This window comes from Channa argus, chromosome 20 (genome assembly GCF_033026475.1).
Source record: "Channa argus isolate prfri chromosome 20, Channa argus male v1.0, whole genome shotgun sequence".
NCBI classification, from domain to species: domain Eukaryota; kingdom Metazoa; phylum Chordata; class Actinopteri; order Anabantiformes; family Channidae; genus Channa; species Channa argus.
Window position 1 is genome coordinate 139,912 of NC_090216.1, and position 72,089 is coordinate 212,000.

A 72,089-nucleotide genomic window follows, 5' to 3' on the forward strand; every position below is an offset into this window, starting at 1 on the left:
GTCTCCTCTCAGAGAGCATAATGGGACTACTTCTACTGGTCTCTGCTGGTCAGTGGACTAATGATGGGAGGACATCTTGACAAGGGTCAGAGCTCTGAAATGTCAAATTTCTGTTTGTAATGTGAAAATCTGGTCCAGTAGAAACCAGTTCTACTGTCTGAACCAGGTGTTGGTCCTAAGAGTGGTTCAGATTCTTCATCATACTGGCGAGAGAGAAAGAATGATGAGGGGGTTCCTCTCTCTCTGTTTGGTTGGTCTTTTGAGCTCCCGCCTCCTCCCCCTCCTCCTTCTTTTCCCTCTTTTTATCTCTCCCTCCCCCTCTCTTTCTCCCTCACACACTCTCTCTCTGTCTCACCTCTCCTGCCTTTATATGGTCAGAGCCCGCCCCCACGCTGTGATGTCAGCAGCTTGGAGGAAGACCCGTGGGGTTTTTGGGTTTTGGCGTCCAGTCCTGTGGGGCCGCAGGGCTGAGAGTTTCTCTTCCGCTCCTCATCCCTCCATCATCATCTTCTCCTCTCTTTGGGGAAAAGAAAAAAGACATTTCGCTTGCGCTTGATTCGCCGTGCGGACCCAGCTCTGTTTTCTTGTCCTCTGAGGATTTTATTTCTATTTTCCCTTTTTTTAAATGTCATCCTTCCTTTCTTTCACGCCCGGTTTGAACATGACTTCCAAAAGTGAGAATTCCTGAAATATCTTTCAAATTAAACTCAGAAAGGATTTTTCTGTCCTTTGTCCAGAGCCAAAAGTTGAATGAACCTGAGAAACACATAAAGTTCTTCAGAAGAATAAAACTACTGCTCAACTTTTTCCTGCACCAATTCTTCTTCTTCCCTCTTTTGTTTGTCTTCGTTTTCTCTCCTCTTCGCCCGACTTTGATGTTGTTGGAGAAATTATCAACCAAAAAGAAACTTGAGCCTCTTTCTATCCTCCTCAGCTGATTTTTCTCTACTGGACTGGTCTTTCCTGTAGATTTTCCCTTCTTCTTTTGTTTTTGTGGTCGTGCAGCAGCGGCAGTCGGAGCCTCCACACCCTGGAGATGTTCGGGATCCAGGACAACCTGCCCCGCGGGGCCACGGCTAGCATGAAGGAGGAGCCGCTGGCTGTTCGCTCCTGGATGCACTCGGCCGGCGTGGTGGACGCCAACACAGCCGCTCAGAGGTAAGCTCACCACCACCCCAGAGGGATTCTGGGAGCTATAGTCCCGGTGGACAAACAGATGCTCGGCAGGAAGGTTAAGATCAGGAGGGGAGAGCTTTAAACGTACACTGCCAGGATCACTTTCATCATTTGAGGAATTAGCTTTTAAGACACTTTTTTCAAGCTTCTATTTTAATTTCGACAATAAAATTTATGCAGCTCTAAGTCAATTTCTATATCTACACTAAAATAGATTTTCGGCAGCTGAGAGGAAAATGAGACAAATCTTTAAAAATAGGCAAGTTTGTAAGTTTACTAAAAACTTACTTTTTCTAAATCAGGTCCTAAAAAATACTTCTTTGAAGCTGAAAGTCAAAGTGTTTCAGAAAATCAGTTATTGACTCATTTCAGTGAAAAGTATTAAAATAAGAAAATACTGTGAATTTATTAGAGGTGTCAGATCCCATTGGTTGTTTCTTTTTAAAATAATGATTAGAGGTGACAGAATATTTCTTCTGTTATGAATGTTTCCAGAGTCTGATTCTTCAGAGAGGAAAATCACATCAGCAGAAACATTCTTCACTTATTATCTGTCAGATCTCTGCAGGTTTCAGGTTCAACAAACAAAATCAGTTTCTGACCTGAAGTGTGAATTAAAAAGATAAAAGATCTTCACTCACTCATTTTATTGAAGTCAGTTCAGGTGTCAAAGTTCACGCTGCAGCTTTTCTCCAACATCTTTGCTCAGTTTTCAAACAAAAAACGAACTTATTCACATTTATTCTTACTAAACTATTTAATGTGCAGTGAAGGTCAAGGTGTAAACACTGCACTTCAGCTTTTTTGTTGACTCTGTGGTGCAGATGTTCAGGTGTGTTTTAATATCAGAGCAGATGTTTAAGCAGTGTGTAGGATTGTTCACACTCATCACTCTTAATAATTAACACTACAAACATCTGTGAAATCCTTCATATCAGCGTTAATTTAACACGATAATTTGAACAAAGCTGCGCCATCCGTTCGAATGTGGAGATGTCAGCTGTTCAAACAAAATCTGCTTTGTCGAATTGAAAATGTTTAAAAATATTTTAATACAATTTACCCTTAATTCTAAAAAAAGTCTCTAATCAGCAGTGAATCAAAGCAGCCGCTAATTTCTCACATTTTACATATTTTGATTGATCAGTCTTAAACTGTTTTGCTGACTTATAACAAACAGACAAATGTCTACAAACCTGTTTTTTATTATTTTATTATCGAATTATTAGCAAATGTGGTAATTATATTATCATTATTTTATTCAACTGGAAATGAACTTGGATTGACAACATTTTTGGTTTATAACAAAGATTGTTATAAATTACCCAAAAAATGTAATAATGTTCAAAAATATCAGTACATTATGTTTTCTAAATAAGAGATGTAAACCTTGGTTGGAAGGTTGGATTTATTTATTAATTTTTTTTACAAATATAAAAATTATTTTAGAAAAGGAAAAGTGAGAGTTTCTGAGGTGACATCAACAAAAAAACAGATCACATTTAGTTTATAATGAATATTGGAATGAAAGGATTATTATGGGCTCACATAAAAAAGGAAACATTTCAGCACAGCACATGTGTGAAATAATCATCAGTTACTATTTTAAATAGTAGCTGAAGATCAGAGTAAAATTTAATATTTAATAAAATAATGACCTAAAACCTGTTTGTCAGAAGAGCCTGAGACGTTGATACAAGTTCATTTAATGTTTTTTAACGTGTGTGAAGCAGCAGCTTTATTCACATTAATTAACAGTATTAACAATGAAGTGTTTACACGTCTGCTGAACGTTGTTTTAACGTTATGGACCTGAGGACACGTTTCTGTGTTGACTGGAGGCTTCACTTTGACTTTGTTTGGTTTTTGTTAAGCTTCAACAAAACATAACAACATCTACAAATGTTAAAGAGTTCTATTATAATGAGGGAAAGTGTTTGCAGTCAGGGTCAAAGCTGCAGTTTGACTCTTTATGATGAATATTTATAAATCCGCAGACGAAGCTGTGGGTTTTTCTTTTTTTAATGCTCCCTGCAGTGTTAACATGTTGTTGTTAACATGATTCATTCATGTGGAGGTTAAAGCCTGAAGCCTCGTGTCACATCTCACTGTAGATTTTCTCATTTGTATGAATATTTTCGTCCTCACATTTCTCAGTTCGCTGAATTATTACCTTTAATTATCCTTCATGTGTGACGTCCGTGGTCAAGCCACAGATTAATTCTGATTGTATATGAGGACTGTGATGGATCACTGTGCCTGTTTTTAATGTGCTATGTTCTGCTTTTTGTGACTGTTTATACCATTTACTAATCGATGGCCTCTTTAACTGATAAAACACTGGCAGCTGAACCTGCATCGTGCTCGCAGACTTTGTCCTCTGAGGACACATCTAATGCAGAATCGGGTCAAGTGACGACTGTTAAATTATTACTGTGGAATTAATTAATAGAATTAATTTTTAATTGTTCTCCTGTCAGGAAATGTTTGTTTTCTTGTTTCGGTAAAAGCACATTTTTATTTCTATCCCGGGATCTGTGGTTAAAACAGGTCTTCACGCTCAGTGAGGATGCAGCACATATTCTGGCACAGAGTCATCAGACTGATCGCTGCCTCGATCATGTTTAGTGTTTCATGAACATTTGACAGGAGAACTGAAACAACAGCTGCTGGTTGGAACATGTGCAACATCAGGAGCTGAATTTGTGAGCCCAGTTGTTGAACACAAAGCTCATTTCGTCCCTCTGACTTGTTTAATCGTCAGCTTTAAGTAAGACACAGATAATGAGCTAAAAGTGGCTTGACTATCCCAGTGGAGAAATGTGTTTTAGGCTCCATGTCACTGCTCCACAAAAGCATAGTACAGACTTGTTCAGATTCCACAGCCCTGACACACACATGCAAAGACATTTTAAAATGTGAAAAATGTTATACACACTCTGACCAGTCAACTGAGCACCTATGTAATACTGTTCACTTCTTATTTGGTTTGAAGAAACCAAGAGAATCAGCAAAATTAGAGAATTGTGTTTAATCTAACAAGAACACAGTTGGTTTCATTTTGATTTGAATGTTCAGAGATGTTCATGCCCGAGTTAACGTCAAACTATGACGGCGTGAAAATTACACAATTTGTCATGATCGGAACCAAATCAACATTTCACAACAACAGCAACAAAAAATACATGAGAACAACATGGAAAACCATGGTAACAGAGCACAACAAATAGGGACTCAAGATTTTTGGCTAAAGCCTGAAAACATGAAGAACTTAATAAATCCAATTCACCAAGATAAACATTTCTGCCTTTCCTGCATCATTTAGGATCCAAGTGTTAAATGTTGCTGTGCCACGAATTCGTCATCGTAGAAACTTAAGTGAATTGACTGAACCAGACAAATGGAAACATAGTGGCATCTGTGTTCCAGCATTTTCTCCCGTTTTTCTCCTTGTTTGCCTTGTAGCTAACTTACTGTGTGTGTGTCTGTCTGTCTCTCAGTGGGGTGGGGTTAGCTCGTGCTCACTTTGAGAAGCAGCCTCCATCCAATCTGAGAAAATCCAACTTCTTCCACTTTGTGTTGGCACTGTACGACCGACAGGGTCAGCCGGTCGAGATCGAACGCACCGCCTATGTCGACTTTGTGGAGAAAGAGAAGGTAAGGAAACACAAATTTAGCACACCCCATGGTCATCAACATAACTTTAAACCAGCACCCGAACCCCACAGATAAATCGCTGGTTTGTAGAAGTGGGTGCACTTTAGGAAAATCAACCTGAACTCAGTTCCTCTGATGCCACTTAATAGATAAAGATCCAGTCAGGGAGATGCAGCAACAGAAAACAAACACATCCTCTTCACACCAGTGAGGGAAGATGAAGTCTGATTAATTTGTGTTTGTGTGTTCAGGAACCAACGGGTGAGAAAACCAACAATGGGATTCATTATAAACTGCAGCTGCTCTACAGTAACGGTGGGTGCACTTGTTTTACAGCACAAGATAAATCTGACTTTGAATCATATCTGTAAATACTGATGTGACTGTTCTCTTTTTGGGCTCAGGGGTGAGAACGGAGCAGGATCTGTACGTTCGACTGATCGACTCCATGACCAAACAGGTGAGATGCAGATTATTGATTATTAAAAAGGGTGAATTGATGAGGGAACATGATGATGAGTAGATAAAATGATGACCTGCATTAACAAAAGAGGGGATGAATCGTGAAATGTGTCAACAGAGTGATTCCTCTCCTCCTTCAGTCCGAGCTGTCAGCATGAATTTCAGGCCGACTTCTCTTTGACACCTGAACCTTTTACTGACAGTTTTGTGCTTTTCCGATCTTCCACCTCTCCCTCTTCGCCTTACTGTCTCCTCCTTCTATCCTTTACTGCTGCTCGACTCTCTGCCTTTTCTCACTTTAAACACAATTATACTTATTTACTGAGCTCCATGTGTCACAAACAAACATGAAATGACCTACAACCTCGTTAACTTTGGAGCACGAATTGTCCTGATTCCTTTTGCTTTAAAATGAACGTTTAACTAGAGTGGATCCTTTCCTCACCTCCACACAGACTTAGTGAGGACAGAAATTCCTCTCTAAACATCTAACACAGCATCTCTCAGACTGCAGTCTGTAGACAGAGCAAGTCACAGGAAAAGGATGGAAAACACCATGTGATGTGATCCATCAGAACTCTGCAGTCCTTCTGCATCTGTTATCACATTTGTACTATAATCAGGGAGCAGACAGAGATGTCCAGGCCTCCAGTTCACATAATAAGACCCAGACACTTTAGGAATAATCAGGATATTTCCTTTGGAGACACTTTATGATGGATGGTGTCATCTTATGATACAATGCTCAACAGAACCAAATGCGTTTAATCCACAGTAGACAGTAGGAAATATATGTAGGAATGGGATGATAATGTCCATAATTCCAGCATTACCAATCTGACTAAGAAAAAGTCACTGAAAAATGCAAATCAGCACAAGCAGATGTTTAAATGATTTTGTTCAAAACTTTAACTCAAAACACAAATCCAAGTGAGAAAGATTGTTAGATGTTATTGACTGAGGTCAACAAAGTGTTGAATGACAGATTAAATTTACCAGTTCCTGTATTTAAATAGAAATCACACAGAAACAAGCTCGTTACTGACATCTGATGCAGTTTTTGGCAGGACACGTACTGAAGACACTGACACATTATGACGAGCAGCTAAAATATGAGCACAGACAGATTGTACAAGAGCAAACATGTATTTTGTCCTATTTCTAAATGCTCTTCGTGTATGTATGATCTCCTCCCCGTTGACCCCATGATTTGTCCTGCAGCACCATTCAGGACTGTTCAGATCTCCTCTGCTGAATATAGTCTAGTCAGCATCCCAGTCAGCATAGTCAGTCTCTCTGTCGTACAAAGTGATACTAATGGAAACCAGCAGCAGTCAAAGCATTTTAATCTAACGAGTGATTCAATTAGTGAGCTTTTAATGAGCATGCCCGTCAGGCTTTTCATGCATTTAGTTCCAGCTGTTTCCTATAAGGATCTGCAGGATTTCAGAGGATCAAATGTTTGCCCTCAGTTCTGCCTGCCCACCTCACAAACTCACTCACTCAGACTAATAGCTAATAATCACTCTTAATTGAGACAAATGAAATTGTTTCTGTTGGTGAGAAGAAAGAAGCAGGTTTCAGCTGAACAAAGCACACAGTAGGACCTCACGCCAAAGACTGAAGAAACTAAATATGTCAGCAAACGGATGCATGTCCAACAGGTGTGTTTAAACACCTGAACACGACTCATTACCCTGCGTGTGTTTTTCAGGCGATCATCTATGAAGGACAGGACAAGAATCCAGAGATGTGTCGAGTTTTGCTGACACATGAGATCATGTGCAGGTAAGATCTACCAGGACAACTACACACAATGTACCTGGATTAGAAGTTCTGTTGAGGTCCAACTGTCTGATCAAGGACAGAAATGCACCCGAGCATAACCTACCTAAGCTTGACATGAATAATCCATTATTTAATTTTGTTTTAAAAGGATACACCTGGTCCTAACAGACTGGAGGACAGACACAACTTGTCCTAACAGACTGGAGGACAGACAACCTGGTCATAATAGACTCAAGAACAGACACACCTGGTCCTAACAGACTGGAGGACAGACACACTTTGTCCTTACAGTCTTGAGGACACTTGCATTTGGTCCTAACTGACTTGAGGACAGACACACCTGGTCCTAATAGAGTTGAGGACAGACATACCTAGAGACACATGTGGTCTATACAGACATGAACTTTGAAATCTGTGTCTCTTTCTGTGTGAAGAGAAAAAGTGACAGTTTTGTTTTTATTATTCTGTCTTTGTGTCAGTCGCTGCTGTGATAAGAAGAGCTGTGGAAACAGAAACGAGACGCCGTCAGACCCCGTCATCATCGACAGGTAACAGATACTGACTGTATTATCACGCAGTGTGTTGATATGTCCTGAATATATTTCACGCACTCTCGCACACATTATTTTAATACATTTTTCCAGCGTGGCCTGAGCCTCAGTGCGTGTATGTGTGTGATGGACATGCAGGCAGTGTGTTATTTTAATACAAACCCAATGTAAAAAGTGTGTTTATATTCAAATCAACATGTCAGAGTGTTTCTGACAAATGAAACCGAGTCAATCAGGTAGATCAGTTTGAGGAAAATAAACAGAACTGAGGATAAACGCCGAACAAAAACAAATGTAGTTTTAGGTACATTTTAAAAAGCTGGCATGTTTTAGGAGGCTGCCTTTGAGCAGAGAAATAATTGCTGAGGATACTGGGTGGATTTGGTCTGAGAGCAGCAGAACCCCCCCTTTCTTATTTTTCGTTCCCTCCTCTCTGCTGCATTTCCTCCCTCCTTCCCTCTCTTCTGTCCCACGAGGAATCATATGCTCTCCTCTCCTCTTTTCACCTCCCCCTCCTCTTCTTTTCACCCCTCCTCTTCCTCCTCTCCTCTTGTCCTCCCCATGAGTATTTCTCTTACCACCCCCTCCCCTTCTGTAAGGCTGTAGAGAGAGGGGGTAGAGTGAAAAAGGGAGTGTGGATGGATGGAGTGATGGAGGTATAAATGGAAGGCTGTGAATGCAGCAGCCTTTTGAAAGGAGAAGTGTGGATATTACTGTGCCCCCCCCCCCCGCCTGCCTGCTGAAATGCATGATGGGAAGGTCTCCTGTGTTTTCGGCGGCGTCCAGTGAACAGGAAACATGTCAGGGTCAGAGTCTGCTGCTGAGAGCACAAACACTCTCAGACCTCAGTTTCTTTTAAAATCAGCTTCACAACTGCCTCTGTTCCACAATTAAATGTAACAAATTTCAATTTTAATGATCACAAGTCACGTAACATATTTTTTAATTCACATCAAAACATTTGGAAACTCAATTGTTGAAACAGTCACATAAACAGTCTCTATCATCTGATCTTCCTCAGTTTGGAGAATCTCACCACCTCATGTTTTCTGCCAGTTTGCTTTATTTTAGAGGAAATAATTTACACCTGGACTATTTTTAGTGCTGTTTCTCAGCTCAAAATCGTAGGTCAGAGAAGAGAATATAAAAATATTGTAGAATCCAGTTTGTCTTCTCACATGCTCCTCTTGACTTTTAATATTGGACCAACTGGATCAGATACTGGCAATACAGAGTTAGTTAATCTGAATATCTGCCCATAGCTGTTTGAATGTGGGTGAATGTTTGCATCTACAACAAGACCTGATCCTTTAATGTGTGTCTTTAATGTGTGAAAAGTTTCTCCAAACATGACCACCATTTTTCTTTTACTCTGAAACAGTTTGAATCTCTAAACCCAACCAAACCAAAGTGGAGTGAAGTGATTTTTATCAGTTGTGATAAAAGATCTGTAAGATCTGAAAGAGCTGTCACTGAGCTGTGGCTGTCAGTAAAATACAAAGCAGGAAAATAAATGAAATAATTTAAACTGTACATGAATACACTTAACTTGAACTGTTTGTGGTCAGTAGCAACATTTTCTTGTTATGTTCCTTCCTTCAAGGTTTCTGTCTCCAACTAAACATATTAGTTGTGTATCCACTTTTTTTAGTGTCACATGCGAAAACAGTGTGGTGTCATCTACAAATGTGATGCCTTTTCAGAAGGCTTCAGTCAGACATGTAGGATCAGAGTTTCTTTGCGTAGTCTTATGCTCAAATATATTTTATCCAGATAGAGGAGATCAACAATCAAGTCGTTTTTCACATTTTGGGGAGCTTTTCTCTATTAGGTTCTTATTAGTAATAACATTGTTCTTTCCAAGTCTGCCTTTCTTTAAAAATGCTTTATTTGGGAATGAAGTCAAACTTTGTGGGATTTCACAAAGAATATTTTTTCTCACCAAACTAACCCTTAAAAAATCCACAGGTAACAGGCAAAATATTTCTCCTATTTTCATCGGCTCAGTGGTAAAAACTGTTGCTCATTAAATTAAGATCTGACCAGATTAGATGTTATTACAATTTGTTTCATCCTTTCTTTCATTGGACCTGGTGACTTTTGAGTTGCGATGTCATGGAAAGACAATGTACTGTAAGTGTGGCCTCCTGCAGGGTCCCCTGCAGGTGGATTTTCAGGTTCTTTGTTGTGTGAGCAGACAGAAGCCTTTGATGGTCAGCGATGATGGGCCGATCTCCCCCCTGAACACTGACTGTGAGAATGTTTTAACATGATGATCTTCAGTCTTTAAACTCAGAAATTCCTCTCAGGTGAGATTATCTATCGGCCTGTTTGGAGCTCATGATGACGATGGCGATGGGACCAGCTCTCATCTTTTCACAATCTTGCTTTGAATACCAGATGTGAGAATCTTTTGAGGGGGGGTACAATCTCTTGCCTGTGAGGGTCTCTGGTGTCTGCAGTGTGGGATTATGGGAGGACGATGTGCTGTCAATCATTTAGCAAGTGTAGGTGTGATTTCCCTCTTATGCTGCAGGTTGGTTTTGGATTGAATCTCATTACTGGACGTGTTCAGGGTGACTGACAGCAGAATAATGTTTGGGGCCCCCAGAGGCCCCCGGCTGGCTAAATGTTAAATGTATGAATGCATAGGAGTCAATGGAGAGATGAAGTGTAGCTGAATATTTTTTTCTTCCCGGGAACAGTCACAGAATAAGGGATGTGACCCTGAACGCACCATGTGATGCTGTTTCACCACTTGAACACACTCATCACCGTTTGTAGAAAAGCAGCCACACAAACATAACAGCAGACCATCTGTAATAAATATAACACTTCACACACAGGGTTTTATTCTGTTTATTTGCAGGTATGAAGCTAACAGGGGCCTACTGGCTCAATGGGCATAGCATCGGGTGGGAGGCTTTGGCCTTGCACAGACATCAAGGGCCACCATGGTGCTGGTCCCCAGCCTCGAATAAAATGGGAGGGTTGCGGCAGGAAAAACTGATTGCCAAATCAACAACAGAAAACACTCCTGTGTCTCATGCAGTCCAATAATGCAGTCATTAACTGGACATTTACTTTTTAACTCAGGTGATGTTTGTATTACATATCCTATCAGACAGTGACAATAGGACAATATTTTTTCATTGACTTGTTTTATAAAAAGACATCTGTGCCTTTACTTTCTGCTTGTGGTCAGCTTTAACACTTTAAAGTATGAGTTGTTGTCAGGATATGAACTGTGAATTTAGGTTCTGTGTGGCTCTAACATGCATTTCCCATGGGATAGTACTGACTTTTATAAACCTCTGTGCAGAGATTCAGCGCCTGACAAACATTTAGACTCACAAATCTGTTTCTCAAACTGTATGTCAGCTTTTGCTGGTTTCAGCTCCCTGCAACACTGTTGTAAGTTTTATTGAGGACATCACAGGACACCCTGTGTCCACACAATTTTATTCACACAAAAGAAGGCTCCACACACACCTTATGCAGAGTGTGTTACCCTGGCAGTCAGAGGTGTTGGAGGTTATGTATCGATTTTCTTGTTCATCATTAGACATCAGACGCTCTGAGGGAGGAGACACACACTGACTTTACTACCAAATCTCTCCTCATTCTCTTTAACACCACACAATGATCCTCCAACTGACACCTCCCCATCTTCCACCCCATCTTCTTTTTTTGAAAGAAACAAAGGAAGGCATGAAGGAAACAAAGTTTCCTTTCTCTAATTGGAATTTAATAGGTCTTTCCTCCCAGGGTGTGTGTCTGTGTATTGATTGTGAGTAATTGTTGCTGGTAGTGAGTTACATTTTTTTTTTTTTTAGTGTGTTTTTATTGCTCGTCCTTACTCTTTTGGTATTTCAGGAAACAGCTTTATGTTGCATCAGAGAACCTAATTTACTTCACACACATGCACACACGCATGAGACTCAGTTTGATTGACAGCTGTGTTTCGTTTTGTTTGTTGTTGTTTCTTTTAACAAGCTCTTAACGAGGTGTCTGTTAACAAGCTGTTTGGCTCTAAGAGAAACACTGGTGATGAACACAGACCGATCTCCTTCACAATGATGGCATCCATCTGTCATCAACAACGTCCTGTGTAACCTCTTCTGATGATGTCATTGATTTTACCTTCAGCTGAACATCAAAGACTTGTTTTGCCCCTGGAAACACTAACTGATGATTCTGCTGCTCCAAGAAAACTGTTGGTCAGTTTGACTCGTGTTCATCAACATGTTCATCAACATGTGTTTTTCAACATTACCTGTCTCTGTGTTAGTCTAAGTCTTCTTTCTCTGTTTTGGTCAACCTGGCTGCTGTCCATGTCTCCTTCCCTGCAGAGATTTTTAAAGGCATATTCAGGCAGAAGTTGCTGGTTGAGAGAAATTGCTTTAGAACTGTTTAATATGGCTTTGCAGTAAATTAAATGCTGACAGTTGTTAAATTGTCTTCTACTGGTTCTATCATTCAGCTGAGTCCTAACAAGAAAAGATGTAATGAGAATCTGTCTTAACAGGAACAAGAAAACTTAATGACAATCTGCTTTAATGAGAACAAAACTTTCACAGAGCGAAGTCCTACAGCACCTCAGCTGATTGATGATTGGTCATCATGCAGGACTATGTGCGATTGGTGTCTGTTAACAAGCTGTTTGGCTCTAAGAGAAACACTGGTGATGAACACAGACCGGTCTCCTTCACAATGATGGCATCCATCTGTCATCAACAACGTTCTGTGTAACCTCTTCTGATGATGTCATTGATTTTACCTTCAGCTGAACATCAAAGACTTGTTTTGCCCCTGGAAACACTAACTGATGATTCTGCTGCTCCAAGAAAACTGTTGGTCAGTTTGACTCGTGTTCATCAACATGTTCATCAACATGTGTTTTTCAACATTACCTGTCTCTGTGTTAGTCTAAGTCTTCTTTCTCTGTTTTGGTCAACCTGGCTGCTGTCCATGTCTCCTTCCCTGCAGAGATTTTTAAAGGCATATTCAGGCAGAAGTTGCTGGTTGAGAGAAATTGCTTTAGAACTGTTTAATATGGCTTTGCAGTAAATTAAATGCTGACAGTTGTTAAATTGTCTTCTACTAGTTCTATCATTCAGCTGAGTCCTAACAAGAAAAGATGTAATGAGAATCTGTCTTAACAGGAACAAGAAAACTTAATGACAATCTGCTTTAATGAGAACAAAACTTTCACAGAGCGAAGTCCTACAGCACCTCAGCTGATTGATGATTGGTCATCATGCAGGACTATGTGCGATTGGCAAAGCAGCAGTGCAGAATGAACAGAACCTACAAATCAGAAATTAAAAATGCTAATTAGGCTTATCAAATATGCAAATTATCTCAACAGTTGACAGAGTAGAAGAAACCAAAAGCTTCCTCTCTGGTCTGTCTGTCAGGTAAATTACAGATGATTGATTCAACACAGACGGAGCCGAAAGAGCTTGTAAGGAGCTGTTTTCCTCTGCAGAAGGACGACACATCCTCATAAAACTACAGCATTTACAATCTGTATTTGCCAGTAAAACAAAGCAATAGAGATACTGATTTTTGTTTTAGTAATTAGTTGTGGCGTTCCTCATGGTTCTACTCTTGGTTCTCTACATATTTATTTTACATGCTAAAATTTAACATTTTTAATCAGGACCTATTTCACCACATTAGATTGATTCCTATGAGTTTAGATAAAATCTTTTGGTTTGTAGTGAGTGTTTGTGGCAGCAGGATAGTGAATGTGAATCTGAGTCAGAACTCTGAACTAGCGGTGATCGAAGAACATGTCAGAGCAACAGCACTGGTTCACTTGGTTCAACAATGACTATGGCTCAGATGAGATTCAGTACCAGATACGGATTGTTGATTTTAGTCTTTCTACTCAATAAGAATAGACTCTTAGTAATATCCTCCTCCTCCTCACTGCGATGAAGAACAGAGGAGTAGGAAAAATTGTCTGATTTCATTTACTGTGAAGAGCGAGATGATAGACTCATTATCTAATTTAATTATCTCCTTCCTTACCTTTTATCCTCCTCCTCTTCACTTCTTTACATTGCTAAGTTTTGTCCTGGGTTTGGAAAACCAGGACAAAACTCTCCAGGCCTGCAAAAACCCACCTGTGTGTGTGGTGTGTGTGTGTGTGTGTGAGAACAGCAATGATTGACAGCTGACATTAAGTTGTTTAGAGGTAAAATGTCAGAGTCTGAATATTCCTGTCGCTGAGTTTGACCCTGTCTGTCTGCTATAGGAGGAAGGGGAGCAGAGTTAAATCTGAATTGTTCTCATACGTCAGTTTTAAATTTTGGTCGTTGCACCAGTCCACTTTTTTTACTGGTCACTAAATAGTCACAGTGCACTGTATAGCTACAGTCTCACAACCAATCAACTCATCTATGCAACAGTTGCAAACTGAAGACAGGTTGAGGATTAAATTGACTACATTTGAGCTTTTTGGACCTGATAACGTGTCACCATTGAAGACAAGAAATATAAAAACATGCAGTTTAAATCGATTTTTCTCATTTGTAGCTCCTAATTTGAATTATCACCTTTTTGACAGTTTTAACCTAAAACTGAGAAATTATAAATGTGTAAAAGTACAATTCATGGCAGAACTGCTGTAATTGTTTGTAATAAATTGTACAGGTGGTCATTATGTTATGGCTGTGTATGACCAGCTCATTTTGCTTTGTATGATTGTTTTACAGTGTGTTGGGATATATTTCCTTCTATTCGTTTGTGGTTTTCTATCACAAAAGACAAAACAAAACTTTAAAAGAATGTTGAAATGTGTTTACAACAGATTTGAAAACATCTGTGACACATCTGGACCACATTTTATCTTCTTGACCTGATGGCATGTGTAAATGTGTGTGTGTGCAGTGTGGCAGCTGGTGCGCTGTTCTTCAGCCCGTGATGCCATCTGACACACATTTCATGACTTTTCATAAGTATGCAAAATCACACATGCACTATAAAAAGGCAATCAGACTGTGTATGTGTGTGTGTGTGAGTAAGTAATAATAGCTGTTAATTAGCTCCATGTTCAAACCAGTCGCAGATGATAATTAGCGGAAAACCTGTACAGCATTTGGTGTTAATTAGAGCGACAGGCCCCAACACATCTGACCGCACACACACAATCACACACACACAGCTGTCAGGTTTTTAACTTTGTTTTCTCAGGTTTATTTAAATTTAACATGAAGAACAGTTCAGCCTCTTTAAACACAATTATGTCAAATTTGTAATGAGAATAATGACAAGAAAATAAATAAAACTAGTATTGCTGCAATTATCTTAATCACTGCAAGTGGTTGTGGAATTATGACTAGTCCTAGTTCTGGTGTCCAGTAGGTAGAGACTTTGATTGCGGTTCTGAAGTCCAGCAAGTACAGACTCTCTCCATGATTCAGTTCAATTCAATTCAACTTTAATTATATAGCGCCAATTCACAACAAAGTCATCTCAAAGCACTTTACAGAATAAAGTCAAGACTATAAAGATGTATATAGAGAACCCAACAATTCCCCCTTGAGCAAACCGTAATCAACAGTGGAGAGGAAAAATTCCCTTTAACAGAAGAAACCTCCAGCAGAACCAGGCGTAGGGTGAGCATCCATCTGCCTTGACCAGTTGAGGTGAGTGGAAAGTGGAGAGAAAAGAAAGGAGCAACAAAAAGCAACAACAAGTCATCGGGCAGGTTGGTAGGACCCATAGCTGCACACTGGAAAGTACACAGCTTCAAAGCCAGGGATGCCTGCAGAAAGGGACAGTGAGAGGGACACATAGAAGGAGAAAGACAACTATAGGAGAGAGAAGACAGAGTTAATGTCATACAGTGTTGACAACTGTGGGGTGAAAGGAGAGGAGAGAGGGACAAGAGGAGGAAAGGAGCTCAGTGTATCGAGGGGTGGTCCCCCAGCAGCACAACTATAACTAACTATAAGCTTTATAGCTTATAGTTATAGCTTATAGTAACTATAAGCTTTATAGCTTATAGTTAGTTTCTATCTGCTTCCTGAATCTGTACTCGGAGCTGGTTCCCAAGGACAGGAGCTTGATAGCTAAAGGCTCTGCCTCCCATTCTACCTTTGGAAATTCTAGGAACTACAATTTTAGGGGAAGCCAATGGAGAGAAGCTAGCTAAGTTCAAAAATGACCTCTCTTGCTAATTCCAGTCAGCACTCTTGCTGCAGCATTTTGAATTAATTGCAAGCGTTTTAGGGAGTTACTGAGGCCTCCGGAGAGTAGGGAATTACAGTAGTCCAACCTAGAAGTAACAAATGCATGGATTAGTTTTTCGGCATCACTTTGAGACAGGATGCTCTTAATTTTGGCAATATTCCATATGTGGAAGAAGGTCATTCTGGAGATTTCTTTTATATGTGAGGTAGACAAATTCTGGTCAAAAATAATTTCAAGCTTCCTTTCAGTAGTATTGGAGGAGAGACTTATGCCATCTAGAGTAACAATATGGTTGAACAGCAAATCGTCAGAGTTCCTGGCCTTTATGTTTTTCAGGCTTTAAGCTTGATTAACTGATTTTTTTTAATCTGGTTCCATAGATAGATATAGTTGTGTATCATCAGCATAGAAATGGAACTTTATGGATTGTTTTCTAATAATCTTGTGTAAAGCAGACATATATAAAGTAAAAAGTATTGGTCCTAACACAAAGCCTTGTGGAACTCCATAGCTAACCTTTGTATGCATGGGGGATTCATCATTAACATCAACAAATCTATTATATAGATAGCATTTAAGCCAACCTAGTGCAGTTCATTTAATCCGAATTTCATCTTCCAGACTCTATAATAAAATGTTGTGATCAATACTATTGAATTCAGCACTAAGATCTAACAGAACAAGTATAGAGACTAGCCCATTATCTGTTTCTGTACTATGATGAACTCTAAATCATGACTGAAAGTCTTCATACAAATTATTATTCCTTTACAGGTGGTCACATAATAGTTTTGCAACTACTTTTTGAAGGATTTTAGAAATAAAGGGGAGTTTGGATATTGGTCTGTAATTGGCTAAACACTTTGGTGAAGACAAGATTTTTTAAGTGGTTCTGACGCCAGTAGGTTGCAACTCTGTCCATGGTTCTAAAGATTAGCAAGTAGAGACTCTGTCCATGGTTCTGAAGTCCCACATTTGGAGACCCTGTCCATGAGTCTGAGGTCCAGTAGGTAGAGACTCTGTCCTTCTAAAAGCAGCTATGGTGTTAATAATTGTTTATTTCTAATCACACAATTCCTCTTATTAAAACCCCCCAAACAACATGGAGGAAGCTGTGGATAAACAAACCCAACGTACAAAGAACATTAAAAGAGAACATGCCAAGGACATGATCCCAGCACACTGACAACACTCTAAGAACACGGAGAGGAGCATGTTGAGGACACTGACAGCTTCTCTGATCTCCAATTACATTAGATTCAGAGGTCAAGATGAAGGGATTCATCATGCTAATCATGAAACCATGATACTGTGTGTTGTATGAATTAAACATGTAGCTCAGCCGGCTGTGAACTCACACAGGACTAATGGAGCATGACGGACTGAGGGTTTTAGGAATGTTTCATTTTCAAATATGTTGAGCTACAGTGAGATTGCAGGGTTTCCCCTTGTTGACTCCTGCAGTCTGGAAGAACACACTGGTAATTAACATTAGTACACAACAGTTTGTAGTGAAAGGAATAATAGTTGTTACAAATACAAAATTAAAATGGAATATTTTATATAGACCCTTCATATATGTAAGTGCCCCATGGACTCACTGAAAATTTTAATTTGCATTTTATCTTCTTTCCTTTAGGATGGGATTTTAAAGTTTACTAAAACATGTATAAAACATCGACTCCATGGTGAATTGTGATGTCTTTGTCTATCAATGTCTGTCTACTAGTTTTAAGTTTCTCTGAAATCTGAGAATGTTTGGCTGATATCTTGAACTTGGTAAAGACCTTGTGTCTTGCTTCAGGCTCTGTGTTGATCTGTCTACCTGCTATGGTCACAAGTTTGTCCGGTCACTTAATCTGGAGTAAATTTACATTATTGTGGTTTTTCTATTGGCTCATGGCACATTAATCACTGTGAAGGCAGTGTGAGACACTGACCCAATTTATATGTGAAGTCTTTATTTGTTCTGGCTGGTTCCTGGTTTCTTCATAGCCCTATGTAGAATTAATTAAGGAAGAGATATCACCTGTCTGATATTTGAGGTTGATTGCTCCCCTCCTCTCCCCTTTACTTTCTCCTTCTCCATCAGCTTGTTAATCAAAGAACTCGCAGCTGCTAATTGACATTTGTCTGCCTGCTCTCATGTTTTTTCAAATATATTCGAGAACTGCAGAATGTTTATATTCACTTTAAAACCTGATTTATGTAGTTTGTGATTTACAAAGTGACAGCAGGAGATAGTGGTTCCAACAGTAGAAACTGTGACTGAGCAGCTGCTTTAAAGTAAAGATGAACCTGAGAGAGAATGGTGTAAATGGCTCAGATCAGATTAACAGGCAGAGCTGCCAACAGCACGTAAATCACACTCTGTCTGTCTGTGGCAGTACATTACCGTCTCACTATGACTACATTTTCTACCTCATAGAGCATATTAACTCCAGCACAGTGTGTGTCAGAGTGTGTGTTCAGTTTTAATGCGTATGTGACTTCTATTCTTCCCTGAGATAAATTCACAGTGCGTCCTAATTTCCCGCTCGTAAATATGAACAGTAATAGAGTGTGTGTGAGTGTGTGTGTTTGTGTGTCGGGTCTTCCCTGCTTATCACATAACAAATTGAAAGCTTAATCTGTCCTGCGTGTAGATTTACAACCTCCATCACTCGCTCCTATTCAGAAGAAATAGATGGAAAGGAGGAAAGTGGGAGGAAACAAGGGAGAAGGAAAGGGGAGACAAGGTGGCTAAGGAGAAGGAAGCAAAAAGAGGCCAGAGTAGATAAGTTGAGTCTGTGTGTCTGAAGATAAGGTGATGATCAGCTGAGATGTTGGGTGGTTACCACAGCGATAAGACAGCATTTGATTGGAGGTCATAGGTCATGCTGACAAACTGAGGTTATCTTCAAACAAACACTCAAACATCAGCCACAGTTGATCCACTCAGAGAGCAACTTCCTGCTGCTGCTAGAACAGGAGAATATTATAGTACATTAGTACATTATATATTAGTACATTATATATTATATATATATTATATATTAACAATAAAACACAGTTTTAGCTGCAGATGACTCGAGAATGTTTATGGGAAACTGATCTTTTAGTCAAAACCTTCTTTATTTAGGTGTTTTATCAGGTTTTCTGATGGAGTCTGTAAAATCAAAGGCTCGAGTGAAATAACTGAGTGATGAACAGTGGTAACAAACAAAACTGTTACTGATGCCAAACAAATATTAAAAATATTTAACAATGAGAAATGCCTGGGTTTTTCTAAATATGGAGTAAAGTCTACCCCTGGTTCCTCAGCAACTTAAGCTCAACAGCTTTCTAGCTAACGTGGAGTTACTTCTCCAGACGAAACTGTAAAAACAAAATAAATGTGTAGAAAATAATTGTAATTACTTATAGTTATGTTTTTTAACCCTTAAAAAGTCATTCAAAAAACTCACACATTTGATTCTAATGACAGAAAATGTCACTTTCCCAAAAAGTGCATAAAAACTTTTATATATTAATATTTTTTCTCTGAGGGCCTCTGCTGAACTGACTAACCAATAACTGCCGGATTGGTGGACGACCGCTCTAAGTTCCTGCACCACAGTCGTCCACAAAAGATTCCTCATTTGGTCCCACTTTAGTAGATCTTGGATCAGATCCACTGAATCACTGCTGATGTTTTACTAGAAAAGTTTTATTTGTTTGCAGAGCATCTGCTCGGAGAAAAGACTGTATGTGTGTTGGTGTCAGCACTTTGTCCTTCTGAGGGCTCATTAGAGATGAGCTGCAAGGAATGCTGGGTAATCAATACAGCAGAGGCCCTCAGAGACCAAACATATCGCCTGAGAGGGAGTTCTGTCTTTTTTGTCCTTCTGTGTGGTTACAGCTGTTACTATGGAAACCACTGTGATGCTGTAATACTGTACATGCTGCAAAGCCTCCACACACACAGACACAAACAGACACACACACACACACACACACACACACACACATCTGGTGTCACAGACTGTTTTTTTTTTTTATTCTACTAAAACCAAACGAGGTTCTGTTTTCTTGAACTTAAAGGATATCTGACTAATTACAATCTGATTGGGGGTGGAGGGGCTACACAATAAAGACAGGCAGTGAAGATAGCACTCAAATGGACATATTTGTCGAAACGAGACAGATTTAGTGTAGAGGTTTGAGTTTTAATGTACGGATGCAGCTGCAGCCTCTGTTGTTTGTCTTTTCTTCTCCATCTCTCATGGGACAGAGAGTGTTGAGGGTTACAGCAGACAGAATGACAGAGAGACCGTCCTCTGTATTTACCTTGTGTAATACATGTTAACCTACAGCCGGCCATATCTTCAGTGTGCCTGTCAGTGTTTGTTACATACACATTCTACAACATGAACGAAAATGGTTGAAATTACTCAAACAGCAAATTTAGAATGAACCTGCGCAACTCCATCTACTCAGAAAGACACAGAAGATGTTTTAATGAAATCCAGCTTTGTCCAAGTCAAAATTACGTTGGTTTGGGTTGTACACAAATAGAGTAGAAACATAAATCACATTTTTTCAGTGTTTTTTTTTTTGTTAAATGCCTGATAATAAGATCTGCAGTTAACAAAGGGCCAAGATGTTTCATGGTTTATTCATCATCATCATCATCAGGCCTTTACTTGTCTTAAAGAGGGTAGATGCTAACCAAGGGCTAAATGAGATTACAGAGGTTGTTAGGGACAATAAATATCATCCTGTCAAATGCAGGAACTCATCTACTCACTCAGCCACATTTACAGGCTCTGAGTTTATAACTCATTCTCACTGATTTTATCAGGTCATGATCAGAAGAAAAGAGGCCTCAAAGTAAAAATCCAGTCCACCACTTTCAGACCAACAGGAAGCTTTAGGGAGGCAGGAAAAGAGAGGAGAGAGAGATCAATTGATACCCACCACAAACTGTGGAAATTTAAACGTCTTTGAGACACTTTGTGTTAGTTAAATTTATCTGTCAGACTTTAGACAGACTTTAAAAATGAGGCAGGATCACCCAATAACAGTCTATTCTTTAATTTATTGTCAGCTGTGTTCCTGTCTGCAGCCTGTTGTTATGCACATGCAGTGGGTGAAAGACAATTAGAAACCTGGTTACATGTTCTCTAACAGAAATCTAACAGAAACCAGACTTTTCTAATCCCCTACCCAGATTTCAGAAATCAGATTTCCTGTTTTCATGACACTGAATTAACCAGGTCACAGGTTCTGAGGTCCATCCAAACACACCTACTCTTGCTCCCACTCTACTGTAACTTGTTATGTTTGTGCACCATGTTTCTCTGTATATGTGTAGGAAGTTAACTGTTTCCAATGTGTGTGTGTGTGTGTGCACAGGTTTTTCTTGAAGTTTTTCCTGAAGTGTAACCAGAACTGTCTGAAAAATGCAGGAAACCCACGAGACATGAGAAGGTTCCAGGTAGCTCTGACACGCACACGCACACACACACACACACACACACACACACACACACATAAAAATGAATTCATTTCCCTAAAGGGCAGGACTTGGCTTTGGAGAACGTGCTGTACCCATAATGCACTGCAGCAGGGCAGCCTGAGGCTTATTGCTTTGCAGATATAATATGAGAGGTCAACAGGGAACTGTCTGTGTGTACTGAAACCTAGGTGAACTCATTTGTGTTCCTCACTTCAGCACGAATGTCCTGCTGTATCTTTAACAAACACCTTCTGTAGAAAATTCAGCTGGAGCAGATTTTCTTTGAGTCTTTGAATAGGACATTACAGAAACAGACAATGTGGGAGTGACACTCACAATCATTTATCTGAATGAAGTTTCCTAAATAAACAATCCTGTAATGGTGGTAGATTTATAGTTTTTGATCTTTTTTCAAACATTAATGACAATCCAATCAAAGATGTAGCTACTGTTTTTACACAGTGTTTGCAGCTTTCCAGCTGTCTACAGAATAAATATTTATGAATCACCTCACTGCATAGGGATTTCAATGAGACATTATTTCCCTGTACAAGCTTTAAAAAAAAATGAAAATGAAAATGCAGTAATTATTCTTAAAATGAAGAAAATACATACATACATACATTATATCTTAACGTGGAATGGCTGCATTTTTTTGTTTCCCATTAATTTACCTCAACAATAAAACCGTTGTTACATAACAGGCACTCACCAGCTTTTCTTCTAATTACATCAAACTTGGTGTTTGTCTCAGTGTAAGCTTGTTAACCCAGAGTGTCTCAATAAGCCACAGATTAACCGAGCGACTGCCAAGATAAAATGCACTTTACAGTGAAACACACTCGACACTGAGTGCCGCTCTTGTCTGAAGAGGCTTCATTCATCAAGCACTTAACAACAAGAGGCAGCCGACACCTTATCAGTAACAACCGGTCTGTCATCGATCCTCTAATTATTGATCAGCCATGTTATCCCATTACACTGACAGAGATCTGGAGAAGACAGAGGGCAGTGTGAAAGAAGGGGCATTTAAAAAAATGCAAGAAAAACAAGAGAAATAGGAAAGAAGAAAAAAAGTAAGAAAAGTAAGAAGCACAAATAAATGAAAATGAAACTAAAAGCGTGGGAAACTGGCCTAAGCAGGAGATAAGGATGATTGAGCTACACCACTCTAACATCATCAGCCCATAAAATGGATCATAAGAATGGGTTAATTGGACCCTACTCCGCCATAACAATGAACCTCCCACTTTGAGGACAAAAACACTTTTCATTCCAGGCCCAAATCTCCGTCTGCTGATTGTAAATACACTCAATTTAATGTCAGGCTTGTGAGGTCATTTTTGTTGCTTTTTGTTGCCTTTTTCTTGATAATCTGGAGAATGTTGAAGAGGCTTCTGGGATATTTCAAAGTGGACTGATGCCAGTATCCACAGAGACATGCTGCTAGTGAGGCTAAAAGGAGGGGACATGTTGTTAGAGTGAATTCTCCTCCTCCTCCTCCGTCTCCTCTTTGTCTCACAGTTTCCATGTGTCTCTCTCTCCACGCTGCACTGGGTAAGCTGACAGGATGTTAAGTCCAGTTAAACCAGCAGAAGAGGAGGAGGTAGATGGGCCAAAAGAGCTACACGTAGCATGTGGAGAGAGATCAGATGAGTTAGACAGGTGAAGTCAGGTGAAACCTCTGGACTCGTTGGTAGGTGTGGCGACAGCAGGGTACAGAATGTGCTGTTCAGTCACTGTGGCGACAGAGAGGACACCTCTACTCGCTCTCTGGGTGACCTTGTGCTCCATCGACATGGATCAGCACCAACAACCTCGCCACTGCAACCAGCTGTAGATGATGAATGACCACAGCTGAGTGGCTGTCAAAGTCAGGCAGGAAGTGACATCGTACTGGATGGGACCAGAGTGGACAGCACAGTGCAATGACTTAAATGAAAAATATGCATACATTTACATTTGCTTTTATTATATTTTATATATTTACATATGTAATATGGTTTGACTTTAGTTCATACATTTAGTAAGTAAGTATTTCATTTTAGACATATAAACTATAAATACAAAAATCAGGAAATTCTTTATAAATAACCATAGATAATTTTTTATTATCTATGTTTAAGTTTCATCCAAAACAATGTTACTCAGAGGTTCAACTGTAAATATTTTGTTTGACTCACACAGTGCATGCTGGGAAAAAGTTCAAAATCATTTAGAACATTTCGATAAAAAAGCCCATATGTATGCACAAACACTCACATTGTTGTGTAAAGGACGAGCAGACCATTTTTTGTGTGTCAGTATTACATATCATCATAAGGCCTGAGGTGAATATGTGTTTACATGGTGGCTGTAAGTGAAAAGCCCAGGTTATAGACAGTGTGACATTACCGAACACCATGTCATCTGTGCGCTCTGTTTACCTGTGTCTGCCACAGTGGTTTAAATTAGTTACCTGGATATCTATGTGCCTAAATAGTTGTTTAAATCTTTCAAATTTGATGAAGATGGGAAGAAATGAAGAAGAAAAGGGACCCTACCTGGAAAAATGTAATGGCAATAGCAAGTAATGGTAGAAAAAGGCAGAAAATCTCTGACATGTGTGATCTGTTCTAACAGTGAATAAGACTTTTTGATGTACAGTTTAAAAAAAGTTCTTGTGTGTTTCCAGGTGGTGGTTTCTACAACAGTGAATGTGGACGGTCATGTTCTCGCAGTTTCTGACAACATGTTTGTACACAACAACTCCAAACATGGCCGCCGAGCCCGAAGACTGGACCCTTCGGAAGGTAAGAAGTTAATGTGTCTTTTATGGCGGCTGTGCAGCAGATGATGCTTTGAGGAACCTATGAGACAACAAAGAACATAGAAATCTGTGAACAATCTCTACAAAGGACTCAGCTCTGAGGAATTTCACATTTCACCTCTAGAGGGGAAAAGTGGAATTATTCTGGTATTCTGGTTCAGTCTTCTGAAGACTGGACACTCTAAAAAATCATTTGCACTGTTAAGTCACTAACCAGACAACAAGGTTTTCCGCATTTACTCGTTTTGGGCCTTGTGCATCTCTGCTACACAGAAGGTTATTTTAAACCATATGATGATACACAGCTAAAAGGATTTGTACTTCTGCAGGACTTTCCATTCCCTCAAAGGTCAGCACTGTCAAGACCAACAGACCAACAGTCAAAATTTACTTGTCAAAGTTACCAAATCTTTTTGAAAGATGAGTTAATGTGTTAAAATGATCAGAATTCGATTGAAATGTAGTTGTAGTTTAAAAACACTGGTCTAAAACATCTAAACCAGGCAACCTGAACAGGCAGAGACCGGAGTGTAATTTGGTCTTTGTAGAGAAATCACCCCAGTGGCTTGTGGGTAGGAAGACCAGACGCCTCCCTGTCCCCAGAGAGGACAATGTGTGTGTGAGTGTGTGTGTTTTTGTGGGCCGTTCAACCTCTTTAATTGCCCTCCTAATTAAAGACAGTAACCATAGTAACCACCCCTCCCATTCAGAGCGCAGCATGGTCCTGGACCCCCTGTCCCTGCTCCTGCTCTGTGCAGCAACACTCTGTTCAGTTTTCACAGTCATCACTACAGAGTTTTTAATCTAAAGAAAGAAGTGACTCCAGCTGGAAGATTTACTGTGGAAAATAAAAGCCACAGTCTGTGTCTCAGCCTCATCCACACAGTTCTTTACACACGCAATGACTCCATGCACATTATGAATCTAATCACTTTACCAGAACATATAAAACTTTTTTAGAAATTAGAAACAAAGGCTGAAAAAGAAATTTTCAGCCTTCAGCACCACTGGTTCTTAACTCTTACTGATCTTCCAATGATTTAAAATTTGAAACAATGACAACATTTTTTCATGAGTAACATCTTTTTTTCAGATATAATCAAACACAAAGATGTTGTAATCATTATTCCTATAAAACAATTTAACTGTTACTGTGCAGGACAGTCATTTATTTAGGACTTTATTGATCCCATAGGGAAATTTTCTTGCCTTGTTACAGCTGCTCTTCGTGTGAAAGTAGAAAGAAAGGAAGAGAACATCCACCAAACCAAAACAATAAACAAATACAAACTACTGATCAATAGGTAAGAAAAAACCCAGCTTCTGGAGTAAAAAGAAATACTAGTAATACTAGTAAAAACAATACTAATTGACCATTTGGGGATGAGTTTATTGTGAACAGTTTAATGGCCACTGGGAGAAAGGATCTCCTGTGTTGTTCTGTGGAGCACTTGGCTGTGATCAGTCGCTGGCTGAAAGTGCACCTCAGTGCAGCCAGCACACAGTGGAGTGGGTGGGAAGGATTGTACAGGATTGAGAGGAGTTTGGACAACATTCTCCTCTCATCCACAACATGAAGATGGTCCAGTGTCTTTTCCTCCCCAGTGTGACAATCCACATACTGGGTGAAGGTGGGGACACTCTTGGAGAGGGTTGCATGATAAAAGTCACCTGAGATAATTAAGACGGCATCGGGATGTCGGGTCTGGAGTCTGGCTGCCACCGAGTGTATGACGTCATATGCACCGTCAGTGCAGTCAACTCGTCCACCTTGTTCTCCAGAGACCTTCCATTGCCCATAATCAGAGATGGGAGATGTGGCTTGAGTCTTCTCTCCCTCCCCTCTCCTCTTCTTTCCACCCCTCCTCTTGTTACCAGCTCTGCAACCTCTCACTGTTTTTCTCTTTATTTCGTCCCAACTAAACTTAAATCCACGATGCTGGTCTGATGCAGCGCAATCAGCTGTTCCTGACTTTAAGCAAATTAGTGTGTTGCTTGCTGGTCACAGCTTGAACCACAGAAAGTTCCGCAAAGATAAAAACAAAGATTAAAAACTCCTCCAACTGCATGATCAAAGAGGCTAAGCTTTACACAACAAACTGGATACGTTACTATACTAAAATACTGCACTAATATAATAAATTAACAATAATGTCTTTATTAAAACTAAAAAAATTTGGACTTGAAATGGGACCAACATGTTTCAAGATCAGACTTCAGAACCAGACCTTGTGACCTTTTAGACCTGCAGCACTCTTTCCACTTTCTTCTGATGAAATCCATCTGACAGCTGTAGAAAATGGACAGGGCATCAGTAGTAAAGTGACAACAACTGTGTTTTTGAATAGCTGAGAGTATAATCAAAGAGAGGTCACATGCTGTAGTGTCATCTTAAGTCATCAGTGATGAGATTAGCTGCTCTGCCTCACACACACACACATACACATACACACGCACACTCACTTCTTTCATTTCACTGTATAATTAATCTGCAGCCACACTTGAAAGAAGAGAGAGAAGTAGTCATTACCAGTTGAGTGTGTGTGTAGATGAAATGAACTAATCTAAAGCGGATAAAAGCCACGACCCAATTAAATCACGTTCTGAGTGTGTGCAAGTGTCTTTCTCTGTGAGGACATTTTGTGTGATCCTCAACCTTCAGTGACTCGTTTGAGGGTTTTAGGGTTCAGGTTAGTATAAGGTCTAGAAAGACAGACGTGGGTAAAAAGATGTGTGACCTTCGGCAGTACTACAGTAATGTAGACCAGTACCAACCTGAGGACTGGGATCCAATAAAATGCTCGCTATTTAAAGATCAGGTTGACAGAACACTGATGACAAAACAATTGTTTCTACCTTTAGTTTTAACCTTATTTAACTGTCTCAGACTCAAACAGCCAAAACCCAGACACTGCTTGGATGTAGGGGAATTAACTAGAAAGTCTGGGTCTCTGGACCTTATCAAAGACTAAGTACTGCTCTCAGTGTTTGCAGGGGGCAGTGGTGGGAGGCCAAACAACAAGTCAAATCACCAGTGAAGAGAGGAGATGAGTTACATCAACCTCATATATATCAAGCTCCAACAACCCACAAGATATCCATCGTCTCGCCCACACCTCATGACTCTGTCTGTCTCTCGTCCAGCAGCCACTCCCTGTATTAAAGCCATCAGTCCCAGTGAGGGTTGGACGACGGGGGGAGCCACCGTCATTCTGATTGGAGACAACTTCTTCGACGGCCTTCAGGTTGTCTTTGGCACCATGCTGGTGTGGAGCGAGGTAATGCAGCACTGATTGATCAGTTAGCAGGATCATTATAAACGATGACAGATGCAGCAGACAGTACTGCTCTGGTCCAGCTGTGGGGATATTCACTGAGACAAATGTCTAACTTCTGTCTCTGTATCCAGTTGATCACACCTCATGCCATCAGAGTCCAGACTCCTCCTCGTCACATCCCCGGGGTCGTCGAGGTCACGCTTTCCTACAAATCCAAACAGTTCTGTAAAGGAGCACCAGGGCGCTTTGTCTACACAGGTAATGCAAAGTTTGTTCATTATACTGTTTGAAGAACCACACAGGGAGCAAAGCATGATCGCATCGGGTCCAAAGACATCTGTATCTGTAACTGAATCACTGCTCAGAGTTTATGATTGTGTACTATACATGTTGTGTACATGTGAGGGAGAGTGGGAGTGTAAAGTGGCAGCACTTCAGTTTTTAGATAAAACTGATGACTTCACACAGGTGGGGTTATGTTGAAAAGTGCAAAACAAAACCAGATATTTTTTGTGTCATCTGACTACAACATCCACACAGTCATCAGAAAGAATTTAAATTTTCAGCATTCAACAGACAGATTTCATGTGTCACTGAGCATGACCAAAAAGAAACTAATGGTTTAGTTTTTTTGTGAGCTCACAGTAAACACAGTGTCTGAATGTGACATGTCAGATTTGACAGCTGTCATTAATAACACTCTGTGTTTTCAATCTTTCTCTATTTGCTGCTCAGTCTCTGAACATGAAGTTAGATTGATTCATATTTTATAAACCCTCAAAATGTGCTTAGAATTAAGTCTCTGAATCAGTTTAACAAACAAGTTAATTGCACATTTTATTGTATTATTTTTAATCATAAAAATATTATTAATATTTTATTAATATTAATTATTATTCATAATCTGAAGCCATCTGGTCCAGATGAGAAACAAACGGTTTTAAGGAAAAAACTGCACACAAACTACACAAGTAAGTCAAAGAGCAATTGTGTCTCACTGTTTCAAAATGAGATGCGTGTTGGGGCCGGGTTGGTTGAATCTGAGGTCGGTCTTTAGATAAAGCTAATGATATCACACAGGTAGGTTAACTCTGCAGGTAAAATGTGTTTGTGCATGCCGTGATGCAGACAGGCAGGTTGTGTCTGTTTGATGTGCATCAATGCAGCTGTAACAGAATCACAGTAGTTCTCTACACATCGTCTATAAACTTGATCTGTGGTTCTCATGGAGCCTGTATTGATGTCCTGTGGATACGACAGCTCACACACCCTGAATTATTAACTAAATACATGTAAACGATTCTGTCAGTGTCTAAATTGATGGAGTCTTTCATCAGCATTAAGTCTCAATGTCCTGTACAAACTCCCCTCAGCTCCGCCTGTACATTGGGTCTAAGCATGGAAAACAATAGTGACTGGATGGAATGTGTTTTACCCATCAGTCTCAGCTGTTTCTCCTGCAGTTTTTTTGTCATTGTATTTTAATCAGCGCAAAACACTGCTACACAGCTGCACACACATACCACACTGATAATTTATGAAGGAATCCAGAAACTGGAAGCTGGGTTGGACCCTACAGATAATGACAAAACTACATCAAAACAAAGCCGGACCTGGACGACACACTTGCTCATTGGACAAACTAAGATCACCTCACCCTCGTTATTGATGATGTTAAATTTAGGTTTAAATGGATTCTTCAGAGGGACAGAAGGAGGGAAATAAGTGATGAGTGTCATTGCAGATAAATATTAAAAGATTAAGTCTTTATTAGCAGCCAAAAATTAGAGTTTGGTGCTAGGTCTAAATATATCACAGAGAATTTTTAAAAATGCTTCTTATCTTTGAATTTATTGGCAGGAATTTATTGTTGTCTATTGTGTGTGTATGTGTGTAGATGATTGTGTCCATGGGTTGAGGTTTGAATGGTGAAGACATAGTGAAGATAAATCCAGCTTTGATCCATAACGAATCTTTACAGGAGAAAAGACGGAGTGCGGCTGATAAGAAACAGTAAAACAGTCAACAGCACAAGGTCACACACGGAAACACAGTGACACAGTCTCTGCCAGCAGATAACACAGACGTGTGCAGAGCTAACTCACTCTTCTAACTACTGCTTGTTACGCCCCGTGAGCCCTCAAGGACTGAACACACACACTGTTTGTGATGTATAGTAGAGTCAGTCTAAAGCTTGTTAAACGCCGCCGAACCAAGACGGGATTATGATTCATGCACTCCACACACACACACACTGACACACACTCTCGGCTGTGCTCGGCTGCGTTCACCAGTGCTCTGATTTATCGCCTCCCAACAGTTTAAACTGTAAATGATGTTGGAGGAGAGAGAGGAGGAGAAAACAAGAGCGAGTTGGTCTGACAGAATCATAGTGTTCCTGCTCAGTTCACTTCATAACGCTATAGATGTTCTACTGATCTTTTAGTAGCTCATCCTATTCATTTGTGTTATTCCTGAATGTCTTCAGGTTCAGAACCACAAGGGCACAGTTCAATAATTCTAAACCCCAAGAATCAGTGAAGTCTCAGGAAACAAAATCATGTTTGACATGATTTTGTTGTATTTATAAAAAACTGATAAACTGATAAACTAACTACTTCCTCCTAATCCCTCTCAGCATTAAATGAGCCCACCATAGATTATGGCTTCCAGAGGTTACAGAAGGTCATCCCTCGTCACCCTGGAGACCCGGAGAGGCTGCCCAAGGTACGTCCCACACACGCAGATGCACACGCACACACACACACACACAAACACACACACACACACACACACACACATATTCAGACAATTGTTTTATACAAACACAGACGGAGAAGAAGTGGTTTTCCATCAGTCTGTGTTCTGGTCGGCTGCTCCGAGTCCTGATAATCATCAGCTGCATCTACTGATTGTTCTGTTTAAGTTGTGTTTGTCCTGAAACAAACTCATCTTCATCTTTAACACAACTCACACACATACACTGCTGTATCTGTGTTAAACACACTTTTGCCAAGTGGACAGTCCGAATCCAACCTGTGTTGTAGCTTTTTTGTCTATGCTGTGAAACATCAGCATGAACAAAAATTGTCTGAATGTTGCTGCCTCTTGTGTAGTATTGATTGGTTTCTGGTTTTATTGGCGCTGTCCAGCCCTCTAAACTCAGAAATCTAAATGTAGCTCTTGTGAAAACGTCATCATCTCTTTAAAAATTAACATCCAGCACCTCAATCAGTCCAACTCACAGCAGTGAGAAGAGGACGTCTGCAGTGTGTTCTCTGTCTCCGGCTGCTCTGATGTGAACTGACATGCTGTTAGCTCCATAATGAAAACCACATCCCACCACGTCTTTAATAATTCATCTGTAATGGTTTTATTCAATTACCCACGCTGCTTTGTGCTCAGCGTGCAGAAGAGTAACTGTCAACCACAGAAAGTCTAATAAGTGGAAATAATCCTGATGTTTGAATCAGGCCGACGTCTGAACTGAGCGTATTGATTTATTAATGAGTGTGTTTACATGTGCACCAGTGTAGCAGCTATTCACACTGTGGGTTTACACAGGTGTGATTCTGTTTTAGTTTTAGGAGTAAGTGGACTTTGATTTGAGGTTTTTCCATCAGTGACACTATCTTAAAAACGATAGCAAATGTCACAGTGTCCAATTATACATGAAGAAAAAAAAAAGCCCGTTCAGCCTATAGTGAATATTTAGGGGATGATCATCTAGTCAGAACAGGTCAGCACTGCTTTATCAGACATTTTGGGCCCTTCCTCAGTCTAATGATGTGGATTAGATATATCATAGTCTTCCCAAGTATCAGATCTTTGCCTGAGGAGATGATTAGCACAAAGTCCCACAGATTATTTCAAGCTGTCTAACACCAGTGTGGACAGATATAAAAAAAATACATGTTTTTTGTGACTTTGTACAGTTACTGAAAGCTACACTAAAGTCAGAATTTGGTGATTAGGTAGTTTGGACAAAACATGAACCGAGTTAACAAAATGTCCTCACACAACTTTATAAATCTCACATCACACATCACACATCAACGGAAAAAAAGATTAAATTCTACAAACACACACGAGATGATTGAATAAAAAGCAAATCAGTATGTGTGTGTGTGTAAAATCTATTGGCAAACACTGAGGTTCAAACAGTCAAATCAGGTAATCAGTGAGTGCAGCCATGTGGCAAGAAAGAAGATTGGTGTGCATGCGCGCGCACACACACACGATTATCAGTCTTTATCTGATTTATTAAAAATAACTTATTTTCTGCTGTTGTCTGTGTCTCCACAACAACGTATGGATGAACATATCCACCACAGTTTGAGCAGTTATTTTCTTATCCCCCCAAACTCACACATTATCACCTGTGTATACTGATTCATGTATGTTCATGTTATGAAGTCGGGTACCAGGTGGCCTTGTCCATGTCTGACAGGTGACCCTGTGTTGGCACCTGCACAGACCGGCCACCATAATAAGTGTGTGTGTGTGAGTGTGTGTTGGCCTATTTTTCTGCTTATTTACTTTTTGATCTGATGGTAATTATTCTTTACTTCCTGCTGCTCAGGCTTAAAGACCTGATCTGAGGGATCAGTGTGTGAGGGTGTTGGGTGGGGTGGGGGGGGCGTTAAAAGAATAATTGGTTTCCTCCTCTACGGTGACATCCAGCTGCATCGCTGTGGTAACCTTGTTAATGTGTGTGTGGTGGTGGGGGCAGAGAGGTGCTTGTCATCTCACTGTGAAACACTTGTAATAATCAGACTTTCATTTGTCTCCATAAACAGTGTGTGTGTAAATCTGCTCTCTCACGCTGAGACCAACTCCAACGTTACTCTGCACACACCCCCTCCCCCGTGTGTGTGTTACACAAAGCGTGATCAGGGACGCCATCACTGTGACAGTGTGTTAGAAAGCTCGTAACGTCTGTTTATGATCCAAGAAATTATATTTGAAGTGTGGTGAACAGGAGGAAACAGAGAGAGCGAAAAGCAGGGAAATGACAAAAGAAAAAGAGAGGATAGTGACGAAAAAGACATAAAAGAAAGAAAAACAAAAAGGAGGAAACTAAAGGTGTGGATGGAACAATCAAGAATTAGAAAGGAGGAGAGAAAACATGGAGAGGTGAGAGATGAGCAGGGTGGAAAAGAAAAAAAAGAGTAAGAATTAGAAAACAAAGAAAAAAAGGTGTAATAGATGAATAAAATAATATGGAGAAGAGCGCATAGATGGAGAAAAGGAGCAGTGGGTGGAGGACTGAGGGGGTTAATTGAAACATTCCTGAAGAAGTTTGTAATGAAAAGCAGCAGATTAATGAACGAGTGTTTAATTAAGATAAAGACACAGAAAAGCTGAACACACACACACACACACACACACACACACACACACACACACACACACACACACACACATACACACACACACAATTTGTGTGTCAGTGAAGTGGTTCAGTATTAAAGAGACCGTGTGTGTGTCTGTGTGCGTGTGTGTGTGTTAGTATCTAGACAGCTTTTCAGCAATGGGGCAGCATCATTTGTGTCATTGTTCAAAATTTTCCTTGCAGAGTCTGTGTACGTCTAGGTCAGACACAAGGGGGAAGACCACTAACTGACAACGACATTTCTCCTTCATGAACTTCTGCTTTTTCACCACAAGCAGGAAAACGTGACCATAGAAATAACTCATATGTAGAGGCAGCTAGTTAAGAAGTTTTATTCCCAAAACCTTTTACTATTATTGTTGTGATTTGAAGCAGCTCGATACTGCCCCAAAGGCAACACGCAAGATTGCAACTTTTTGTAGTCGTAGGCTACATGAGTGTAGAGTTTTTGCTCTGTCAGGTGTAACTGAGTCTGTTTAAACACACACACGAGGCCTCAACAGAGTTAATCTTTCATAATCTGACAGAAATGACAAATTTGATCAGAAAAATTCAAACGACCTCCTCCAACAGATAAATCACTGAAACCTTTGGATGTGTGCACAGCAATGAGTGTAAACCTCCTCCCTCCTCTGCAGGAGGTGTTGTTGAAGAGAGCAGCTGACCTGGTGGAGGCGCTCTACGGGATGCCTCATAACAACCAGGTAATGTTCTCACCTGTACTCGTGACATTCAGCGGTCTGTCCTGCTACTGTCACTTCTGCTCTAGTAAGGAATTTAAAGTGAGTTTTTAATGTGACTTTATTTACCAAAAGGAAGGCAAAATTTGAGCCTAACTCAGAGTCATCGTCCTTGCGTTTTCCTGAGCTTTCAGTTGCATCTCTTGGTCTTCAGTGGACACATCCTTAATGTGCCAAACTGCTACAATAAGAAATATCAGGCATGTGCAGAAGTGGATATTTGTGTTGTACATTTAACCTTACAAATGAATACCCATAAAACCTTCTTAGGTTTGAGTTTGGGTCAGAGCTTCTTTAAATAATAAGAACTTTGAGAAGTGCAGCAGTGCTCACACACATGCAGATATAAAGGTACTGATTATTACTCATAAAGAAGTAGAAATTCCCATGAAGCCCAGCGATCAGGACGGAGCTCCTGCTGCAGGTTTATGAGTCAGAACCTCCTGAAACAGTGCGTGTGATGGAGGAGGGGAGCTCTTTTTATTCCCCCTCTCCGACACGCTTCTCGACCCACGAGTTAATCAGCCCAAACACACACAGGTCTGCCAGAGTGAAAGAGTAACCTTGAAAAGAGAACAGAGGCTGGAACGAATGTAAATGCAGCTGTAACAACACTGTGTGTCTTCATGTATGTGTAGTCTAACAGGAAATAAACCAAACGTGTGCTTTAATCGGACCTGATGATGATTTACAGCTTCATCAATCAAAGAGAAATTTCCAACCACTGAATGGAGGGGCTTCCATCTTTCACACCATCTTACTGCTGATGGTGATGCTTACGAATATTCAATGTTGGATTTTTGATAGGAGTATCTAAAGTACTATTACTGACAAAAAAAAACCTCATACTTTTTACACTACTGGCTACTGGAAACTATTATTACAGTAATACGTTACTTTCATTTCCATCACTAACAGGAATGAACTCAGAGGTTTTAGCTGAATTTGACAAAAGGACCACAGATTATTGTAAGAGTCAAGTGTCTGAAACTGAGAATGTGAGCAAATATTAATAATCAGAATATACTGCAGTAAAACACAGAAATATGAAGGGACAGAGGTACAGTTGCAGTTTCAAGCTCCATGTTTTACTTCGTTCATGTTCAGGAGCAGCAGAGGTCCATACCAGGTGTGCATCAGTTAGGTGATGTCAGCAGTTAGAGTCAACAGGAACACAACCTCAGCTAAGCTGTTTGAAGAAGGTTTATCCCTGCTGATAACTCTACGTCAGTCTGAATCCAGGTTTCTCTGTGAGCAGGAGATCATCCTGAAGAGAGCAGCAGACATCGCTGAAGCTCTCTACAGCGTTCCCAGGAACCACAACCAGATCCCATCGCTAAGCAACACCACCTCCCACGGCATGATGGGAGTTAATTCTTTTAGTGGACAGCTGGCCGTCAACGTCTCGGAGACAACGCAAGGTATGAGAAAAGTAGCACAAGAATAAGTACTGAAGGTAAGAAATGACAATACAAACATGATGACCTAGCACCACACCAGGTAGCACCACAGCTGGTAGTACAACACCAGATAGTACAACACTAAGTAGTATCAGTCCAGGTAGTGAGCAGCAGATTTCTGCAGGATGATGAAAGCTTTGTCGTCCTCTTCCAGTTGGTTATAGTCGTAACACCAGTAGCGTGTCACCGCGGGGATACGTCCCGAGCTCCACCCCCCAGCAGAGTAACTATGGAAATACTGTCAGCAACAGCATGAACGGCTACGGTAATGCTGGCATGCCGAACCTGGGAGTGGCAACATCACCAGGTTTCCTCAACGGGGCATCTGCCAACTCTCCCTATGGTAGTAAGTATCAAGGTAAATATTACCCCTATTACTTTATAATACTATGACTAATGTTGAGTGAGTAAAACATTGCTCCATTACTACCTTTATCACTCTAAAACTTTGTGGTGCTGGATGCTGAGAGACTTAACTAAGATCCAGACTGTCCACAGATGTTCTCTCCGTGGTTAAGTATTTTCCGTTGTTACTGAGGTCTAACATGTCCAAAACTTTTTGTTAGAAAATGGATTTTCCACTGCTGCACAGAGACCTCATCAGCTCTACCCAGATTTTTTTACATTTACATTTAGTCATTTAGCAGATGCTTTAATCCAAAGAGACTTACAAGTGAGGTACAAGGCAAGCAAAAAATGTTATTCGGATAGGTAGGGTCTGATCTTTCTGATGTTGTAGATGGCAAATCTGCATGCCCTAGATACCGAGGAGATGTGGTCCTCAGCTAATCGTCTATGATGACCACTAGATTTCTGGCCGACTTAGTGGGGACGATCACTGTAGATCCAATATTGATGCTGATGTTGTGTTACGTCAATGCCCTGGCTGGGAAGACAAGGACTTCGGTCTTGGAGAGGTAGAGCTGAAGATGTCTCCCTCTCGTCCAGGCACAGATGTCTGAGAGACAGGCACAAATGCGTGATGAGACAGTGGAGATGTACTGTGGAAAGGACAGTGAGAGTTGTGTGTCATCAGCATAGCAATGATGGGAAAGGCCATGTAAGCAGATGATATAACCCATGGATGTAGTATAGACAGAAAAAAAAAGAGGACCACTGTAAATGTGCTGCAGCATTTTCCGTGCTTTAGAACCTCCTGAGGGTTTGTCAGAGCGGCTGAAAACAAAAACAGGAACATTCTTTATTGTTTGTCCGGTTCCTCAGATCATCACATTTTCATGATACCTGAGCTGTGTCCACTGTGTTTCAGTTGTCCCCTCCAGTCCAACCATGGCGGTGTCCAACTGTAACTCCTCACATGGAGTTTTCTCCTTCTCTGCTGCCGTCAAACAGAAGAGCGCCTTCGCTCCCGTTGTCCGGCCACCAGCTTCACCTCCTCCTCCTTCAAACTGCTCGGCCAACGGCAACGGGCTGCAAGGTACGTCACCACCTCTTCCTCCTTTGTTCTTGTCCTTTAACGCACCTTCTCAGCTCCTCCTCATAAACTCCTCATCATCAGGCTCCTTTCTCCACCTTCTCACCACTTCATACATCCTCCTTCACCCTCAGCTGCTCCTCATCCAAACATGCAAAAACGTTATGTTGGAATCTGCTCCTCTTATCGGTCAACATTTTACAATTTGGAAAAATTTACAGAACGTAGACATTTCCTAAACACAGATTGTTTTATCTCCTTTCACTAAAGAATCACAATGAATTCTGATTAATTACCATATAAAGTCAGACAGACTTTCACAATATGAATTATGTTTCGTGTAATTTATTTTTTTTTATGTTTAAATGTTTAAAATAATACTTTGTTATAATTATTACCAAGTGTTTAAGTGTTTAAAATATTTTTTCTAGATAGTGTAATTATAACAATAATAATTTCTAAAATGGTTCTCACATTGCTCACCCTTGAAATAACACACTACCTTTAATTCTACTTCTTCAGCTTTACAGAAGTGTTTGTCTGTGTTCCTTAATGTTTGACAGCCAACAGAACAAGTCACTCTGGATAGAAGACACAAAAAAGAAGAATAAAAATACACGTGTACAGACATTTTAATTTGAAAGGCAGAGGAAGCAGAATTGAATGTGATGTAAATTAAAATCAAATCTGTGTTTTTAGGATAAATACGATCATCAGTTTGTTTCTGCTGCAGCTTAAGTTTCATCTGAGAACAGCAGAACAAATGTAGTGAGCACACACAGTAACGTGAGTACTGTTAGTTCTGCACAGAGTGACAGGCCACTGCATGTTTTATTCACTACAGCCCACAGTTACATACAGTCAGTCAGTGCGATGTCAGTGATTCTGACAGAGAGCTTTGTCCAGTGTTAAATATTCATGCTGCTCTCCGCCTTCGCACACAGGCCGCAGTGTGTGTGTTTACTGTGTGAGGGCTGTGCCATCCGAGCACATGAAGACAGCAGAAACACACACTCTGAATGGTATTAATAACCACAGATGGTAGAGCTGCCAGAAACAGATGTAAAATACAAAACTCTACATAAACACAACTTAACATTTTTACCCTTGGAATAATAAACTGATGACTATTCCAAAACTCAAGGGTAAAAATATTAAAAAATATCAGTGTGAGGTCAGTGCTGTCAGGTCACATCTAATCTAAAGTTTGTTTTCTTCCAACTCATATTTTCTGTTTTCAATCAAGTATTTTGGAACTGTGGGGAATCAGTATGAGAATTTAACAAAACAAAACTGGTCCGTCTGCAGTGTGTGTGTGTGTTTGTCTGTAATTAGCTGGTGGTCAAAACTTAATCAAATCTGAACATGTCAACATCAGTAACTTTGACACATCTCTGGGAGTGTGGCTGAGACATTGTCCAGTCACACTCATGCAACATTTACCTCAAGACCATCTGTTTTCTTCATGCTCCTCCTAGTTCAAACAGATCTAGACCATCAAACAGATCATCCTGACTAGATCAGGGAGAATGTGGATCTGTAAACCAGATGAGCACAGACTGGTTACAGAGAGAGGGACAGTGTTTGTATCAGACCGTTGTTCCTTTTCAAGAGCAGGTTCCTGTCACAGATGCAGGTCTCCAGAGACCAGCAGTGACCGGCTGCTCGATCAGCCTCCAGATACATGCATGCACTCACATATCAGACACACACTGTGAGAAACAAAACACTCATCTCATTTTAGAAACACTCTGTGTCCTTTTAGGAAAACTGCCTCCACCACCACCTCCTCCCCCTCCTCCATCCTTCCACCGCTCAACAAATTCTGCTGTCTCTACTACTACTACTGCTACTACTACTACTACTGCTACTACTCTTTAGATTATGAGTGTGTGTGTGTGTGTGTGTGTGTGTGTGTGTGTGTGTGTGTGTGTGTGTGTGTGTGTGTGTGTGTGTGTGTGTGTGTGTGTGTGTGTGTGTGTGTGTGTGTGTGTGCGCTGTATAAAATCAGCACCACCACACCATTAATTTGTGACTGTGGGAAACTTTAACCCTGGACACTGATGTTCTGGTTGATCACCATCTAGTTGATCCTCTGACCCTAATCAGCCACTTGCATTTGACCCATCTTCTGCTGAACTGTCTTTGTGTCTTAACCGAACCAAACCTTGTATAGTTTGGGCCTCTTTGTCCATCTGTCACCATGTTCACCAAACTGCTGCTCCTTTACTATGAAAATATTCTCACGGATTCTGTCTCTTTGTGTTTCTACAGCCATGTCCGGCCTTGTCGTTCCCCCAATGTGAGACTCCCTGTTCCCTCTCAGCCACAAACACCGATCACCTCAGAGGAGGAGGGGGGAGGGTCAGGCAGCAGCTGAGTAGCCCTGAGTCCTGATCTGGTTCCTCACAGTAGATGAGAAGTGAACTGTTGTCTCTGACATCTGGTCTCTAAAGAAGAAAACTAAAGGAATTTTTGTACAGCAGTTTCCTCCAGGTGGTTTTAGCCCTCTGTATTTATTCTGACACTATACTCATGTTTGGGGGCTAGGGGGTCTGTGTAAAAACTGTCACACCCGTCATGTGACAGCACACATCAGATTGATCTGGATTTGGGGAATGGTTCCTATTCTGGTTTAAGACTAACAGTCCCAAATTACACCCAGTGAATTGTCTGATTGGTTCCTAAGGAGCAGGTACCACTCCCCCTTCCTGACTTTGTCAGGAACCCCAGCTGGTTTACCTCAGAGTGCAGCAGGTTCCAGAACAGATCATTAAACTCGCTGCTCAAAGACGCCTGACCTCTGAAAAACATCGACTGAAAAAAAGAACAATGCAAGAATTGTTTTTTCTCTGTGCACCCCGCCATGTTTATTCCTGCACCTCACCTGTCTGTGTATTCTTTTACCTTGTTAATGCTTGCACTATAAAAACCATGCATCCTGATAGGCTACTGTGACTGTCCGTCTTCTTGTCCAGAGTTGTCTTCCTAAACCTGACTTCAACCCCCCCACTTGTGTTTTCTCTGTGGGTTTTGTGATTATTTTTTTTTGCCAGACTTGTAGCTAAATATTTAAATGTCAGTGTGGTTAATCAACCCCCCATCACTGAGCTCACAGAGGGAAAGGTGTTTTTGTATCATACAGATTATAAATAGTGTATTTATATCAGATGTTTTTGTAAAACTGGATGTTGAGTCGTCATCTTCATGTAGACGTGTGTGCGTGTGTGTGCGTGTGTGTGTGGTGCCACACTGAAAAACAAACCACTGTTTTCTATTAGAAAAACAAAAAACATCTTCACACATTTATAGACCTCTCAATCACAGCTGACTTGTCCAATCAGCTCTAGCCATTTTGGGTTTTGTTGTTTTCAATGTAAATCTTGTATTAATGACTGTTTGGCTGTAAACAAATGATTTCAGCACTGAATAAAAGTGCTCTGGCAGACTCTTTTCCCTGTACATTTTGTAGTGTACATTTTGTCATTGAGAAACAAAAAACTGAGCAGGAGGTCTGATAAACTTCAATGAACTTTGTGGCTTAGTTAGCATCTGTACTTGTTTTCTTTTTTTTTTTTTTTTATCAAGTTTCTGCTTAGTTATGGTGGAAAAACTAAATCAAAGAAAACTGATTTATTTAGTGTTAACAACATGATGTTTGAAGTTTTACAAATGTTGAATCTCCTCACACCTGAACATGTCTGCACATTTACTTACAGCAGTGATGTCCAGTGTCAGCATCACTGCCATAAGTGAGCAAGGGTGGAAGCAATAAATTACATTTATTTGTGTTACAGTAACAAAGTAGAGTTTTTGTATACTTTTTGGAGGGTCATAGGTATATTTTTTCTAGTATTTTACTTTGCTACAGTTTAAATTGTAACATAATAAAGTAAAGAAAGGTGTTGTGCTACAGTCTGATGACAGGATGGACTTTAGCACCCACACAACCAGTAAAACATGGACTTACACAAACTGAATGAATCCCAGTTCCAGTTGAGTCCCAGTTGAGTTCAGGTGAGGTTGAAGTTGGAGATGAAGTAGAGGTCCATTCAGCCAGTGCAAAAAGCTTCAGGTTTTGTTTCTCCAAAAATATGGAGATAGCCAACCTGTTTCAGCCTGTGCACCTCACAGCTCAATCATTGTTTATCATATCTATTCTGAAGATGACATGCTTCATCATTTTAATTTGGGATCTAACTAATAAATATGTAACTACTAACATTTACTCAAATTACATTTAGATTACGTTTTACTGTTACTTGAGTACAGACTTAATTTTACTTCCACAGTGTGCATAAGTATTTCCAGGTTCCAAATGAAATGTTTTGTATATATATATATTCTTTTTTTACTGAATCAATAAAATCTGATGTTTAGGTACATTTAGATTGATCTGAATCTGAAAACTAAATTTTCTAGTTGTTTGAAAATGTGCTTGAACATGTTTTAAAAGTGATTCAGTTCTTTTCTTTTCACTCAGAGAAAACAAACACTAAACTTTAGAAGAGACCCGGAGGTCTGAATGGTTCCTGATCAGAAATGAAAATAGAAATAATTACAACTCTGAATGAGCTACAGGTGTAAAGGGTGTTGAATTTAATGAAAATGAATAACTGGTTTTTGACAAATCCAGCCGAGACACGCAATGTGTATTTTTTTGACCTATTACATAGGTGAGTGAACTGGTTTTAGGTTAAGATGAATGTTATTTAGGTTTGTCCAGGACAACATTCATATTTCATACCTGATTTGTTATCGTCAACATTAGTGACTGAATAGTTCAGTATTTCAGTTTGTCTGTGTTTACCTGGAGTAAACAGCACTGATGTGTTCAGTGCATCTACTGAGCTCCAGTAGCATTTGAATATAAATCTGTATTGTCCCCATATTAATGTTCAGACACTGGCTCCACTTATCTAACACTTTCCTACTTTACTGAACGACATACACGCAGCGACAGCAGTGGCGCTGCCATGCATGCACTATGTTGAAATCAGTAAAAGAGGCTGAAAGATCTTCATGTACAACAGTCCTAGAATCATCAATAAGACACCAATCCCTCTTAGACTGCTTTTTACACACATTTATATTAGATATCAACAATCTATCTTTAGAAACAGGCTAAGTACCACAGGCCTATAATTTAGCTGTAATCAAACCACTACTTAAAAAATTTTGTCTTGACCCAGGTGTTTTAGCCAATTACAGATCAATATCCAATCCCCCCCCGTATTTCTAAAATTCTTGAAAAAGTAGTTGCAAAGCAATTATGTGACCACCTTTACAGGAATTTGTATGAAGACTTTCAGTCAGGATTTAGAGTTCATCATAGTACAGAAACAGCACTGGTAAACGTCACCAATGATCTTCTCTTGGCCTCAGATAATGGGCAAGTATCTATACACTTTAAAGGAACTGCATTTGGTTGGTTGAAATCTTATCTATCTGATATATTTCAATTTGTTAATGATGAATCCTCCATGAACACAAAGGTTAGCTATGGAGTTCCACAAGGCTCTGTGTAATACTTTTTACTTTACATGTGTCTCCTTTAGACAACATTATTAGAAAACACACAATACATTTCCATTGCTATGCTGATGATACCCAGCTATATCTATCTATGGAACCAGATGAACAGTAAACAGTAAAACATGGACTTACACAAACTGAATGAATCCCAGTTCCAGTTGAGTCCCAGTTGAGTTCAGGTGAGGTTGAAGTTGGAGATGAAGTAGAGGTGCATTCAGCCAGTGCAAAAAGCTTCAGGTTTTGTTTCTCCAAAAATATGGAGATAGCCAACCTGTTTCAGCCTGTGCACCTCACAGCTCAATCATTGTTTATCATATCTATTCTGAAGATGACATGCTTCATCATTTTAATTTGGGATCTAACTAATAAATATGTAACTACTAACATTTACTCAAATTACATTTAGATTACGTTTTACTGTTACTTGAGTACAGACTTAATTTTTCTGATTCACTAGCTTCTCTCCATTGGCTTCCCATTAAATGTAGAATAGAATTTAAAACCATGCTTCTTACATATATAGCTCTGATCGGTCAGGCTCCATCATATCTAAAAGACCTCATAGTTCCATATCATTTCATCATATCATATCACTTTTAGCTATCAAGCTCCTCTCCTGTGGAACCAGCTCCCAGTTCAGATTTGGGAAGCAGACACTCTCTTTACTTGCAAAGTAAAACCTTCCTTGTTGATAAAGCTTATAGTTAGTTATAGTCATGTTGCTATAGGCTTACACTGCCGGAGACCCATCTCCACCGATGCACTGAGCTCCTTTCCTCCTCTTGTCCCTCTTTCCTCTCCTCTCACCTCACAATTGCCACCACTGTATGACATTAACTCTGTGTGTTTTCTCCCATAGTTGTCTTTCTCCTTCTGTCTCACTCTCTCTGTCCCTTTCTGCAGGTGTTCCTGGCTTTAAAGCTCTGTGTTTTCAAGTGTGCAGCTACTGGTCCTACAAACCTGCCCGATGTTTTGTTGTTGCTTTTTGTTCCTCTTTTCTTTTCTCTCTCCACTTTCCACTCTCCTCAACCGGTCAAGACAGACGGCCACCCCCCTTGAGCCTGGTTCTGCTGGAGGTTTCTTTTTAAAGGTTTTCCTATCTACTGTTGCCTAGGGCTTGTTCAAGGGGGAATTGTTGGGTTTTACATCTTTATAGTCTTGACTTTATTCTGCAAATAAAGTCTTTATTCTTGCCTTGAGATTACTTTGTTGTGTATTGGTGCTATATAAATAAAGTTGTATTGAATAGAATTAACAAAAGGTTAAAGTTTGGTCAGGGCTCACTGCAGAACCTAACCATGGAGTGTTTCTTTAATAAATTTGAACTCCCTGTCAAATTTGACAGAAGACTGCCAATAGGGTAGAGTGGGTAATGGTCACTTTCGGTGTTGTCAGCAAAGCAATCAAAAGAAATGTCACGTTTGTTAAAATATGTCATTAGCCAGTGGACGGTTTACTGAGTTTTTTCCCATAATAGGAGCTAATGGCATCATGCCATCAGCCATCAGCCAGCCATGCCATAAAAAGTGGAACCGTCATTTGTTCGAGTCACGGATACATTAGGACAAAGATTAAAATAAGACACACGTAGTCATATTAGAGGAGAAGAATATTTGTAATCTGACAATGAACTCCTCATCTGTACAATCCCAGACTATAGCATTAGTTTTGTGCAGGTCACTAATCCTCAGCTGACTGAGAGACAGTTTAACATTCAGCACAGTTGGAAACTTGTTTTCTTTTATCCACAATGAGTTTCTGTAGTTAACAATGTAACTCATAGGTTTGAGATGTCTCTTATCTTTTGTGTTTCATATTGTCCTTTTATTTTCTATCTCTTAGTTTAGAAGTAAAGATTAGAATGTGTTTTTGTGCTGAGGACAGAAAACAGACAGAAAAGCATTAATGAACTTCTATTAAATGGCTCTCAGTGGACACAAAAGCACAAACAGGACTTGATTAAGATAAATCACTGATAACCTCAAACCTCATTATTACAGACTTTATTTATTTCTCTTTGAGTCAAGCTGAGCAAACTCAGCTCATCACACAGTTGCTTCTGGTTTTTTCTCTTTCACACTGATTAAATTGTAGCTGTTTTATGAATTACTGTCTGATTAAAAGGTTTTCTGCTATATTTTTTCATGTCTCTCGTCCACAGACATGTCCTGTCCCATCATCCCCCACCTCATCCATCAACTTCCAAAGGTGTTAGAGATAGACGTTCATAGTTAGTCCAAACCAAATAGGGACATTTAGGCCTTTTATCATCTTTTTCTCAGCATTGACAAAACATTTTAATCTTCGTTGTGCTAATTGCTAATGGACAGATAATGGATGGATTCTTTTAGTTCAGAGAAGTGAACCTTCTCCTCATGTCTCCCAGTGTCTCACTGAAGCAGGACCACAATAATCCGTGTCTTCTTTTTCTGTCATAGGATAACATACGATCCTGTTCCTGTATCCAGGCGAGCCTTCACACACACTCTGAGCTCGGGGGACTCCCTGAGGAACTGATTCAGAGCAGGGAGCTCTGGTTGCCGTGGCAGCAGCAGCAGCTCCCCTCCTCCATCAACACTTGTTTCTGTGTCTCTTTTGTTCTCCAGTCCTCCCCCCTCCTTAAGCTGCTTCTCTGAATCTGACCCAAACTGTTCCAGAGCAACAACATGTAATCTCAGCTCAGATGTCTAAGAATGTAACTCAAACTTACTGGGAACTATTGGTGAAGAGCTGTGCACCCCACAGTCACACACCAAAGCAGTTTGGACATGAAATATATAAAACAACACGATGAAATGACAATGTGTGACTGGATTAGAGATTAGCAGATGTTAGTGTGTACTCATATTTTACACCAGCTGTCTAAACATTTGGTAAAATACATTTAAAATTATTTAATTATTATATTTATTTTCTGCTTTCAGTTAATTCAGGAGACATCTGAATTTGAAAAAAGTCTAAACTGTCATGTATGTTTCTTTTTTTGGGATCCAAACTCCCAGGAGGACAGAGGAAGTTGCAGGTAGGTTTGCAGAGATTATTGTCAGGTATGAAAGTCCACTAAATGAAATACCACCATCACAAACCGACGTAGAGATACACCACAAATAACTAGCAACACGTGGCTAAGCAGTGCCTGGACTGTGCTTGGGGGTGTTCATTACAACTTTTGTTGGACAGAGAGAGATACAACTTAATTGACAGAGTGGCTGCAGCTGGACCAAATCAAAGACACCTCTAGCCAATTCTCAGTCTGCGTTCTCTGTACTTGTGTTCTCATAGACTTGTGAAGCGTCATCAGTCCAAGCCCAAGTTCTGTTTTAATTCAAAGTTCACATCTAAGCAAGTACAGATCAAATTTTCTGAGGTATTCTCGCTCCACCCGTTTTACCCAGGAGGCTTTGGGAGCAGACTTGTGTGGACTTGCAGCAGACAGGTATCCCAGAATGCCTTGCGTGCCAACCAGTGGTCTTGGTGGAGAGTTTAATGTAAGGTTAGAGCTGATCTGATCCGTTTTTCCAAATTAAGCTTGTAAATTTAATCGGATGTTTTTGGCAACGTGAGAACCGGGCATTTAGATGAGACAGTGGTGATGTCAGCAACCTGCAGTCCAACTTCTGAGAGTATCTGATGGACAACGTCTACCTTTATCCCGAGGGACAAGGGACTTATCTCAGCAAACTGTGGTAGTTTTACCACTAGCTCTGTTGTCTTTAGCACTTTTACATTTGTTATTATTCACTTTGGACAAAAGACAAAAAGCATCTTGAATTATGTTGGGGCCAGTTTGAAGGAAATATTACATATTTTACCAGATATACAAATCAATATAGAAATGCATGCGTGCCTATAAAGGGTTTTTTAAATGAAAATTTTAGTGCAATGTAAATTGCATTGTTTTTAATATACGGCCTACATAAGCCTACAAATGTATTTTTTTATCACAATCACTGTTAGTTGTTTTTGTTTTTTCTGAAAAAGTCCATTGTCGTAAAACTTTATTTTGTCACTGTACACTGTTTCAGTGTGATTATCAGATCTGAGCTAAGTTGCTGCTCTCCCCAATAATGCCACTGCCTCACTTGTAAATCGTTCACCTGTCCTCGGAGTCCGGACTCTATCCTGAAAAGAGTGTGTAACAAACATAACAAAAGGACAAGTTTATTCTAAAGTTTGGAAAACTGACTGTGCCCAAACAGCTGCTTCACATTCCACATTAGCACAGTGTCACCATACACAATCTCAATAAAGAAGAAAGCTTAAATTTAAAAAACTGCAAGAGAAGTACAAAGTACGTGAATTCATCTGATATGAGATCAGTTTCGGTTTCTCTTTGTTTAGCTCCAGCTTGTTCTCTTAAACTGATGCTCTCCATTACTGCAGATCGATAGACGACCTATTGATCAGCCTGATATTGATGTGTAGCATTGACAGACTCTGCCTGTGTGTGTGTGACCTGTCTCACCTTGTGTGTGTGTACTGCTGGTATTCAGTCACGTCCTGCTCATTAACCAAGTGTTCCCTCGTTAGTTACTGGATTGGATCATTTAAACTAACCTGACCTGACTTAACAAGCAGAAACTTTCAGATTATCACTTTATCAGTGCCAGAAAGTTTCCTCAACTCATTTGATTGGTTTCCATGTAATTATCCGATGAAGGAATCCATAGAAATATCAAAAAGGTGATTGATTAGTTTTCACACATAAAACAAGCAAAGCAACATGTTATTTTTCCTGTTTCAAAGTGTGAGAATGCTCTGGCCAGTTGAGTTGTTTTGTGTTGTACTTGGTAACTGGAGGTGGAGCCCTCAGACTGTAGTCCCCCCCCCCCACCTTATGGCTTGTTTCAGACTGATGAGGAAACTTTCTACTCTGAGGATAGTCAGACCTGATCCAAGACCTGAACCGACCCAAACAAAGTTTGTACTGTCGGCCTCAAAGCACCCTAATGATTAAGATGGTGACAGTGAGGGTGCAGCATCATGCAATCACTGATAATCCACTTGTTGTTGAGTGATCTGTGTTTCAGAGAAGTCAAACAGGCGCTGATGAGGATGAAGAGAAACTTTTCCCATCAACCCTGTCTCACCCCTGAATTGGATATGTATTGATCTGTGGCTGTTTCTAGGGCAATAGCTGGGGTCAAATGTCAGAGCTGGTAGCTGTAGGTCAGTCTGACATGAGGAGGAAGAAATGATCAGCAGGTGTTACTATGAAACAGGTGGCTGTTTATTCACATCAATCCGAACTGGTTCATGTGAGTATGAACAACACCAACTGCAGTGTGGGTTAGGGTTTTTAATGTCTGTTATGGTGTCATTAATAAAGTGAGCAGACATAGTATGGGAGGACATAATGAGACAACCTCCTTATTTTTTAACCTCAGTTCATTTATAAAGGACTAAAATTAAATTAGTAGACAACTGGTGGCTGTAAAACTCTAAACATGGAGGGACCTGCGGAGGTGGGGCTGATTCCCGTGGGGTGGCCATGTTTGTAGATGAATCTAAAGCAAGACAAACAAAAAGAGAAAACAAACTAATTACCTGTAAACAAAGAGAGCGCTAACTAGGCTTAACGAGGTCACACGTGTTTAATGCTAACAGGATGTAACATCAAGATAACACACACACAGGATTTTATCTTAAAGCCATCAATTATTAAACTATGTTTGTGTGTGTGTTGAATAAAATATCTGTTGTCATGTCAACAGATGAATAATGAATCAATACATTATGAGCCAGTCTATCAGTCTCACATTGACCCACAAAACTGTTCCTGTCACAGACAAAAAGGAAAGAAAGAAGTAGAAAAGAGCCGTGAAGGAGATGAGACTTGAAACCAGGTCAGACCACATCTATGTGTTTCCACTAAGGTCTGGTTTCACTGCAGTGGGTCTCAGTCACTGGTCACAGTCACTGTTTTATCTTTTTTCTGATGAGAAAAATGAAGAACATGCAACTGCTAAAAAAGATGGGATCATATTTTTGATCAGTGTGTTTTATCTTTGTTCTGAAAATAATTTTTTTGAACTGAACTTACATGTCCTATCATTATTGGATCATTCATGGTGAAAAGGATAAAATAAGTACAAACATAGAAACTAAGGTCAGACTCAGATATCAAATTTATAATCATCTTTCTACAACTGAGCATGTGTGTAACATATTGCTGCAGACTGTAACATGGAGCTTAGTAAAAGAATGAATAAAAGGAGAGATTGTTTTAAAAGGAGGCAGCATCGCCCAGTTATTAATGTATTTGGAACACAAAATGCCTTTTAGAAGTCTTAACAAGTCACTTTCCACTGTGGGTTTTTTAAACTACTACAGCAGATCCACAAATACTTCGTGTTGTGGATCTGCTGCATGTGTCTCCACTATTTTTACCATTCTCTTCCCCTGTGCTGTCACTCTGCTGCAACAAAAACACAAGTCAGAAAGCAACGTTTTCTGAAACTATCCATTTAAAATGTGTAAGCCAAGCTTCAAAAATAAGTCAGAGATGGAGGAGAATCACGTTACACTGCTACAGCATGTATATGTAGATTTACACTAACCAGGTTTATTATTTACATGTAACCACAGATTTTCACACAGAGAAATTCAGTTTAAACTGATGGTGGGAAAACATAACAGGAAGGGAAATGAGGAGAGTAATATCAAAGGATAAATAAGGACATAGAGAAAAAGGAAAGAAGTGATGTACACAAGTTTCAAACCCTAAAAGGGACTGAAAGAAAGATGGTGGAAGGAGAGTGAGCATCAAGTCAAACTGTAGTGATTAATAAACACAAGTCAGTTTACTGCCAACAACACACACACATACAGACAGTGTTACTGTGTGTGTGTGTCCATGTCTGTGTGCGTGTGTGTAATTGAGTTTCATGGGGTCCAAATATGATCCACGTCTGTTGTCACGGTGACAAGTGAGCGATTATCATCGGGCCTTTCTAATATCAGACTGAACACTCGGAGTTCAGGTTAATCTAATGGAGATGAATCAAAGCCTCTGAGACAACGTGTGGAAAAAGAAAGAAACAAAGAAAAATGAAAAAAAAGGGAAAATAAGGAAAAAACGAACGATGAAACCAGAAATGAAACATGACGTGTGCTCTTCTCATGACTTGTGCAGGTGTTTGCTCATAAACACACATTAACCTGATGGTGGTGCTGCAGCTACAGGAGGAACTGGTGGGACAAATATTGAGGTCGTCTACTGCACTTATGTACAATTAGTCTGTTACAGAAAAAGCTCTGCATTAAAATGTTATATAAGTAAAGTATTGTAAAGAAGTAAAAAAGCTTAAATAAGGTAGCAAAAGTAAAAGTACTCTTCATTTCAGACCACTGGATGTAGTATTATTAGAGTTACTGAAGAATTCATGATAGATAAGATTTTACATACATTTTAATACACAGCATTATTTTATTACAAAGCCCCCCACCCCCCCTCATCACACTGTGTCATTGTTAAATGAGACTTTAAAGAAGGTCAAGACAGAGCAAGATACAGGAGCAGTTATTGATCAGGTATTGATCGATGTTACGTTACAGAGGTCAGAGAAATGGACGAGGACAATTTGTGGGGGAGGGGAGAGGAGGGGTGGGGGGCAGAGACAGAGAGAGAGTGAATATTATCTACTGGATTTTCTCTGAAAGGAAACTAATTAAACCCAATCATCAACACTGTGTGTGTGTGTGTGAGTGTTGACTGGCTGATAATCCTGGTTAAATTAATGAGAAGAAAGTTAATTTGTGGTTTTGACCCTTTTCTGCTCACAAAATGGATTAGACGCAACACACGCAGACACACGGTAACACACACAGCAAACACTAATGCACACACACAGAACGCACACATTTTATGACGATGAAGGTTACGAATCAGAGATGACATATTTGTTCAGTCACACACAGTGAGGTGGATGAGGTTGTTATAAAGGTCTTGTTATTAAATTAATCTCTCATTCTCTGTGACCCCCCCACTCCCACTCTCACACACACACAGACACAAACACACAGTCTAGCTCGATGATATCACTAATCGCACTGATTTTCTTTTTATTTGCAGATCAAACTGTGGAAAAGACAGAAACTGCTTCAGTGTAAAAACTGTTGTCATATGACTACAACTCAAAAGCCTCTAACGCTGTTCAAACATGGGGGGGGGGGGGGACTGTCTTGATGAACATGCTCTCCGGGCCTATGACCACAGGAACATGTTTATGGGCTCTTTATTCACTAAGCAGCTTCAGCAGCATTGAATCTGACACCATTTGTTTCCAGTTCTGAGGAAACAAGGTGTCCCTAATCACCTACCCCAATTTCAGAAACTAGTTTTCCCGTTTACAAGACACTTAAGAAATCAGCTTTTCCTTAGAAAGCTGAATGTAACCCAGTTACTTGTCAATGTAAATCAATGTAAATGCACTGACTGTAACATGAACATTTTACCCGGCCAAATTGGTGGACAAATACATGATCAGTGGCTAAGTGTTCAAGATGCTGACTTTTCTGGAGAATATGAAGGATCTGATGATGAGTGTGCTGAGGTTATTTAGGACTGTGACAGGTGTGAGGACAGAAACATGTCCATCAGCATCTGTCTATTTAAACTGACCGACAGTAGTTTGACTCGAGGCTCATGGTGAAAAGGACAAAAAACACAAATATGTCTCAGTCTCGTCCTCGCACAAACACACATATTTTCTGTCTGTGGACTGAATTAAGCCAATGGTATGAAGACTTCAGTTTGTTTTCCTCATTCACACTAATAAACACGAATGAATTATAGTAATGTCCTGTACAAAGCTGTTGTGGAGACACCAACTTCCACAGCTGCGTCCAACCAGCAGTAACATTCACTCTGAAAAGTTCCAGTCAGTTTTTACACAGCATCAGTTGAACAATCCAACCCCTCCTGTTAGAAATTACAGAGCTGATGTTCACATTCACCTGGACACAGCGAGCAGATACCACGTTTTAATCTCATAACGAAGCTGCTCCATCTCTCTGCTGATTGTCTCAGTTATTATTTTCCTCCTCACTTATAAAAGTTTGCAGCCGCTCCAAGCTGATAAATAGCAGGTGATGGATGTCGGCTCCTCAGCCCCGATACTCCAACATGAAAAAGAGAAAGACTATTATTTCTTATCATCTTCTTAACATTATAAGCAGTGAGTGTTATCGGGGGAGCAGAGAGGAGGTGCTCTGATAGACTGTCACCTCCTCTCTGCAGATAGCATCGCACAGAGATGAGAGGGGGAGGCCAAGAGAGTAGTGGGGGAGGCTGAGTGACAGAGATATTACTGCTGTGGGAGATTTGAGCGGTGATTTCCTCCATGACAAATGACCCAGTAAGGAGAGGAGCAGGGTGTGGGGGGAGGACAGCAGCCGCTCTGACAGCTCAAATTATAGAAGGAAATATCACCAAATCTGCAGACGGACAGACACTGAGACAGTTAAACTGTTTACTGGAAAACTGCTGCAAACAGCAGGCAGGAAACAAGCAGGAAGTTCAAACCCTTAACCAGGAGACCTGAGATACGCAGGCGAGTTACTCTGCTCTTTGGAGTAACTGTACTCTTCATTCATTTACTCTTACAAATCCAAAACTTTGAACTTTAATAAAAATCCAAAAGATAATGAGTGAAAATGTTTCTAAAATGTAAATACGACACTTCAACATGAGGGAAACATCCTTGACTCACTATGTTACTTCAGTAGAAGTAAAGAATCAGCAAAGTTACCTAAAGTACTCTTAATGCAGAACTAGTGACTATGAAAGTAGATTTTAATTATTGATGCTTGGATGTGTTCATTACAATATCTGACTTCAGACACATAATGTTTCAGCACTAGCTCCTGAAACTGTCCCTCAGCCATCCTGAAACCTGAAGGGACAGGTGGTTTACCTGCAGCTCCTGTGCCAACAATCTCTCCCCATTTTTCTCTGCAGCACCAGCTCACTGTCACTTCATGTGTTACCTATTTTTTTTGTGTAATTTTTTTAGAATGTACTCACATATGCTGAGTTTGAGCAAATAAACGTGGTGCATTTAAATAATCTCTGAAATTGTATTTTGAAATGTGTAAAGAATTAGCTTTGTCAGCAGCGGGAAGCTGAATCTAAACCCAGAACAAAACGTTTTCTTCTCTAGTATCAAACGTCAGGTAAGACAGTCTGATGGACAGTCCACCATATTCACTCCTTAAATGTCCAGGAAGATAGAGACTTCCGACCATGGAACCGACCATGACCGACCATGACCTCCAGGTAAATAAATGATGCAGACAGGAATCAGCAGATTAACCAACAATGATAACATGAAACTTCTATAGAAACTGTCAGACAGATGAGGATGTTGATGTCGGGGGAGGAGGAAGCAGCAGAGTCGAACTAATAAGAAGTGACAGAACAAGATATGCAGCTTTAAAAACATCAGCTGATGTTTGAGTTAGCATGTTCTGCTAAAAGGCTATTGTAGTTACAGACATGCACACACACACTGTTCTAACTGGTTGATTAATTATTGACTTGCCTTTAGTGTCTTAACTGAGACGGGTGATCGAGGTTCAACATAAATGAACTAGCAGCCTCTCTCTCTTATGAGTCATGTGACAGTAAACAGGGATTTTAAATGATTTTCAAAATCATTTCAGTCAATCATTTCATTTTAATTTCAGTCTTCAGGTAAAAAAAATTAAATTAAATTAGCACATACATTAAAGACAAACGTCCACAGACAGAGCAAGAGTGGCTCTGATCATGTGCTAATCAAGTCAGTGGTTTGATTCCTGTTGTCATCCAAAGCCTGTCACACAGCGTTCTGTCTGTGTGGCTTGTCCAGGTCATTATGTCTCATTCAGTCTCAGTAATGTCCCAATTCAGCCTGTGTGAATGATGCCTAAACTGCACCTCCTCATTCATAACTTACTGTGTCAACTGTATATCCAACAGAAACACAGCATTTGTTCAACATTCTTCAGTGTGAGGTGATGCTCTCTGACTAGACGAAGACAGTAAAACATGACAGGAACTCAGCACCTCGTTAATGAGTTAAGTTGCTCATGCAACCAATCACATTACATCTACGACAAGAGAGTGAGTAGAAAACCTGTGGCGGGACGTTATACTACGGGTCTACTGTTGGTGTAGTGTGGATAACAAATCTAACACAAACTGTTGATCGAATTAAAAGTTGTTGCAGAAACAGAGCGAACGTATTCAGTGAGAGAACAGTGGAGGATTCAGGACTTAAATGTTTTACATGCTATAATGCGTTGCACTGTGTCCAATTGGTCTTTTTTGGTGATTTTCAGGTGATTTTACATGGGTGTAACAGTGACACAGGTAGATCACTCTCATCAATCCAATCCAGATTTTCCACCACCAGGTCTCACCTTTTGCAACACACCTTTTCACCATCAGCAGGCACTGGAGCAGCGACCGTTGGGACACCAGCAACCTCCTAAGGCATGTTGTTTGTCAGGATGACCTTGTGGTGTCCAGAAAATGATAAGTTCAGTCACACAAAGGCTACACTGTACATACAGTATAGCGCTCTTGGCAGAAAGAAATGACGGAGTGATGAGTTCACTAGCTCCAGTGGCTACTTCTGAAGGGTAATAAGTGCTTTTGTTTTGAACATACACAATGATTTGACTGAAATCATCTTTATTCTCAGCACATTCACAAACAGTTGTACTGTACAGCTGAGGCTGTGATGTTAAAATTAACACTAGCTATACAGTAAAGTGGTTATGTTTTCCTTTAACTGCAGCTGTCTTTTGATAATCAGCTTGAAATTTGAGGTCATTTGATTGTTAAACAATAAACAATTGTTTAATACAATGCTCTGTCATAAACTCTGTGGCTCATATGACCTCACTCTGACAAAACTTTTTTCTTCTTTCTTAATTTAAACTCTGTAAACGGTGCTAAAATAAAAGCATGAATTCTTCAGGAGCTCCTTCATGTACAGAACCCCTGTGGAGGGAACCCACAGCTGGGCACTAAATCAGGAAACTTGACAGAGGTCACAGAGTCTGAATCACAGAGTGCTGAACTGTTGGAAATGGAAACTTTGAGTCTCTGTGGAGTTTGAATCTCAAAGCTGATTGGATGGAAATTTGTTTTCTCTGCGACATCAACGAGAAGCAGTCGGAGGAAAACAACTGTGCTCCACCAGTCTGTCTTTATACATATTTGTTTCCATTTACATGGGGAACAGTGGGTTATTACAGCCATAATTACTGCGCTGCTGCAGCCTGTCGCCGGCTTCATATCTGCCAATAAACCCAGGACCAAACGCCCAGCGCTGCCGTGAAGCAGGGAATGATGGGAATGAAATTAACTCTTGATTTGGAGTGCGTGGGGCAACCGGAGCACGGCTCGGGTTAAATGAAAAGATAACTGCAGCCTGTTTGGTGGGGCTGTTCATTTGTTAGTGAACGCCGTGGGTTCGATTCCCCCAGAGGCCGAACCCAGCGGCGGCAGCATCACATCATCATCGTGGCAACCCAGAATCAAATATGAAAGGAGATGATGTTCCCCCTGGAAACACGATGTAAATAAACTCTTATGGAAATGTCTGTCTGTAATGTCGTTTTGTCACAATCAATTTCCCATTACCCGTCACCGCGGCAACGCATACCATAATATAACACCCCCCCCCACACACACACACACACACGCGCGCGCACACACCTTGCAGTGAGTGAAATTCAGTTTGAACTATGGAGACGGAAAAATGAAAAGAAACCAGGAGGGATGAGAAATGAGCAAATGAAATGAAGGTGGGGGGGGCAGAAGGAGAGGAGGCATTGATTGGTGGTATAAAATCCTCCAGAGGTGTAAAAAGATGTCAGACTGACTCAGTTTTATTGTTGTTTTCAGTAATAAATATTAATTCTGTGAATTCAGTCCCATACTGTGATGGGAGAGAGCTGCAGATTCAGAGATCAACTGTTTGTTTCTGTCTGCTCACTTTTTCAGAAGCTTCCGTCATGAGCAACGACTGTTCCTTCATACACACATTCAAATTTCAGTGTAAACTTACATACCGTGTCATTTATTTATGGACAAGAGGGAAATGTGTGACTCTGAAAGTTAAGATTAATCAGCAGCATGCTGCTGTTTGTGTTCTGGTCACACACCTGGATCAGGTCTAAAGACCCTCAGGTCCCGCCTCAGATTACGTCTCTTATTTTAGTAAAAGTATCTGTCAGGTTCGGGTTTTCTATGTACAGTGATTTTTTTTCTGTTTCACAAAGAAATGAGCACAAACCATACTTCAATTTATCACCACCAGCTGAGTCAAATAGAAATGTCCCCAAATCTGCTTCTCTGATGTCTTTGTTCTGTGAGGCTGAAATAAAAATTCTGCGAATGTGAGAATGTCAAATGTTCTTCAAATAAAAGATACAATTTACAGTAACTTCTGCTTGTGTTGTAGAGTTTCCAAAGCTCAGCCACAGTCACAGTAATACACACTCTCACACACCGTCAGTGATAATGTGATGCTAATAAAGCCACAGTGTGTTTGGCAGAGGGTCGGGTGGTGACCTTTACATGATGATGAAAGACAAATGTCACCTGGGTAACTGTGTGTACGTCTGTTAAGAGTGTGTGTGCGTGTGTGTGTGATTTCTTTGTCAATAAGCTTCACACACACACTCTGCATCTAAACAACAGCACCTGTGTCAGAGGTGACATTTACTCTTCAACAAAGTCACTTTAACTTGTAAACACCTTTGTTACCAAGGCAACACACAGCACAGTATCATGGGTGATACAAACAGATCTGTTTCCGTCCAGGTCCGATCTGGGAGGGTATGAATAAATTATGACTTGGTTTAATTTGTAGAGCTGATTAAATATGTTGGTGTGTGATTAGGCCAGAGAGGACAGGTACAGAGGACAGGAAACAGGAAGTAAAGCATAATAATAATAATAAGATATAATTAATACAGCTGATTATTTATCAGCAGAAAGTGAAGAACAGGTAGATCAGATAAATAGAATGAGGACATTGATGGGCATAAGTCAGTGATAATAATTCTGTGAAGTGCTGATGTTCATTCATCCATCCGGTGCTGGAGCAGAAAGTCTGCAGAAATAAAATTCCTGCACATTCTCTACATCTACACACCAGTCAACCTGGTGGATGTAAATTATAACTTACAGGCCTTTAAAATTAAACACAGCTGATACTCAAGTATGTGATAGTTACAGTGAATGTATTAGTATATGTTTTATTGGTGTTTATTAAGACATCAGTCAACAGAAAGAATGACTGCAGGCTGCCAAACACACACACACACACACACACACACACACACACACACACTCTCTAACTGAATTCAAACGTACTGTCAATAAGTGCTAAACAAATATAGATGTCCTGTTGGAGGCGGAGAGTGAGCATCTGCAGCCAATAAAGATTCAGCTGGTTTGAATAAGAACTGAAGCAATAACCACCAATAAACTCTTCATTCCAATAACAGCTTTTTATTCCAGCTGCATTCACATACTCACTCTGATTGTCTTTATTGGGTTCTGGGAGTGGTGGAACTGGGGGGGGGGGGGGGGGGGGGGGGGGGGGGCTTGGGAAAACAACCAATCAGAGTCCATTCTAAGGTTTCAGACACAGTTCAGATAACTATCATCATTATTAGTTTCATGCAGTAATGTGAAGTAACTCAGTACATTTACTAAAATACAACAAACCAGATCAGATCTGGTCCACTTCCATCTGTGGTCCTGGATCTGCTTCATATATGTGACTGGGACTGCTGTAAAACCTCTCAGATCAGGCTTGACTTCTCTGCACATGTTTTCATCCTTCATTGTTTCCTAACAGCCGGTAAAACAAACATGGAGGAGGCCGAAGACAGAGATGGGTACACTCCAACAACCCAAAACTGGAGGGCGCTTAAAATAAAATTTTATATAATATTATTTTGCTCAAACTGTCTTTTTTCCTTCTCAAATGCTTTTCACTTGATTTGATACTTGTCCTCCAGCAAAAACTTTATCACCGTTGTCTGCCCTCTTTGTGCTTGGGGGTGATGTTTGCTTTCACTAGGTTTTCTCACTGATTCTTTCTTTATGAATGTCAGATATCAGTGTGTCAAACCCCAGAGTCCAAATCGTGGTTCAGAGACAGCACTAATGTGGATACTGTAGTGGAGCTGTTGTTAAAGGTCTGTATTTCTTAATCTAAATATTTCTTACTGTTTTTCATCCTTTTACTGTCACCAAGAATCACATGAGAAGGAATGAGGACAGTTCCACTCAAAGATGGTCGAGTCCCAAACATAAAGTCAAACTGCAAATGGTCTGCACTTATATAGCGCTTTTCTACCTATTGGCATTCAAAGCCACACACACCCCCACACACTTTCTAGATCCTTATTGATGTAATGTCACAGTGAACATTTAATTTGTTTTATCAGCCTTTTAAAAAAAATAGATACAGTTTGTCCTGAAGGAGCAAACATTATGTAGACTATAACAAATCACAAAAATTCGATCTAATGTATTTATATAGCACTTCCTGTTGACCAAAGTAGTACACATACAAAATCCATTTAAAAAAATAAATTAAAATAAAAAAAGTTAAATAAGATCAATAACATAAAATATAAATAAAACAGCTGATGATCTGAGGCGTTCTGCCTGTTTGTGCCACTAGAGTAGTTCACTAAGTTAAGGTGTTGTCAGTCCACTGAAAGCCTTTAAAGCCGACAACTTAAAACCAAAAGTTAACTGGTAGCCAGTGAAGAGAGGCCAGGACCTGGGTTATATGATGGAATTTTGTTTGTCAAGAGACAAGCAGCAGTGTTTTCATCGTCTTTAGATTGGGAAGGTTTCCAACAAAGCTGTTGTTGTAGTGAACTGTCTACTAAGGATCTGGGACAGAAACAGTCCGTTAACGTTTCATGATTTAAGGCACACAGACTCACATCAGGATCTATTAGTGGTATGCAGACAATACCGTGTGCAGTTATTCTGCACACAGAGGACTGTCAAACTTAATTGAACCAGGAGACTACTAATATTTTTACTGACTGCAACAGTACTATATATCCTTCAGATCCCATATAATAATGATAAACAATAAAAGTTCCTGGGGTCAGAGGTCATTCAGGGAGATGCTCCCTTGCTCCTGGGCACCTGACCACAGACACACATGACATTTTGTCTCGATGGATGACAGTCGCTATGGCAACAGAGAGCTGATTAGTGATGTAACCAACTCCTGGAGAGCGCCATCACTCATCCTCCACATATCGCCACAGCAATGCCACAGTCACCAGTTCTCTAGGCTATGTGTGAGCAGTATCAGGCAGTACATACAGTACGCCTCTCCACATTATGGATGTCCTCATTTGACACAGACACACTCAGCAGCTGTAAATTTGACATACTGATGTCTGAGAGAATTACAGGGTGATTACACTGAACCTGCTGTAATTACAGGGGGGGGTCAAGATGAAGTACAGTAAATACACACAGACACAGGTGTAGTACAGTTACAATACAGAGACTTACAGAGGCTCAGTTTGAGGCTGTGATGAACCTAATGTAATAATCGTATTCAGCAGTCAGTACTTCCTCAGTACTCAATAAAATACTAGCTGTGTGCACTAATTCTGCGCTGAACTTGATTTTGAAGGGTACGTTTACAATGTGGACTATGACAGGATGCTGAATTGTCACTTTTTATCCTTGATTGCAAATTGGTTATATTCAGTGACTGATAGAAGTCTGGAAAAACAAATATCACCTTATGCAGGTTTCTTTAGGTGATGCTCTATCAGGTCTTTACTGCAGCTTCTATTACTTCCTGCTGGTTATAGCTTCAGTTTCACCTTCACCTAACACTCCACTAGAGAACATTAAACTGTTGTCTTCATAAGGTCATTATTCTTCAGCTCATGGACCATCCGCACTGGGGCGCAGCTTTCAGTGAGTTCTGAAGAATTATCTGAATCTGAGCAGATAATTTATCTCTTAGGAATTCATCCTGCTGCTTCAAAAAATAAAAGGGAACCCGTTCTTGTAACATCCGCTCCTGCAAACTGATCACATCCTCCTGCTAAAGCTGATATTTGTCTCATTTGTCCACATTATCTTCTTCTAGACCTCCACAGGTTGTTTTTTTTACAGGTTTATGTTAACACAAAGTCATGCAGTCGTCCACGGACCACAGGGTGAGTGGTTCGATCCCCGGCCCTGGCTATATGTTGAAGTGTCTCTGGGCAAGTAACTGAACCCCTAACAGCCCATTTCCCTTCCCAGCTGTGCAGTGACGGTCCAAGCCCGGTAAAAATTGGGGACGGTTGCGTCAGGAAGGGCATTCGGCGTAAAAACTGTGCCAAATCAACATGCGGACAATGATCTGTTGTGGTGACCCTGAACTCACGGGATAAGCCGAAAACAAAAAAAAAAACAATATATGTTAACACAAATACATCTTGTCCTGTGGTTTCTGAGACTGGCTAATGGCTTCAGTCTTGTGATGGATCCTCTGACATACTCTCCTCCTGAAGACTGTTCTTAAATTTGACCGACGGTTTTTCTTCCACAGTCGTTACTGTTGGTTTTATCTGAACCTACCACTTTTTTTCCCTCTTTGCAAAAAAGTGGTGCTGTTTTCTGATAGATCTGTTCTGTTTTTGGTCTGACAGTTCACAACTAAAGCATCACGGTTATGGTTAAGGATGGACCCAAGTGAGGAGACTGTGGGAGGGATGAACTAGCAGAGGATTTTATTGACAAAGAACTAATGACAAAACAGAAATCGCTCTTTGCAGGAGGGTACAAAGAAAACAGACTCTCGGCAGGTAGCAGACTAATGTTGACTGCGGGACTGAAACATAGTAAAACAATAAATACTACAAAGACTCAAGAATAAAACAGGACTAGGGTGTGAAACATAAACTTAAATGAACACACAGGGAAAATAGGAAAACTAACAGAAACACACCAAACCAAATAGGACTCAGGTAAGAAAAAACAAACTGCTAACACAAAAATGAACCCACGTAGTAACAACTAAATAAGGTAAAGCGGAACGTGAACCTTAACACACTGGAAGAAAAGGATAAACTAAGTAACAATGTCAAGGAAACACAGGAACTAAAACAGAAACTAAGGGGAGGAATACACAAACAAACTGAACATAAAACACTGGCAGACTGAAGGGAACAAAAGCATACTTAAAACACAAAACCAGAGACAAACAAGTGGAGACAACGAAAAACTAGACCAAACACAGAAACGAACAAAAGGCAAACCTCAGACCAAAGCTGCAGAGAACAGAAGTCAGGATTGCAATAATAATAAAACCAAAAGTGCAGGCTGGGACCTAAACAACAACAAGGATCTAGCAGGGGAATGTGGGACAGACTGGACTTAAATAGTGAAGGGAACAGGTGCAAACAATGAAGGATAACGAACGTAAAGCTAACGGAACAGAACTTTGCATAGGAAGTGGGCAGAAGGGGCCACAAAATAAAAGTCCAAAGGGAGGAAGTGCACTAGGATATGACATAAAGATGAACTCTTTTTTAAATAAGTGAATGAAGGAACAACACACCTGAACAGCCAACTGTCCAAATACTCTATAAATATGAATAAAACCTGCTGTAATTCCTCCACAGTTCATCAATATTTTCAACCAAATCATTCTGCTGAAGCTGAACAGAAGCTGAAAAGAGGTCATATGAGGTTAAACTTTCAATCACAGTCTCTCTCTCCAATCTCTCAGTCCCTGTTCATCCACAGCTCCAGTAAGCGTTTATATCACAGTGTGTGTCTGAGCTGCCTGAAGACACTAAATTCATCGGTTCTTTCTTTTTCTTGGGTGGCTTTGTAAAAATTTGGCCTCCTCTTTGTAGATGACACACACGGTGATGTGTGCGGGAATATTATTGTCCCATATTCTGATCAGTGTATCTGTCTGAGAGAGACAGAAAGGTAGAGACAGGTGGAGACAGGTTAGAAGTATTTTATTTCCATCAATCATCCTCTCTCTCTCCTGTTGTATGTGTGTGAGTGTCGATCGCCCACTGCTGTATTTAGATTTCAGGTTGGAGGTGAAAAGATTTTAAATTGATCCTTCACCACATCTGACAGGAGAAAAAGGGGAGGAAGAGCTGATGAGTCAAAACAGGCGGAAAAGTGAAAAAGGAGGAGGAAGAGGTAAACAGAGAAAGAGAGAAGGATAGGAGAAAAAGTGAAAGGGATGAAAAGATAAAAGTGATGACGATACGGGGGAGGTGGGAAAAGAAGGTGTGGGAAGCAAATAGGCCAATAGCAGAAAAAAGAGGTGAACAGGAGGAGGTTAAAGAAGAATGAAGAAGAAAAGGAGGAGGAAGAAGGAGATTGGGACAAGGAGAAATTAAAAAGAGGAGGTAGAGATGAGGGAGAGGCGAGTAAAGAGGGAGGTGTGAAGGGAAACGAGGAGGTGGTAACAAAAAGGGGAAGAGTGACTAGTGAAGGAAAGAAAGAAGTTGATGGGAAATTATGAGGAGGTGTTGTAGAAGAAGAAGGTGAAAAGAGAAACATCACAGGATCATGAAGTGAGCAAAGGGAGAGAGGAAGAGGAGGTGAACCAAGGAGGAAAAATATGTGAGGAGAGAAAGAGATGGAGTAAGAGAATGGGGGGATGAAGACAAGAAAAGGAGAATGGAAACGAGAGTGTAAAGATGGTAAATGAGGAAGAAAAAACAGGAGGAGGGAGAAGATGAGAAGAAAGAGAGGAAAAGATAATGATGAGGCAGGAAAGGAAAGAAAGGGAGAAGGAGTGGGAGCAGTAGGAGTGTTTAACAGTATCAAGGGGGAAAAAGAGGGTGGGGATAGAAAGAGAAAGAGGTGATGAAGAGAAGGAGGAGGAGGAGGGGAATTTACATATATTCTGGATTTTAAAAAATGAAGAATAAATTCTAGTTCAGCTGTGAAGTTAACAACACTTGTTTTTAATAGCCTTCAATTAACCCTCCTGTTATGTCGGTTTCTGAGGAACAGCCTTGATGTTTCCTGGTCAATTTGACCCGGGATTATATTATACACTTAATTATACAAAAGTGTCAGAAACCAAAAAGTCACAAAAAACATTGTTTATATCTCTTCATTAACTCCATTACTAACCATTTCAATCAATGTTTAGTTCAATGATGTTCTTTACTGTTCACAGATCATGGTTCAATGAGGATAAGTCACTCATTTATTACAAAAAGATCATGTTAAAACTTTTTTTAATGTACACAGAAAAGACCTACAAATAAATTACAATAGATTTATATGCAATAGATTTTTAAAAATGTTATTTTATATTTTGAATTGTTTTTGTTTATGGAGTGATGTTGATAAATTAAAATGAGACACGTGTTCTGTTCAGGGTCAAATTGACCCGTAAAAGTTTAACAATCTAAAAAAAATACGTAAAAGTATTTTTTCACTTTGAAACTTCTGCTGCTTGTTGTTGGGTTCTCTCTATACATCTTTATAATCTTGACTTTATTCTGTAAAGTGCCCTGATATGACTTTGTTGTGAATTGGCGCTATATAAATAAAGTTGAAAGGAATTGAATTGAATTAAATAAAAAATGGTTCAGTTCACATATGTGTAACCCCCCTATATGTTTATAGTACAAAGGTATTGTAAATAAGCCAAGTAGGAGAATTTTCAAAGTGAAAAAATACTTTTACAGTTTTTTTCGATTGCTAAATGACAGTGGGCACAACAAGTGCAGCTACATGTGCAAAACTGAGCCTGAGCTAAACAGTTCACATCACCTGCAAAACTCATTCCAAGCAAAACAGCCCTTAACACATGGCTCAAAACAAAACACAGTTTTGACAACAGTATGTTAGCATTTGAAAAAAGTGCTCTAAATCCACAGTGTTGTACAGGTTGTGGTTAAAGTCATGGAAGTGTGTAGAGTTTTGAAAACTGTGTTTAAACAGTGAAAAACTAACTAGAGTTTGGTCCACATGAACTGCTGCTGTGCAGACTGTAGTTAGAGTTTTGCACATGTAGCTCCAGTTGTGCCCACTGTCGTTTAGAAATCGAAAAAACTGTAAGTATTTTTTTAGATTGTTAAACTTTAAAACGGGTCAATTTGACCCTGAACATAACATTAGGGTTAAAGCCGTCATCCAATCAGCTGTAAGCCTGACACCTGATACACATCTCCATGACTACAGACACACAGGAAGTGGAGCCTGGCATGTTAATGAACCCACTGATAATCTTCAGAATTTGTTAATAATCTGACACTAATGGATGTTTTAGTTTTCACCTGAGGTGTGTACGTGTGTGTGTGTGTGTGTGCGCTCATTAGCACCTGTTAGCTTTTGCACTAGCAGAGTGGAACTGAGAAAAAGGTTGACAGTCTCACCTTCTCTCTCACACTAAGAGCATTTTGTTCATTTTGTTCCTGCTCCTCTTTTTCTAATTCACTTAATCTGCAGAACTTGTTCCAAACTAATTATTTCAGTTAGTTTGCTTTACATTAGCTAAATATTTTAGTGTACATTCCATACTTTGCTGGAATACCTGAAAAACATTTTAAACCCAGCACAGAGGCAGAAATTGGTCAAGCACCCAGACATGAGCAGAGCAGTGTGCTATCTGAAGCCCAATGCAGCGAGGAGAAACTAATCAACCACTTCACAGACAGATGGTTCCACATACATTCACACTGTAAATCGTGAGAATCCAACAACACACATGACAGTGGAGTATACGTCTATAGGCCTGTCTCTCTGAGCCAGCTGGTCAGAACTGAAATAAGTCCAGTTCTGTTTATCAGTTTATTACATCATCGTAGTGACATCAGCACAAACAGCTGCAGCACTGTCTGTCCTTAGTCAGTGTGTTAGTGTGTATCTGTGTGTATTTGCCTCCTTCTCCTCCTCCGGCTGTCATCTCTTAACGAGGGCAACTTGTCAACAGTGTTGTTCTAATTAGCCTCATTAGCTGCCACGGCAAACCATTTATTTACACACACAGCCCATAATACAAACAATCACATTAACAAGCTAACAGCTGTTTGCAACACGCTAAACACACACAGGTTGTTTCCAAAATGCTGATCAAACAGAAACTCCATCAACCTGAAGGCGATTCTTCTTAGCTGAGCTCTGAGTGTGTTCTCCAATAATCTGGCAGACAGGACCGAAGGATGGTGTTCACTTTCTGATCAAATACTGAAGAAAACAATAAAACTGCATTCTGCCTTAACCCATTAATACAGAATAGGTGTTAGTCATTTTAAGGCCGATTAAGTGAGAGATTAATTATTTTATTATTATTATTATTATTGATAGAAATTATGTAGTGACTGCTTGTTATTTTTACTATTTACATTTACATTTAGTCATTTAGCAGACGGTTTTATCCAAAGCGACTTACAACTATGTATAATGTCTTCACTGATATCATCTCCCTTTAACGTGTGTGTGTGTGTGAGTGTGTGTGTGTTATAATCTGCAGTGTGAAGATGTAAACTGGTTTAATCAAAGACTCAACAGGAGGTGAGAAAGAGAAGGGGATGCTAATTAAGAGAAGCTTCACTTCATCATTATAATCATCACACTCACACTGTTACACATTAATACACACTGTAACACACTAACACACACTGTTCAGATGTCAGCAATGGAGGTAATTAGCCAGGCTGAGGGTGAGCGAGCACAGAGACTGTGGACAGATAAACAGAAAGCGAGAATGTCTCAGATTCAGTATTAATTAGTTTGTTCCTGTTATTGAACAGTCTCTGCTGGGACTGTGTGTGTGTGTGTGTGTGTGTGTGTGTGTGTGTGTGTGTGTGTGTGTGTGTGTGTGTGTGTGTGTGTGTGTGTGTGTGTGTGTGTGTGTGTGTGTGTGTGTGTGCAGCAGCTCAGCCTCTCAGTGTTTTACCACAGCAGACTCAGGGTAGACCTTGTTGTGAGATGATGTTTCATGTAGCAGTAACACAGTGGAAGTGGAGGATGGAGTGTGTGTCTGTCAGACACCCCAGCTCAGTGACAGGATTCAGGGTAACAGAAGAAATATGACCTTTACATCGCACACAGTAAACAATCGGGAACGTCTCTAGCACTGTTGGTGCATCTGAAACTAACTAGGGACACCCTCCCTCCAGATCTAAACAGCCAACACTTTCACTTAATTCAGTTCCACCTTCAAAACGATAATCCACAGTAAAAAACATCAGGATGAGGGATAAAACATCTTCATCCCTTGTTCTGAACACTGACTGAGGATGATGTATCCACCCTCCTCCTCCATGACCATCCGACCACCTGCTCTCTTGATCCAATGCCTTCCGCTCTCCTTCAAGCAGTTGCGCCTGCACTAATGTGAGGGAATAGAGTAAATTTAGTCATATGGTTAGATAATTAGCAAACAATCAACCACGATGGACTTATTGAAGAGGTCACAAAGAGGACAAGAGATCATAGGCTGGGTCGTGTTTGGAGGAATGTTTGAGATCACAGCAGGCACTTTGTTGTTACAAGGCCCAAGCAATGTTGTAGATAGTGAGTCCGGGGGTCACAAGATCTACAAGAAGGTGCAATGAAAAGGGTTTTATTGCTTCTCAACTGACATCTTCAGATAACCTAGATAGGGACAAGAGTGATGACTGTCAACTGCATGCACCTGGTTTCTTTAGTCATGTTTTGTGAGGGTGGTTCCTTTCTTGGGTTTGAGTATAAATAGAAGGGGTTTGAGAGATACAAGTCAGAAGAAGACACCAATTTCCATGTGTTCTTCTCCATGCCGGCATGTATTAAACTGAGATGGTTCATCACGCTGAGTTCAATAATAATTCTTCCAAGAATGAAAATTTCTATCACACTAATGCCAGCTATTACACAAGTCATCAACACATGTCTCACAACAGGGACTTTTCCAACCTCTTTCAAGCAGGCCCAGATTAGCCCACTGCTCAAGAAGCCTTCCCTTGATCCCTCTGTAGTGGAGAACTACCGACCGGTCTCACTTCTTCCATTTCTGGCCAAGACAATGGAACGAGCAGCCTTCAATCAATTCTCAGACTTCCTTTCCAAGAACAACTTCCTCGATGTCAACCAGTCTGGCTTCAAGAGGGGTCACTCCACAGAAACAGCACTCCTGACTGTTGTGGAATATCTTCCAACTGCAAAAGCCACAGGTCAGTCTTCTGTCTTAATTCTATTTGATCTATTGTCAGCCTTTGACACTGTGAACCATCAGATCCTCTTGTCCACACTCTCTGACTTCAGCTCTAGACTGGCTTCGTTCTTACCTAATGGGATGAACCTTCAAGGTATCCTGGCGGGGGCATCTTTCTCACCTCTCTACTGGTGTGCCGCAGGGCTTAATTCTTGGTCCTCTTCTGTTTTCCATCTATACTACATCCCTGGGCTCCATCGTTCACTCACATGGTCTTTCCTATCACTGCTACACTGATGACACACAACTCTTCCTGTCTTTTCCACCAGACAACTCCACTGTTTCATCGCGCATTTCTCCCTGTCTCTCAGACCTCTCAGCCTGGATGAGAGAGAGACATCTTCAATTTAACCTCTCCAAGACCGAAGTCCTTGTCTTCCCAGCCAGACCTTCGACCCAACACAACATCAGCATCAACATTGGATCTACAGTGATTGTCCCCACTAAGTCTGGGGTTCATCATCGGCGACCAACTGACCTTTAAGGTCTACAATCCTTCCCATCCACTGCGTTCTGCCAACAAACGACGTCTGGTGGTCCCAGCACCACACAGAAGACACCAAGCAAAACTTTTTAGCGCAATGATCCCACGATGGTGGAACGAGCTACCAAACTCTGCACGCTCAGCAGACTCTCCCAATATTCATAAAACTGCTGAAAACAGAACTCTTCCGCATCTTGCTATGCACTTAAATATATATATATTAAAAAAAGAACTTCCTTTCTGCTCTTTCTCGCACTTGGATCTCTTGAAGTGTTAACACCTTTCTGATAGGACTTTGTTTTGATGTTTTCTCCTTGACTTAGATTTTTGCTTGCCTTGTAGCTCACTTGTAAGTCGCTTTGGATAAAAGCCTCTGCTGAATGACTAAATGTAAATGTAAATGAAATGTAGATGTGTCACAAGACTTTAAATATGAGAAGGCCCAATACAGATAGAAGGTCAAGGCTCAGGTCCTCAAAACAGCACAGAGGCCATCTCACATTATTATCTCATATTACACTTTACGTTTTAAAAAGCAACTGCAGTATGAACACTGTGCAGTTTGACTAAGTAAGTCACAGACATGCTGTTGATCCATTGTGTCTCCTCTGTGCCATCACTCTGCAGCAGCATGAACACAATCACATACAGTTCACCAACAAAAGTTTGTTGTGTGCTTACGATGACAAAGTAGCTGCATGTGGAAATGTTGGTTAGTAACACAGTAACACAGGTGTGAAGGTGCATGTGTCTGTTCTTGATTGTTGTGTTTAAATAAAGTTTGTTTAGTTTTATTTACTGGTAAAATGTATGAGTTCAGCTCCTTTTCCAGGACACCGTCACAGCACTGATAAGTTTCTTGTCTGGTAACTAGCTGAATAGGAGGGTTTTTTTACTTTTGGTTGAGCAGTGTGATCAGGACACTGCCAATGTTTATAGGTGATGGTATCGATTGATCCTTTACCCTTGTTTGTACAGACTGTGGATCATCACATGGTAAAGTGTTCATTGTCCTGGTTCAGCTCAGATCAGCTTCAATGATCAGACTGAGGCTGTAAACAACTAGTTCACACTGAAATGGACCTGATGAGACGACTGTAGTGAACATCATGTTGTGTTAACCTGGGATTAACCCCACTCTGAGTTACCATGAGTAACAGTTGATTTATTACTAATCACTGCTCATTTCAAGCCATCACTTACAAGATTAGTGATCTTGACAACCTGATTCTGTTTGTGTCTCCTGACAGAACCACTGCTCTAAACTAGATCTAACTAGAAGACAAGATTCTCAGTCTATTCTCCTCCACAAAAACACAGGTTCGATCCTGACACAGCACCACCCAATCAACACCACAAAGGCCCAACAGTGGGCCAGAGTCTCTCCAGAGTCTACAGGACAGGTGCTGTTTAAATGAACTGACAAGTAATGATAATGACTGAGTGTTGGTGTGTGTTGATGTGTCTGAATTTCTCTCCATGGACTTTAGTCATATTGTGTTTGTTTTTCTATTATCTATTATTATCTGTTTCTGAGCAGCCCGTTCTTATTCGTCGTTCTCGTCGCTTTGTGCAGTCCTTTTCTGTTACATACTGAGGCTTAAGGTACCTGTTTGTGGCTGTGATCAACGTAGTACAATGGAAACCTAGATGGTTCGATATTTGACACCTAAAGCAGTGAAATAGTATATATAAAGTGAAAAAGTGTGATAGGGATGGTACAACAATACACAGGATGTTTCATCAGTCTTCTTCTTTTCCTTTCGGCTGCTCCCTTTCAGGGGTCGCCACAGCGAATCATGTGCCTCCATCTAACTCTGTCCTCTGCATCCTCTTCACTCACACCAACTAACTTCATGTCCTCCCTCACTACATCCATAAATCTCCTCTTTGGTCTTCCTCTAGACCTCCTGCCTGGCAGCTCCAACCTCAGCATCCTTCTACCGATATATTCACAGTTTCTCCTCTGAACATGTCCAAACCACCTCAATCTGGCCTCTCTGACTTTATCTCCAAAACATCTAACATGAGCTGTCCCTCTGATGTACTCATTCCTGATCCTGTCCATCCTCGTCACTCCCAAAGAGAACCTCAACATCTTAAGCTCTGCTACCTCCAGCTCTGCCTCCTGTCTTTTCTTCAGTGCAACAGTCTCTAAGCCGAACAACATTGCTGGTCTCACCACCGTCTTGAACACCTTTCCTTTCATTCTCGCTGATACTCTTTTATCACACAACACACCTGACACTTTTCTCCACCCGTTCCAACCTGCCTGCACTCGCCTCTTCACCTCTTTTCCACACTCACCGTTGCTCTGAACCGTTGACCCTAAATACTTAAAGTCCTGCACCTTCTTCACCTCTGCTCCCTGTAACCTCACCGTTCCACCTGGGTCCCTCTCATTCACACACATGTATTCTGTCTTGCTGCGGCTAAGCTTCATTCCTCTGTTTTCCAGAGCAGACCTCCACTTCTCTAGATTTTCCTCCACCTGCTCCCTGCTCTCACTACAAATAACAATGTCATCTGCAAACATCATAGTCCATGGAGATTCTTGTCTAACCTCATCTGTCAGTCTGTCCATCACCAGAGCAAACAAGAAGGGGCTCAAAGCCGATCCTTGATGCAGACCCACCTCCACCTTGAACTCCTCTGTCACACCTACAGCACACCTCACCACTGTCTTACAGCTCTCATACATGTCCTGCACCACTCTAACATACTTCTCTGCCACTCCAGACGTCCTCATACAATACCACAGCTCCTCTCTCGGCACCCTGTCATACGCTTTTTCTAAATCTACGAAGACACAATGCAACTCCCTATGACCCTCTCTGTACTTCTCCATCAGCGTCCTCAAAGCAAATACTGCATCTGTTGTACTCTTTCTAGGCATGAAACCATATTGCTGCTCACAAATGTTCACCTCTGCCCTTAGCCGAGCTTCCACTACTCTTTCCCACAACTTCATTGTGTGACTCATCAGCTTTATTCCTCTGTAGTTGCCACAGCTCTGCACATCTCCCTTGTTCTTAAAAATTGGTACCAGTACACTTTTCCTCCAGTCCTCTGGCATCCTCTCACTCTCCAAGATCTTGTTAAACAAACTAGTCAAAAACTCTACTGCCACCTCTCCTAGACACTTCCATACCTCCACAGGTATGTCATCAGGACCAACTGCCTTTCCACTCTTCATCCTCTTCAATGTCCTCCTCACTTCACTCTTACTAATCTTTGCTACTTCCTGCTTCACAACAGTCACCTCTTCTACTCTTCGTTCCCTTTCATTTTCCTCGTTCATCAACTCTTCAAAGTACTCCTTCCATCTTCCCATCACACTACTGGCACCTGTCAATACATTTCCATCCTTATCTTTAATCACCCTAACCTGCTGCACATCCTTTCCATCTCTATCTCTTTGTCTGGCCAACCTGTACAAATCCACCTCTCCCTCTTTAGTGTCCAACCTAGCATACAAGTCCTCATATGCTCTTTGTTTGGCCTTTGCCACCTCTATCTTCACCTTACGCTGTATCTCCCTGTACTCCTGTCTACTCTCTTCAGTCCTCTCAGTGTCCCACTTCTTCTTAGCTAACCTCTTTCTCTGTATACACTCCTGAACTGCCTCGTTCCACCACCAAGTCTCCTTGTCCGCTTTCCTCTTTCCAGATGACACACCGAGTACCCTCCTACCTGTCTCCCTGATCAAATTAGCTGTAGTAGTCCAGTCATCTGGAAGCACCTCCAAACCACCCAGAGTCTGTCTCAGCTCCTCCCTGAAAACTACACGACATTCTTCCTTTTTCAACTTCCACCACTTCGTCCTCTGCTCTGCCTTAGTCCTCCTTATCTTCCTCACCACCAGCATCATTTTACACACCACCATCCTGTGTTGTCTGGCTACACTCTCCCCTACCAATGCTTTACAGTCACTGATCTCTTTCAGATTACAACGTCTACATAAGATGTAGTCTACCTGAGTGCTTCTCCCTCCGCTCTTGTACGTCACCCTATGTTCCTGCCTCTTCTGAAAGAAAGTGTTTACTACAGCCATTTCCATTCTCTTTGCAAAGTCAACCACCATCTGACCTTCTGCGTTCCTGTCCTGAACACCAAACCTGCCCATAACAGTCTCATCACCTCTGTTCCCTTCACCTACATGCCCATTGAAATCTGCACCAATGACAACTCTCTCACCTCTGGGGATGCTCTGCATCACTTCATCTAACTCACTCCAGAATTTCTCCTTCTCTTCTAACTCACATCCTACCTGTGGGGCATAACCACTCACAACATTGAACATCACCCCTTCAACTTCCAGCTTCAGACTCATCAACCTGTCTGATACTCTTTTCACCTCTAGAACATTCCTCACAAAATCCTCTTTCAATATAACTCCTACTCCATTTCTCTTCCTATCTGACCCATGGTAAAACAACTTGAACCCTGCTCCTAAGCTTCTAGCCTTGCTACCTTTCCACCTGGTCTCCTGGACACACAGTATGTCCACCTTCCTTCTCTGCATCATGTCGATCAACTCCCTAGCCTTCCCTGTCATAGTACCAACATTCAAAGTCCCTACTGTCAGTCCTACATTCTTAGCTTTCCTCTTCTCTCTCTGCCTACGAACACACCTTCCTCGTCTTCTTCTTCGTCCTCGACCAACAGTAGTCCAATTTCCACCGGTACCCTGTAGGTCAACAGCACCGGTGGCGGTCGTTGTTAACCCGGGCCCCGACCGATCCGGTATGGAAGCCTTTGTCACGATTCGCATGTTTGATTTGGCATGTGTTTTACGTCGGATGCCCTTCCTGCCACAACCCTCTGCATTTATCCAGACTTGGGACTGGCACAAGAAGACACTGGCTTGTGCCCCCTTGCGGTTGCATTAGGATGTTTCATCAGTAGACAAGTGTTTTTAAAACAGTGTGTCAGTGATCATGTTTACGTTGCTAACACGCACAGTTTTTTTTTTTTTTTTTTTAATTAAGAACTCAGCCAAACGAATTGCGGTCATTTCTTTTTCAGCCAAATCACTGATGTGTGAGTTTAGACTCAGATTAACTGAAACAACTGGAGCACAACACTGCACTTTATTGAACTGAGCAGAATGAACCAGTGTTTGTTTTATCAGTCACCACATAACAAGCAGATATTGTGTTGTGTGTGTATCACTCTCTATTATCACCTCTCCTCCACGTGATATCCTGATGCCTGAGTGGAGGGCAAGCTGTCAATCACAGAATCCTTACACTCCATTTACCTGTCTGTCCACCTGTCCATCCCTCTACCTGTCTGTGTGTCCATGTTGAACAGTCTGACAGAGATGTAAATGGACAACTGTCAGTCTTCTTCATCCTCAGCTGACAGGAATACCAATCATCTCTCAGAGTGTGTCA

At 40.6% G+C, this 72,089-nt stretch overlaps 1 protein-coding gene across 4 annotated transcripts; it reads left to right on the forward strand.

Annotated features, from left to right (window-relative positions):
- Nucleotides 1–233: 233 nt before the first annotated feature.
- ebf3a (EBF transcription factor 3a) lies at nt 234–39,897 on the forward strand. 4 transcript variants are annotated; one of them, XM_067489045.1, is made up of 16 exons: nt 234–1,158; nt 4,677–4,833; nt 5,085–5,148; nt 5,238–5,293; nt 7,010–7,083; nt 7,563–7,631; nt 21,216–21,297; nt 23,993–24,110; nt 27,272–27,405; nt 27,537–27,663; nt 30,044–30,132; nt 33,439–33,504; nt 34,799–34,961; nt 35,155–35,358; nt 36,271–36,438; nt 38,710–39,897. In XM_067489045.1, exons 1-16 carry the CDS (start codon nt 1,037–1,039, stop codon nt 38,739–38,741), a joined length of 1,725 nt encoding a protein of 574 aa, XP_067345146.1. In that variant the 5' UTR covers nt 234–1,036; the 3' UTR covers nt 38,742–39,897. The 4 variants fall into 4 exon arrangements, with proteins under 4 accessions (XP_067345146.1, XP_067345148.1, XP_067345147.1 ...); XM_067489047.1 differs by having other exon boundaries at nt 35,155–35,346; XM_067489046.1 differs by having other exon boundaries at nt 27,275–27,405.
- The last annotated feature ends 32,192 nt before the right edge of the window (nt 39,898–72,089 follow it).

Coding starts and splice junctions, on each gene's coding strand:
- ebf3a (XM_067489045.1), top strand. CDS start 1,037: ATGTTCGGGATCCAGGACAACCTGCCCCGCGGGGCCACGGCTAGCATG. Junction 7,084..7,562: donor ACACATGAGATCATGTGCAG/GTAAGATCTACC, acceptor TCTTTGTGTCAG/TCGCTGCTGTGATAAGAAGA. Junction 35,359..36,270: donor CTATGGTAGTAAGTATCAAG/GTAAATATTACC, acceptor ACTGTGTTTCAG/TTGTCCCCTCCAGTCCAACC.